Source organism: Telopea speciosissima, chromosome 10, assembly GCF_018873765.1.
Source record: "Telopea speciosissima isolate NSW1024214 ecotype Mountain lineage chromosome 10, Tspe_v1, whole genome shotgun sequence".
In the NCBI taxonomy this organism is placed as follows: domain Eukaryota; kingdom Viridiplantae; phylum Streptophyta; class Magnoliopsida; order Proteales; family Proteaceae; genus Telopea; species Telopea speciosissima.
The window spans coordinates 17,708,272-17,779,938 of NC_057925.1; the positions used below are offsets into that span (position 1 = coordinate 17,708,272).

Sequence of the window (71,667 nt, forward strand, 5' to 3'; positions counted from 1 at the left end):
GTTTGTTCTTACCTCTCTTCCAGTGTTTGATATAGTGGAAAAACTCATGAACAATAAACACATTATCGAAGATAAGTCTATCAGGAACGAAAGCTGACTGGTAAGGAGATATAATGCTTTGAAGTCCACTTTTGAGCCTCTTCGCCATGACTTTGAGATCACTTTAATTGCCACACCACATAGACTGATAGGTGTGAATTGCTCTGCCCTCTTTGGTGCCTAAGTTTTAGGAATGAGGCAAATATATGTCTTGTTCATCTCTTCAGCCAGGTGACCTGTAGAGAAAAAGTTAAGAACAAATTGAAACAAATCCTCCTTGGTGAAGTCCCAGAAATGTTGGTAAAACGAGGGAGGGAACACATCGGGTCTTGGGGCTTTTAGAGGACCCATAGCTGAGACAGCTTGATGCATTTCTTCCATTGATGGAGCTCGATAGAGAAGGTCATTTAGGTCATTTGAGACAATGGGATGGACCGAGTTAAGAGCCTGCTGAACCTTTGTTATAATAACAGCTTGGGATGTGGAGGCCTCCCTGAAATGCTTTAGAAGCTCCTCAAAAATCTCCTCTTTAAATTCATTCCATCTTCCTGATCCAATTTTAAGCTTGAGGATGTGATTATGTTGCCGTCTTTGGACTGTGGTAGCATAAAAGAAGGTCGAATTACGATCCCCACTTTGAATCCACTCTAATTTGTATTTTTGGTGCCACATTACTTCCTCTCTTGGCAGCTCCTCCTCCAACTGAGAAGTTATAGACATTTGATCAGACATAGTTTGACTTTGGATCCATGCTAGCCGAGCCTTGAGATTTTTGATGTTTTCTTGGACCTGGCCAAACTCCTCTTTGTTCCATCTCTTTAAATCTTCTTTACATTTTATCAGCTTTTGATTCAAAATGCAACTTTACTGGCCAGCATTGGGATGAGTCCAAGCTTTAGAAATTACCTCCTCACAATTCGGATGTCGAATCCGCACCTTCTCAAACCGAAATGGTCGTGTACCCTTTGAAACACCTCCCTTAGTATCAATAAGAATAGGATTATGATCCGATTGAATAACAGGCTTGACGAAGACAACGACATTTGAGTAATTTGTTCTCCACATTGGGTTTGCTATGGATCTATCCAACTTGATTATGATATTCGCTGTGCCTTTCCTTCTATTGCTCCAAGTAAATAGCGGGCCCTTTGATCCAAGATCAAGTAAGTTACACTGATTCAATATGTTCTGAAACTGTCGAGAGTCCCTTGAATTCTTCCTATTTCCACCTTCCTTTTTATACTAGTCCAAGAAAGAGTTAAAATCTCCAATGCACAGCCATTGATTTGATCGGCCTTGCCCAATTGCTATGAGTTCGTCCCACACTCTTTGCCTCTGCTCCTTAATTGGATCTCCATAGACGCAAGATAAGAAAAACTTATGCCTGGTTGGAGGAAATCTCTACGTCTATGAATTTATTATCAGCATAAAGAATATAGATCTCAAAGTCCTGCTACCACAATAATGCAATTCTACCCAATGCTCCAACGGGATCCACGACTACACATCTATGAAACTTTAATTTTCTTCAAGTCTACTCCAATTTGGTTGAGTTATATTTTGATTCAATAAGGAAAATAACATCTAGAAAGTCAGTTCTAGAGAGATTCTGTAGAGCTCAAATTGCCCAGGAGCTCCCTAAACCCAAGCAATTCCAACTTAAGATTTTCATAATGACCTGTGGGACTGATAAACCCCAGTCTGCATGTAGGGGTGTAAATGAATAGCCAAAATCCATTTTTGTATCCGTGTTCGTATTCGTTTAGCACTATCCGAATCCGTCCGTAAGCTAAACGGATGCGGATACGGATAGGCTATAGCTATCTGAAAAGCTGTATTTACATGTAAATGGATAAAATATCCAACCCGTATCCGTGTCCGTATCCGTTTAGCACTATCTGAATCCGTCCGAAAGCTAATCGAATGCGGATACGGATATAGCACTATTCGAATCGAATCCAGCCTGTTTACATCCCTATCTGCATGGGTCCTTGGGCAAAAAAATGTCCCTCAGTAACCTCACTCTTCACCTCCATTGTTTCCAGCTGCTGATGACTCATGTCTTTCCTTCCACGGCGTGGCATTTTTAAATACTTTTGCATTTTAGGAGCCTCTGCCTTTCTTGGTTTCCTATGGACTCGTTGTTGCTGTTGTTCAGGCACAGGGGTGGAATTCATTATGGGGGGTAAGGATAAAAGGCTTGGGTGGGGCGGGGCCATGAACCCATGGGATTGGGTTATAGCCAAAGAGTTGGGCTGGGTTGAAGGTTGGCTTACTGTGGTTAAATGGTTTTGGTGCTGGTTGGGAGTCAATGATTGGATTGGTGTATTCTGGGTCATTGGGTTTTGGGTAGTTTCTAGAATTTGAAAAAATGGGAGAATTTAGAGGGATGTGGGGTTTTGGGTCGATGGATGGTTAGGATGTTGGGTCAGATGTGGGAGGTGGTTTTGGGAATGGTTAGGATCCAATGATTGAGTTATTGGGTTCTAGCTTCAAAGGTTTAGGGTGAGAGACTAGGAAAGATTGGATATCTGGGCATTTGGAGAAGTTTAAGGAAAAGTGGGGTTTTGGTTCGATGGTAAGGTAAGAATGGTAGAGTGATGTGAGTGGGTCCTATGTATGGTAGTAGGTTGGGAGGTTGATAGGTTAATCTCAACCATATGATGAAGTAAAGAAAAGATGGCTTCATGGTGTTCATGTTGTTTTAAGAGGAAATCATGAATTGGGGAGGGAAGAGGTACCTGATTTGATGGTAGTTTGATGCCAGGAGAATTAGACCATAGGACTGATATGATTTCTTGGGATTGATACTTGTCGGTCAAGGTTTCACCAAATGCACTTGCGTGCTCAAAAGCTGGAAGGGGTGCTCCTGTGGGCAAAGCAAGAGGTGAAGACACACATCCTGCAGCACTGGTACGCTGTCCCCTGATTGTTGTGGCCGTATGTACCTGTGTTCTGCTATCCCTCCTGTTCTCGCACTCCGGTAGGAGCAATGCCGGAGTTAGGAGGAGGCACCTTTTCCTTCACTGGCTGTTCTCCTTCTCCCCTTTCCTCCTGAGGTTGGTAAATATAAGTTTCCTTGTTAATAAGATGCTCATTTGGCACAACACCACGTATCTCTGCTCCACATTTTACCGAAGGGAGATCAATGCATTTTTCTCTTTCTATGCATCCATGAGTCGCTCTATGCTTTGAGTACATCTCGAACATCATTGTGCATCACTTTTCTTCGTGACCCATAAAATCCACAGAAGTAGCAAAATGTAGGGAGTCTTTCATATTTCACCACTACAATAGACCGATGACCATTACTACGCTTTACTGAGATTGAAGGTCGAAGAGGGTTTCAGATATTAACACTGATTTGTGCTCGAGCATATTGAACTCTGTCCCCAAATTGGACACCTTCTATTAGCATAATTGTAGATGTTACCCCAATTTTCTCAGTCATTTTACGTATAATCTCCACCCCCTTCAGTTCTAATGGGATAGAATGCAGTTGACCCAGAAATCACAATGCGAGAACTCCCATCATTAGTCTTGATTCCATGGTTCTAGAATCAACAAGTTACCAGACACTGCCTATGGCCCTTCTTTGATCACGTTTTCCTTGTCCATAGAGTGATGGAATTGGAATATAAACTTCCGGTCTGCCATTGTAGAGATTTCCACTTTGTGATGTGGATTCCAAGCTACCTGTAAAGCTTCAAAGATAGCTTGCTCCCTGAAAGGTTTACCTTCAAGAACATACCCCACTAGGGTATTCTTCCATAGCTGGACCATTCGTGCCTCTATTTCTTCATCAATCACTAAGTCGTCATCCGACTCTATCTCCAGGTCATCCAACAATTCATCTTTAGATGGTGGCGGTTGGGTAGCTTTCGACCTACTGTTTCTCGAGGAAGAGGGTAGAGTGAGCAACATCGTAGTAGAGGTGGATGGGTGATCTCTGGTCGACATGGTCAATAAGAAGATGGTAGTCACAGGTTAGCTACGACCTGTAAAGGGGAGGTACTCACTTAGGAGGAGGAAAACACCACTCACTGAAAGAGCAGAACACTACAGCTTGGATTAATCTAAAGTCTACAGAGACTGAAAGGTTCACTTAGATTACCACAATGAAGACGAGTAAGGCAAATAGTTCTAAGCAGAGGTAAGCAAACAAAAGGACTGTAGGAAGCAAATGTTCTAATAAAAGTATGAGAAACTGTACAAACCATTCCTCAGTAAGAAACGCCATCAGAACGACAGAGGAGAAGAAGGATGGAAGATGAGGGGAGGGGGTTTAGGTCAACACGCACTAGGTGGAGAACATCACGCACACCGGCGAGAGGGAGAGAGAGCTACAAGCTAGAACTAGCATTAGCATCATCCATGAGTCAACTCTACCGTTTACTGTTCAGGTATTACAAGAGGACGTGTATTGTTGTAGTACTTTCTACACGGTGCCATACTAATTAGATAAATCTTGTATTTACATTTGTTTATATATATATATATATATTTTTTTTGTGCGAATAAATCTATTCATCAAACCTACTCAAAAAAGGATTTACAATGTTCAAGACCTCCCTAGGGAAGGGGGGCTCCCAAAAACAACCCGAAGGGCAAGAGAGGACCCACTTCAAAATGGCATGGGCTAAGCCATTTCCACTCCTATTGACATGGACAAAATCACAAAAAGTAAACGAAGCCTTGAGGATACAGATATCTGGAATAATACAAGAGAAAGAAGGAGGAGATGGGGGGGGAGATGGGGATAGGCATTCAATGAGGGAGAGATAATCCGACGAGACTAGGATGGAGCGGATCCCCATTTTCCTAGTAGAACTGAGAGCCAACCGGATTGCCAATGCCTCACCAACTATTGTTGGAGCCAATGCAAAATGCTCAGAAGCAAACAAACAGATCTCTCCTCCCGGATCAAAAGCAACGCACCCAATACCCAGAGCCTTAGGCCTCAAGCCAGTAGCCGCATCCACAAAGAAGGAGTAGCATCCCACCAGAGGGTGGGAGGGAGTCACCAACCTCGAGGCAGAAGCAGCAAGCGGGGGAGAACATAATGCTATAGATAAAACCTCCTCAACCTCCTTGTTGACCATAGAGATCCATGAGCTAAAGGCCAGAACCGAGGACTTAAAGCATCTAGCATTCCTCAATTTCCAAATCTCCCAGGCGACCATCGCATGAGAAGTGAAACACACCTTTCGCTCCATTTTAGAAGCACCCAGACTTTTGCTCCATTCCAATATCCATTCCAAAATGGAAAGATTAGGCCGTGCATTAACCCTCAAGGCAACCACTGATGCAAACCAGGCTTGCCTGGCCAGTGGGCAGTACACAAGTGCATGTTCGGCTGATTTAGCATCAAGCCTGCACCCAACACAAACATCTGAAACCATAACACCACGCTGCTTCAGGTTTGTCAACACTCCAATAGCACCAAGACAAGATTTCCAAAGGAAGGTCTTCACTTTAGGGGGAGCAAGAGAGTTCCAAATAAACTTCCACATCTCTTTAGGAGCAGAGGAGGCCTTCAGTGCAGACTTAGATGAGCACCTGAGACCTTGGGTGCCAGCCTATAAGCTGACTTGATCGAGAAGACTGCATTTGCTGCTGGACCCCAGCAAATTCGATCCTCACACCTTTCAGAGCTAATTGGAATCTACAGAATGCAGTCAATCTCAAAGGCAAAAAAAAAGTTCTCAACTTCACAACATCCCATTTAGCCTGGGGATCGATGAGATCAGCAACTTGGTCAAAGGGGCAATCTAGAGCGCGAGGCTAGTGGAGTCTAAACCCTTCTACAGCTAGAATCCAAGGGTCCTCCCAAATCTGAATAGATAGGTCATTCTCCACAATCCACATCAAACCTTTGCTCAGAAGTTGTCGGCCATGAAGGATACTCCTCCAAGCCCAAGAGGATCTCCTAGTAGCATGAGCCATCATAAAGTAGGAGGACGAAAAGTAGATACTCTTCAACAGTCTAGCCCACAAAGAACCTTCATAAGTGATCAGTTGGACACCAGCAAATTCTATCCTCACACCTTTCAGAGCTAATTGGAATCTGCAGAATGCAGTCAATCTCAAAGGCAAAAAAAAAGTTCTCAACTTCACAACATCCCATTTAGCCTGGGGATCGATGAGATTAGCAATTTGGTCAAAGGGGCAATCTAGAGCGCGAGGCTGGTGGAGTCTAAACCCTTCTACAATTGGAATCCAAGGGTCCTCCCAAATCTGAATAGATAGGTCATTCTCCACAATCCACATCAAACCTTTGCTCAGAAGTTGTCGGCCATGAAGGATACTCCTCCAAGCCCAAGAGGATCTCCCAGTAGCATGAGCCATCATAAAGTAGGAGGACGAAAAGTAGATACTCTTCAACAGTCTAGCCCACAAAGAACCTTCATAAGTGATCAGCTGCCAACCAAGCTTAGCTAGTAGAGCTTGATTCTGGATATTTAGGTCTTTGATGCCAAGACCTCCATCAAGCTTAGGAAGATTGAGGCAGTCCTTTCCCACCCAATGGATCTTCCTCTCCTCCTTTTTTTGACCCCACAGGAAATTACAGCTTGCCTTACTGATATCATCAAGAAGTCCACACAACAGCTTAAAGTGAGACATGTGGTAAGAGGGAGACACGGTCACCACTGCCTTAATAAGAGTTTCTTTACCAGCCGGTGAGAGCAGCTGTTCCTTCTAACCTGCAATCTTTGCAATGGTTCTATCCTTCAAGCTCTGGAACGCTGCTTTCTTGTTCTTTCCAATATGAGACGGGAGACCAAGGTAAGTACCAGGGCTAATCAGTCCATCCACCATAATAATTCTAGCAAAGATGCGCTATAGTCTCAGAGGAGTATTGGGGTTGAACGAGGCAGAAGACTTTTGCCCATTAATGGCCTAGCTCGAGGCCTCACAGTATAGATGTAGAGCATCTCTTAGGCTTCTCAAAGGGCTATGTTTGGCCTGGAGGAAAATAAGGCAGTCATCAGCAAAAAAGAGTGTGTGAGTAAAGGACTTACAGGCTTGATTCTCATCCCACTCAGGCTTCCATCCTCCACCGAACCTGCAATCAAAGACGTGAGACACTTCATGCAAAGAACAAATAGGCTTGGAGAGAGAGGATCCCCTTGCCTAATACCCCGTGAAGGCAAAATAGCTCCCTTCTGAACTCCATTCAGCAGAAACGAGTAAGAGACAGTGCTAATACACTGGCTAATAAGCTGAACCCACTTATCACAAAGGCCCATTCTTTGCAAGATTCTAGAGAGGAAGTTCCACTTAATCCTATCATAAGCCTTCCTCATGTCGAGCTTGACTGCTGCCAGGTAATTCTTTCCTCTCTTCATGTGCCTAATATGATGGAAGGCCTCTTAGGCAATTAGGACATTCTCAGAGATGCTCATTCCTTCCATAAAGGCAGTTTGCTCAGGCGCCACTATCACGTCCAGACACTTCTTCAGTCTCCTAGCAAGGACTTTAGAGAAAATGCGATACACCACATTGCAGAGGCTAATTGGCCTAAATTGGTCAACTTTCTCTGCTTCCTTAACTTTAGGAATGAGCAGGATATGCGTTTTGTTTAGCTCTTTCAGAAGAAAATCCGAGTCAAAAAAGGACTTCATAGCCTTGCACACCTTAGTCCCAACAACATACCAATAGGGCCTGGAAAAACACCAAAGGGAGTCCATCAGGCCCTGGAGCCTTAAGGGGCTTCATACTAAACACTGTTACTTTGACTTCCTCATCAGAAATCTGGAGACAAAGGGTTCTATTCATAGCATCAGTGAAGCTCGGCTGGATGAAGTGTAGGGTCCTTTCGAGATCCCTCGAACCATCATAAGAAAAAAGAGTGTTGAAGAAGGAGAAGATCTCATGATCAATATCCACCTCCTTCTCAAGCCAAACCCCTTGCTGAGACAACAACCTAGAGATCTTGTTTCTACTTCTCCTCTGAAGAGTAGTAGAGTGGAACAACTTTATGTTCCTATCCCCTTCCTTCAACCACAAGGCCCTAGCTTTTTGCTTCCAAAGGGACTCCTGCTGTCCAAGGAGAAATTGAAGATGCTACTGGGCATCTGACTCCTACTCCGCAAAGTTCGTTTGCCAATTCATGGCTTGGATGTTTTTGATTATGTCCATTTGCTTCGAAACTTTCAAGTCCACATCATTGGCATGAAACTTCTTCCAACTAGCAAGGTGAGACCGAACTCCTTTAATCTTCATGGCCACTTTAAACATGTCAGATCCATTCCACTCTTCATTCCAGCCACCTGTAACTTCACTCTCACACCAAGGGAGGGCTCTCCATCGATCCTCAAATCTGAACAGCCTTTTCTCGGAGGGGGGTGGAGGAGAAAGCTCAATAATAATTGGGCAGTGGTTCGATCCACAAGCAGGCTGCACTAAGACTCTCGCATCCGAAAAGAGATCCCTCCAAGAGATAGAACAAAAGGCACGGTCTAGTTTTTCTCTGATAAGGTCATTTCCCCTCCTGTGGTTAGACCAAGTAAAGTAGGGGCCACAAGAGCACATGTCCATAAGACTACTGTTATCCACAAAGGACCAAAAATTTGAAACTTGTTTGGCTGACTTCAGGCGGCCACCTTGCTTCTCTTCAGTAGACAAAATTGCATTAAAGTCACCACAGATAAGCCAAGAGCCAGCAACAGAACCACCCAAATTAGGGAGTTGTCTCCAGAAATCCGGTCTATCAGAAGTCTTTGGGGGGCCATAAACAAGGGAGAGCTTCCAAGAATCAGAAGATCCAATAATGCGTACAACACAGTCAATAATTCAAGTAGAGCAATTGAAAATTTGTAACTCAATATTAGCATTCCACATAACACACAAACCCCCACTCAAGCCAGTAGGGTCAACAGTAACAAAGTTTGAAAAATACAACGAGCTACATAGCATCTTTAGTCTAGAAGAGTCCAACTTAGTTTCCATAAGAAAGATTACATTTGGTCGAAATTTGGATTTTAGGGTCTTTAGAATTTGAACTGTCAAGGGGCTACCAACCCTTGGCAGTTCCAACTTAACATTTTCATAATCCCTCGCGGGCCTTGTCACCGCAGGGACCCGGAGAATCAGAATTTGTTGCACCATTAGGAGTAATAAGGTAGGGAGACAAGCGTGCAACTCGCTTCCATCTCCTCACAGGTCCACCTGAAATAGTTCTATTATCATGAGACTGAGAATCCACAGTAGCTGGGATCACCACTACAGCTGTGCTTTGGGGAGGGGGGTAGGGGGTAAGGCCCTGGTTTAGTGGGGAGAAAGTCACTTCAGGTACAACAGAGGGTTCTTCTCGGATTTCTTTTGGAATCGAAAGCAGAGAGGTTACAGTAGTGTCTTTAGGCTGGTGCACAGTATCCAGTGGGCTGGGGTCATTAGAAGTTAAGTGAGGAGAAGGAGAATGGAGAGTAATGTTTACTCCCAAACGGCCCAAGGCCTCAAGAAAGTCCATCTGAAAATTTTGGGCTTGGGATATATGCGGCCCATGGGTATTGCAGGAAACCGGTTTGAAAGTATTACTCCATAACTTGGCCTAGAGAGACAGGTTAGAAGTTGAACCAGACTGGATGACATCAGCCCTCGAGGGTCCCACCATCTCGTCCTCCTCATTTTTGCTCTCAAGGCCCGAAAGCCCTAATCGTAGCAACGGCGGGGCCGTCGGTAGTCCCTGAATCTGAGAAAACGTTCTGTTAGAGTGTCGGTCCGATGTTAATACTGCCCCTGTTCCATCGGCCTGCAAGTTGATCGAAGGCTCGAACTGATTCCTTGGCATTCTCTCTGGGTCTGACCTCATTCTTCCTTCTTCCTCCCCTGCTCCTCTAGCTCTGCTTCTAGGTTTTTCAGCCCTCATTTGAGGTGAGAAGTTGCTTGAGTCACGGACGCATAGAGACGGTTACTCCCACATCCATAGTGGTTCTCTACCCATTGGAAGCAATCGATGTAGTGAGAGTCCGCATGACCCAACTTGCCACAGAAGTAGCAGAAGATCTCCAACCTCTCATACCTAAACTCCACCTCCATAATTAGGTCCTATGTTCTGAGGAGCTTGGCCCTCCTACACAGGGGATTCCTTGCATCTATCCACATCAAAATGTGCACAAAGTTTTGATTCGGCCTTGGTCCAGAGCACACCTGCCCTTCAATTGGTTTCCCGGCCTTAGCTGCCAGCTTTGCTGTAATAGAGAAGGTTCTAAACGCAGGGGGGAGGCCATGAACCTAGACCCTCGTCTTCATAATGGGGAAGATATCAAGGTGGCAATCAATGTTTGGGGACCACAATTTGATGGAAACCCAGTGACCGAGCACTATCCATGGGCCATTGTTTAATGCCCTCTAAACATCGAAATGGTGAAACAGCTTAATAATAAAGTATCCTTTGCTTTGGGGCTCAACCAGTAGTCCTCCTACAGGTCTCCAAGCCTTGATCAACGGACCTCTAACTGCCTCATGGTGAGGTTGCTTATCCGCGATAACCATGGCCACCAAGGTATGCTTCCATTCTTCTCTAAGTGAGGCCATCTCAACCTCATCGATAGTCACAGGTGCATCCTTATTCGCATGAGTAAAATCGCCCAAAAGGTCTTCCTCCATCGCCTCAAAAGTCATACTTCACTCTTGCAGTTAATAATCTCCACGCAACGGTTACAAGATGCCAGATGGAGTAAATGGCTACTGAAAGGTGGGTGGTTGTGTGGTTGGGGAAGAGACGAAAGCTCTCATAGCGGCAATATGTCAAACACAAAGTGGGTATAGAAAACTAGCACATGTGGCCAGAAATAGGGGAGATAGCAAGAGTGGGCTCCACATCTCAAAAAGCGTCCAATCCGATTTGATGACATTCAAATCTTAGTTTATATATTTCTAGTCTTATATTTTCTGCCCACCTTTTATATTCTAACATTTCCTTCCCTGTAGATAGGGAAAAATCAAAGAATCTTTATTCATTATTACTCTTATCATTAGGTTAGTAGTTTCTATATAGAATGAAATGCGAACGTCCGGAAAAATGGAAAAAACGTTTAAGCTTTCACATTGCCACCTAAGATCTAAGATTTCTTATAAAAAAAACGAAAGAGATCCAAGATTTGAAAACACGTTTTCGTGGACTTCCCCAATTTAAAATTCAAAATTGAAATTAGATCCTTCGGAAGATTTTTAAAAATTTAAATTGCGTTATGTAATAAGCCCATCTGCCCATAAAATGGAAAAATAAATACTATGGACTTGAAAATTGAAATCACAGCTCAAACCGTGAGTCCCCGTGAGTCCGTGACCAGCATAGTATTTAATGGCCTTAGACAGATTGACAGCATATGATGTTGCTACTGTTACTCTCTACCCTCTCAGACAGTACTGTAGCCAGTTCTCTTTGCAGACAACCCGTCAACCCCAGTTTCCCGTCCTTTTAGTTTTCTTTCTCCCGTCACTCTTCTCTCTTTTCCTGATTCAAACTTCAAATAAAACCCATCACCGTACGCTTACGGTTTTGTTATTATATTACCAGATCTTGAAAATTCCCAGACGACCGGAGAGTTCAGACCCCACGTTTTCTCCCTCGCTTTGTATCTTACCTATAAGTGTTGGACCCTTTACGCTTTTCTCTCTCTCCCAATTTCCCAACTGCTTTAATTTGAATCTCTTCAGATTCGTCTGTTATTAAATAAGCTAGCCGTTAACTGAGGAATCCCTCTACCACTAAGGCGTTGGATTTGCTCTCATGGGTATCTTTTGATCTGAGGAGGCATTACCAGGCAAGCCCTTTCCCTTTTATTCTTTCTGGGCTTGATTTAGTGGTTTCGGATTTTTCGTCTTTTTGGGTTCGGCTGATTCTCGACTTTCTGTTGGTTCTTTAAAAAAGATTAATTTTTTTTTCTCTGATGCTGTTCTCCGAGATATGTTTGGTTTGTTTGGGTTTCCATTTGCATCTTTTTCTGGGTATACTATTGTTTTAATGTTTTCTTGGTGGGGATTGGGGATGCCAGTTTTGTAGATATTGCTGAGGATTGGGTTGGTGTATTGTTTAGACTTATTTCGAGTTTCTCCCATAGAACTGTTATTGTTTTATTGCTTGGGTGTTTTATGTTCTGATATCATGTTTGGATGGAGCTTCTCAATCCAGCAAAAGATTATACTTGATGTGTAACATATGGATGAAGAATAGGATGTAATGACATTTTTCGCTAATCTTTCTGATGAAATATGGCTAATGCAATGCTGAGAGTTCATTTGGCTCTGGCTGTAAGAGTTGTTTGAGGACGGCAATGCATGTAGTTGAATTCGTATTGTTGCCTTGTATGTCAGAGCTTGGCACCTGTCACGAGATTTGTAGTTCTGGCAATGCGAATTAACTTTGTGATGATTGTTGTGCCTTAGATGTATTGAAGAGGTTAATTTAATAGTTGATAATCTGTGTGGTGATACAGACGGGCCTGGGTTCTGGATGTTTGTTTCTTCTGAGTGCTGGTAATTGGGTTGAATTGTTAAAATTCCATCAGAAATTTTATTTTAGAGACAGGCAACCAAGATGTTGAACCATTTTGTGCTTTGATGAAATTGAGCCTAGACCTTATTCACTGGGTAATAATTCAAACTGCAGGCGGGAATCCTCTGTTTGCTTTTTTACTTTACTGATTATTTTTTTGAGTTGATAGTTGATACACTTGTCTAGGGTCAGAATTTGCTCTGTTTACAGTGCATCCAAATTTGCAATGTTTAGTTATTGTTAATGATGAAGGTAAGGCAATGGATTATGAAGTGAAAATATATGGACATGAGTGTTATTGCAATATTGAATTTTATTTGATGTATTACAAAATTCAAACGGTTATGTTGGAGCTTGATGCTTGAAATTAGGATGCTTTAGGGGTAACAATTTCTTGTTCTCACTCTGTCAGTGCTAATAGGGAGTCTTATGCCATGCAAAAGCTGATGTAGCAGATCTACACCTTTCAAATTGTGGGAACTTTCTGGATTAGTCACACGTTCAGATGACGTGACAAGTCAACTTTAGCCCTGTAGGGCACCTTTTATTGCACTTTTCTTCATCAAGAGTTCAATATTTTTTTTTGGGTAAGGGCTGTTGAATATTCTTAAAGGGAGACCTCTTCTATGGCATAATGCTGAAGAGCTTAAATTTGCCCCATGGAAAAGGAGTGTTCTGAGGAACAGGTGGAATTGCTTTAGGAAAAGTTAGCAGAGAGGTCCAGTTAACTGGATAAGGGTTTAAGATCTAAAAAATGAGACTTCTGATTGAGGAACACAATTAAGTATTTAAGGAAAATTGATATCTGAAAACCGTAAAACAAAATCAGAATGAACAGAAGAAATCAGGGACTGAAAGTCTGACAGGTTGCTCTTTCTAGAATGGGATGAGCAGGACTGGTTGATTGGCATATATCTGAAGTCTTAAGGACAATTATCAAATTATTGCAAGGGAATATTGGGATCAGTAATAGAAGGTTGTGGTTAGAATGATTCTTATTTGTCTTTTTGGGTTAGGGTCATTGACAGCAGGTGATTTCAGGGAACAAAAAGAAGCCATTACAGGTTTACCGCAGGCTGCGGTTCGGTTGTGAGGGATGTAGACTGGGTTTTGTTGAAGGGATTTGGGTGGTAATTGAAGGATTAGGAAAGATTGAAAGTGATTTAGTGCTTGAAATTAGAGAGGACATAAGGCCACAGTACATTTTTTACTGAACCTAATTACAGAATTGTAAATTTTAATCCGACCAATACAACTTGAGACAAGTGACCAACATTATATGACAATAAGATGCCTCAACTCAGTGACATAATATTACTAGTTCACAACTCCAATTCCATATCTGATATTAATAGTAATTTCCGTTTCAGTCCAGCTCTCATATCAATTCTTATGCATTAAAAATTCTAGTTGGTTTTCTTCTTTTTGATAATAAGAATTTAATGATATAAAATGCTACAACCCTATAAAGATAGAAAGTGCTACAACCCTTTCTCTTATTTACTTAAAAACACTTGCAGACTGATTCATCATGGATTTTACTAGTTGTTAGCTAAGGGAAAAGAAAAACCACCCCTTTGCTGCACTGTTGACACATGGAATTTATTTAAATCTTTATGTTTCTTTATCCTTTTTGTTTTCTAAATCTAATTCTAGTTATGTAAAGCAAGGAAGCAACCCACAGAACATGAATCTCTGTGTGCTCAACAAAGCCTCCTCAGTATATCTCACAGCTTAATGTTGTGAATAGGCGAGGCATTGGCAATACAGGCCTTGTTGTTGTTGTTGTTGTGTTTTTTTTAACAGAAGGCCTCAGTATGCAATTTCTGTTGGCTACTGTGTGGTAGGAATGTCATGGCTGTACTTCTGAATTGTATTCAACCAGTTGCAGTCGACTATGGAGACACCTTTCTTAAGATATATGTGGATCTCACTGCCTCCGATGTCTCTTGCTCCAAAATTTACCTTCATAAAGTACGTATGGAGCTTTAATATGAATACATTTTCCTTCTATTTTAGAATTTCAATAATCTATCCAATATACTGTCGTAAATGTAAATGTTTTACGGCATGGTCACCAAAATTGGATTCTTTTATTAAGTAGGACGACCTAATGAATCATTAACTTCAACGTAATTTCCTGAACATAAATATGGAGCTTGTGTGCCAATGAAAACAATAATCTGCTGGTACATTTAACTGGTTGGTTTCTTCTTTTGTTTGAATGTTTATTATTGTATTTTCTGTTTTTTGCAAAAGATGTGAAGTATACGTTACATGAATAATGTGATTGACTTGATTGCATATTTTTGCTTACAGGCAACTGACTGCTATTTAGCAATGGCATCTCCAACTACTTATACTGATGATATGAGGTCCAAGCCTGACATTGTTGATCTTCCGAACAGTAAAGACATGATGGAAATCTGTGAAAATGCAAATGATCCTTCTCAACATGCTACAAAACCTAACATGACAGTTGCTAGCAGTGTTCGTGAATTGTTAGAGTGTCCAGTATGCTTAAATGCTATGTACCCTCCCATCCATCAGGTTTGTTCAGTGTGGCTACTATTCAGACAAACTCAATGAAATTGTTTTGATTTTTTAAATTACCAGTATTGGATGGGATTGATTCAATGTATCATAGCTAGTGAATTGGTTGATCCAGTAGTATCAAGCTTTTACTGCCTGGATTTGTCTGATCCATGGGCTGGATCAGCTGATCTAGGCAGTCTAGAATTGTCTTGATCTGGATTTATACTGGCTGTCTTTCTTGCTTTCTTCCTGTCCTTTTTTAAATTCTTTTTAGCTTGAAAGAGTATGCAAAACGGTTGGAGGAGTAGCACAACCCTTATTTTGAACCAATCCTAAACCAATCTTTATTTATGCAAAACAGTTGGAGTAGTAGCACAACCCTTATTCCGAACCAATACTGAATCAATCTTTATTTATGCAAAACAGTTGGAGTAGTAGCACAACCCTTATTCCGAACCAATACTGAACCAATATTTATTTTGTGATTGAGCAAAGTCGTAAAAGAACAAATTCTATAATGAATAATAACTGAGTTGAATTGCTGAAACAAGTCCAAACAACTTATCAACAAGAAAAAAAAAAAGAGATGGCTGGACTGAGAATCCTCACTCTCTTCCAAGAAATCATCAAAGTTAAAAGCAGCATGAAAACCTCCAAAACAACATTTCAGGATAAGACCACCCCTACCCCCTCCCCCCCGGAAAAAAAAAAGTTCAAGAGAATGGGGAGGCAGAGGCTTGAAATTTGGAGCAGCCAACTGTTCTGCTGTCTATGGTTGGTATTTACTTGGAATGATAGCTCTCTTCCATGGGTTGAATTCATTCATCAATGAGGAAGCAATGAAGGAGAGACGTTGGCAGTTCTGGAAGCAACAACTGTTTAGCTGTCTATAGTTGGTATTTATGTGGAGCAGAAGCTGTTGTACCTTTTTTTTTATTATTTAATTTCTTGTTGATTGTGGGGTTTCTTTTTTTTTTTTTAATTTTTTGGGTGGGGGTTGGAGTTTTTTGAATCTACTCAACAATGTGGGAAGCAACGAGGTATGTTGTTGGATATGCAAGCCAAGGGGGGCAGAAACGGGTTTTGTATTATAGCCGTTATTTTTTATATCAGCCACGAATTTATGAATTAGGTTTAATTTGAGGTTTTTTTTATTTTTTTAGGAAGGGTGTGGGGAAGGAGAGAGGACCAATTCCTTTTGATGCTCAAAATGAAACAAGCCATAATAGCTTCTAGTAAGACCTTCATGGTTTGCTAAGGGTATATTTGGGTAGCTTCTAGCTTCTACCTTGTAGATTTCCGGCCACCAAATTCTTGAGACCAAAGGGAGGACCCAACCAGAATACTCAGTTTGGAATCTTTACTGCCAAACAAGCAAGAAGCCTAGGCTTCTGGGCCTCTGGCGCCAAGAGTCAGTAAAGATTCCAAAGCGACAGCATTGGTTGGACATGCCTTTTTGCCCCCTGGACCTGATGCTTTACCCAAGCATGCACGAAGGATGGATTATAATCCTCTTCAGTGTGGGCATCTGGCGGTGCACTGCAGTGCGGCCCTGAGAGCTCGACACGTGGAAGAAGCTTCATCCAACGGTGCGAGCTCGGTGCAAGATAGTTTTTTTTTCTTCTTCTCGAGTTTGACACCCGTTGGATTTCACATCTTCCACGTGTCGAGTTCTCAGGCCCGCACTGCAGTGCACTGCAAGATTAGGGCACTGCAGAGGATGTTTTTTCCACTAAGGACTCAACATGATCCAGGTCAGCCACTGAGAGAAAGTTACATTCTGCCACAAATTCCATATTTCCTACTACTAATAAAAGACCAATAATAAATTTTTTGATTTACATTATCGCTGTTCTCAATCATGCAACTCTATTTAGCCTCCTCAAGAATCAATACATATTGATAATGCTGAAGTGGGCTTCCCTTGTGGGGTCCAAGTCCTCATGCCAAATAAGCACTTACACCAACGAAATTTAGCCCTAGGCCTTTGTTTTATGTCTCTAGGAAGTTTAATAGATCCCATCGATTCATTAAAGTGCTAGAAAGATGGGGTAGGATTTGTTTGAAATCACATGGCTTTATGATTTTGGAAAATGTTGATGTAGGTAGTCAGGCTGTAAATGTATTATCTTGTGATGAAGGATAAGGATTTCCTGCATATTGACTTGACGATTCTCCCTGGACCAAATTTTCATTCTTCCCTCTTTTGAAATTTTAAAGTTTTGAGTAAGCAAAGATAAAACAATATGATTTCTGTAGCCTTGTGGCACAGAGCTGCTCGAACTTGCCATCTGAAATGATGTTAGTTCGGAGAAACATATAGGTGCATTTCCAGCTGCTACTTGATCTTACATTTGATCACTGAAAACTTTCAGTAGAGAACATGCCCTCTTTTTCATATGGAAATTCTTGCTTTTGATTGCTAACACTTCTCTCTTGATTTTGTGCTTAAGTTTTAACGTAGGGAATGTTTTCTTGGTACTTCTTCTTTTCTGTTTTCATCCGCCTCTATACCTTTGAAATAGTCCAAGTTATTTTTTTTGAAAAAAAAAAAAAACTTCCTACATCATCTTCATAATTTTGCTACCTGCTCAGAGTTAGCGAATGTTAATGCTCATTCTTGTAGGGGTTTCCTTCAGAGCCTTGCTATTGTAGTTGGTTGTAGTGTCATTTTGGATTTGAATATTTTAGAGTAATTGTGATGGAGGTTTACTGCTATTATTGTCCAGTATATATTCAGTAAGCATCAACATTGTTAATTGTCAGTTTGGCTTTTGTGTTGGGAGCCTTTATTTACTTAAATGATAGATTGAATTGAATTAAATTAGTTTTCTTTTCTAATCTCCTTGTGGTCGCAGTGTTCAAATGGCCACACATTATGTTCTGGTTGCAAGCCTAGGGTGCACAATCGCTGCCCAACTTGCCGGCATGAACTTGGCAATATAAGATGTCTTGCGCTAGAGAAGATTGCGGCCTCTCTTGAACTTCCTTGCAAGTATCAAAGTTTTGGGTGCACTGGCATATTCCCATACTATAGCAAGCTAAAGCATGAATCACAATGTGCATGTAGACCCTACAACTGTCCATATGCCGGTTCAGAGTGCACTGTCATCGGTGATATCCCTTATCTGGTTTCCCACCTGAAAGATGACCACAAAGTGGACATGCACAGTGGCAATACTTTCAACCATCGATATGTGAAATCTAATCCACATGAAGTAGAGAATGCCACATGGATGTTAACGGTACTACTGTTTGAGTACTTTTTTCCCTTTTTAAATTTTGCCTTTATACTGCTTTTGTTTAATGCAGAAGGTTTTCTTTGGTCAAGCTTCAGCCTTCTCTCTGCACATATGGCTGTTTCTAGCCATGTGGAGAGAGGACAAGGCCAGTCCGGATTTCCCATCTGATTGTTGAACCTTGTATTTGCAACTTGTACAGTTCCCTTGTCCACATCATATTATGCCTACCTTTTCTTGGATAGTCCCCCCAAGAATGGAATTTCAGCAGTTTCAGAATGGGGTTTCTCTTGCCTGTGGAATGGCTACTGGGAAACTAAATAAAGTGGCTGATGTGACTGGAGGGGTAGAAACCTCTAGTTCCTGCCTGATCAGCAGGTAACCATCCAGAAAACAGGTCTGGATGGCTGTCATGTGACCCTGCTAAATTTGTTTTTATTAAGATGCGACTGATTTTCATTTTCTTCTTTGTTTTTTTTTTGTAGGTTTTCAGTTGCTTCGGACAGTATTTCTGTCTGCATTTTGAGGCATTCCAACTTGGGATGGCACCAGTGTATATAGCATTCTTGCGGTTTATGGGTGATGACAATGACGCCAAGAACTACAGTTACAGTCTTGAAGTGGGTGGCAATGGAAGGAAGATAATATGGCAAGGGGTTCCTAGAAGCATAAGGGACAGCCACAGGAAGGTGCGTGACAGTTTAGATGGTCTCATTATCCAACGTAACATGGCTCTCTTCTTCTCAGGTGGAGACAGGAAGGAGTTGAAGCTGAGGGTCACTGGTAGGATTTGGAAAGAACAATGAGGGTCTCACTAAAATTTATTTAGTAGTTCTCATGAATAGTTAGTTGTCTGTCTTCTGTTCATGTATTTTGTGTTGAAGGCAAAATCTCTTTTGCTTATGGGATGCATTGAATACATGAATGGAAAGACAATCATATTAAAATAGGAAAATTGTTACAAAGAAATTGTTCATGCATGAGTATTTCATGGATTTGCATCTGCTGTGTAACTGTGTGAACCTAATATTAGCAATGCAATGGATGAATATTTCATTAAAAATGGATTGATATTTCGGAAGGTGTGAACAGATGACCACTGATTCGAATTGGTCAGAACCAGGATTGGCCTTGGCTGATTCTGATCTGAATTGGCCGATCCGGCTGATCTGATCCCGATTCTTATAGAACTGCTCAGGAATAACAATGCTGAGTTTCATGCATAACTTATGGAGTAACTTGTCCAATGACATGTGGCAGATATGATGTTTAGAAGGTCTATTTTAATTTCTAAGAGGTCTGTCAAAATGACTTAGGACCCAAGTCCTCATATGATGCTTTCCTTGGCTGTTACCTGTGGTGATAAAGGTTTGTTTTAATTTGTTATATTCTTATGTACTGGAATGAGGCAAAAATTATCTGAGTACAGATGAGTTGATCATTCTAACCATTGGATATAGCCCTTGTTTCTTTCAATGGTCCCTGTGTTTCAAAATTTTAATATTTTCAGGCATTTTGGGAACATACTAATACCCCATAGGGGTTTGTGAACCTTAGGATGGTGGGTGAACTGTCCTCTATGGGTGGAAGGAAACTTAGTCCAATATTATATTGCCACCCAAGGGTGGACAACACATTTAGAGTTTGGGCTGCATAGGAGTGCATGAAATCACCGCTCCAGCCCTATGAATTTAAGAATACCATCCATGTGGGTAACCTTGTGCAGGGTATCATTGGCCCCGTACTGGTGCAGGGGCAACACAACCAGACAACGATCTCTAACCCAATATAATTCTATTTCAATAGTAAACTTATGGGGGATGAGTCTCTGCATGTTGGGCTGTTGATTGACATTTAGCCAACACATGCTTATTTGGTCATGTATCTGAATTGGATTACAAGGATGTAGAGGGGCTGATAGGTTCTCGTACGAGAGAACCATTCTTGTACGCCCTTAGGTGCACAATGGAATCCAACAGACGCCACACAACCAGACAACGATCTCTTACCCAATATGCAACAAACTTAGCAAAGAAATTAGTCTGGATACCAAGATAAGTATAGATAAACACTAGTGTGAAGATCCAATATAGTCTCTGAAAATCTTCTTGCAGCAGCCTTGCCTCGGTTTCTTAGTGAGCAATCATCAATGTTAATTTTAAACCAGTTTTTTTGACTTTTACACCAACGGATCTCATGAATGTGTTGTGTTGAGGTTTTTAAGGACTATATGGGTATTTTGATAAATTTTCTGTATAGGGTTTCACTATAAATTTGTAGCAAGAGTTCTTTCTCTATATTGCAAATCTGAGAGAGGTGTGAGGAACGAGCGACTGTAATCCTATTCTCCATTGATAGTGAAATAGATCTCATCTCATCGTGAATGTAGGCAACCTTGCCAAACCACGTAAATCTTTGTGCGCATTGTGTGATTGTGTTTGCGATTTCCAATCTTCTCTGCATCGTGTTAGGTTTTACATGTTGCACATCTGTAAGACTGTGGAATACTAAATAATCTGAAAATTCCAAGTTCCAAAACTAATTCACAATGAATATTTTTCATCAAACAAGACGCATCACAAATCTCCTTGCCAATCATCTTCCGCAATATTATCAGAGTTTGATTTTCTCTCCATCTAGAACAGTTATCTCGCAAGAGGAAGAACATAAGCAACAAATAGAAGCCAAATGGACACCCAAAACAAAAACTGCTTAATAGTGGGAAAACGATTGTGTAAAGCATTGTAAACTAGAAACTGAAAATCGGGGTTTAACTATTTGAGGATCTTGAGCAAACTTACTTGTACCAGTTGGGCTTGTTGGAATTTCTCAAAGTAGCCTTAGTGGCATTTGTTGATAGATGAGATTTCGAAATATCACATAGATGGATGATCCATAGTTTTAACCCGATATGGGGAAAAAGAACGTTGTCTGGTCGTGTGGCCCCTGTGTTCTTACACAGGAGTGCATGAAATCACCGCTCCAGCCCTATGAATTTAAGAATACCATCCATATTGATACCCTTGTGCACAGTATCATTGGCCCCGTATTGGTGCAGAGGCAACACAAAAAGACAACGATCTCTAACCCAATATAATTCTCTTCCGATAATAAACTTATGGGGGATGAGTCTCTGGCATGTTGGGCTGTTGATTGACATATAACCAACACATGCTTATTTGGTCATGTATCTAAATTGGATTACAAGGATGTAGAGGAGCTGATAGGTTCTCGTACGAGAGAACCATTCTTGTACGCCCTTAGGTGCACAATGGAATCCAACAGATGCCACACAACCAGACAACGATCTCTTACCAATATACTTTTTCCAATAAGGGAAGCAGTTTTTTGTACGGGAGTGTGGCCTACGCTAGCACTCCCATGTGTCTATCTCTCTCCTCCTTAAAGCAAGGGGGCAAATGTATCTTTTCACTTGGGGAGGAGAGAGATAGACTCATGGGAGTGCTGGCGTAGGCCACACTCCCGGACAGAGAACTTTTTTCCTTCCAATAATTAACTTTAGGGGATGAGTCTCTGGTATGTTGGGCTGTTGACTGACATATAGCCAACACATGCTTACTGGGTCATGTATTTGAATTGGATTACAAAGATGTATAAGAGGGGCGGATTAGGTTCTCATACGAGAACCATTCTTGTACGCCCTTAGGTGCACAGATGGAATCCAAGAGAGTGAGTGGATTCCAAATATCCACCTAAGGGCGTACAAGAATGGTTTTTTCGTACAATAACCTGATCCAGTCTCGATTGCATCTAAAAGACATGGCTGAAGTGAGCCCTACATTTGGCTTGAAAGGATGGCCCATCTAGATTAATTTGTCTTGACCGTTGGTAAGATAATCAAAATCCATGTGAAAATAAATAACTATTACAACTAATTAAAAATTAAAAATAAAAGAAGGGAGAGGGTTTCTTGAAAGGTGGCGGGACTTATGGTCCAACACGGGAACTAATGGGAGTATGCACAGAAGCATCAACAGGAGTAGGATATTTGCCTTTTATGAGATAAGGTGATCATTTGACACCCCTCTACACCCACACTGTCTTTTATAGTTCATTTTTTCCATAAAAGAATTAAGGATGGTATCCTGTTTATTTTTAAAGAAAATTCAAAATTCTTTCAATAAATTCATTTCAACAGTCGAGTGATTTGACCGATTGATTTGAACCACCTCATTCGAATTTGTCTGGGCACCCTTTTATTTGTAAAGAATTTTCACAAAAGCTGGTTATTGCTTTTCGGGCTCAGCTAATGAAGTAAGGGGTCAGACCTGGGTTGAGTATGAATGCTTCCTTTGTCCAAACAAGTTTTCAAAAAAGAAAGGGATCCGATATGAAGACCCTTGCCTTTGACAAAGAGCTATTGCTTAATATACGCACGCTATTTACTGCAGAAACACCCTAAGCCTCAACTCTTAACTCGGGAAAGTTTGAATCACTTACTAGTAAATATAGTGAGTTCCCTCTTTCACAGTAAGAAAAGAAAAAGTAGATAGACATTGATTGATCAAACGAGAGGGTTTATAGGCAATAGTGACAGGGAAGACAAACAAAACAACTTTGTAGCGGGAGCAATGGCTTCCTTGCGTGTTTGATTGCTGACTCCACTTTTTATGGCTCATTCTTTCTTTACATTCAAGAGCTTGATCATAGAGCGCAATGCCTCTTTTAGTATTTTAGCATAAAAAAGGTATAAAATTTCCGTTCTACTTGATTGTTGGAAATTTGATCTTTAATCTAAAGAAAGGTAAAATCCGAAATAAGAAATTGCCCCAAGAATGAAATAGGTACCTTTGAATTTTAATTTTCATAAAAAAATAAGTTGCTAATGGTAGGAACTAATAATAGTTTTTATGATCATTCTACCATTGAGAGGGTAGAATTGCAAATTTATCCTTATACTTACCCCTAGGCCCTAACCCATCTCCAGCGTACCTTTGCAAACCAGCCTCACCTAGATATGTATTCTGATCGGATAGATATCCCTAAACGTAGGGCTGCAAGTTTGGCCTAGTCAGCCCGAACCCGCCCTGGTCTGCCTTGAGCCTGAATCGGGCCTGAGCTAAAGATTTCTGGCCCTGAGGACGTGTTAGGGCCAGAAATTCATGGTCCTGAGTCAGGGTCAGGTCGGGTCAGGGTTGAGACCTCGGGCTCAATCCGACCCTAATTTTGATTTGAAGAAAATTCTTTATTTATTAAAAGGGAAGCAGTTTTCTGTATGGGAGTGTGGCCTACACCAGCACTCTTATGTGTCTATCTCTCTCCTCCTTAAAACAAGGGGGCAGAGGTGTCTTTTCACATGGGGAGGAGAGAGACAGACTCATGGGAGTGCTGGCGTAGGCCACACTCCAGGACAGAGAACTTTTTCCCTTATTAAAAAATAGAATTTATTGTGCATATAAACAAGTGCCTAGCGCACTTGTGTAACCCAGACCTTCCTCCCCCTTGCAATCTGAAAGTACCACAATTAGAGGTGCAAGTTTGGCCCCGCCCTGAGCCCAAAATGGGCCTAGGTTGAGATATTTGGCCCTGAGTCAGGGTCAGGTCGGGCCAGGGTTGAGGCCTCTGGCTAAGCCTAATCCAGCCCAGCCCGACCATGTTGGAAATTTCTGGCCCTGAGTTAGGGTCATGTCGGGCCAAGGTTGAGTCCTCTGGCTAAGCCTGACCTAGCCCAGCCCGACTCTGCTGGAAATTTCTAGCCTTGAGTTAGGGTCATGTCGGGCTAGGGTTGAGGCCTCTGGCTAAGCCTGACCCAGCTTGGCCCGACCCTGTTTTAAGTTATATTATAAAATATGTATTGATATAATATATGTTATAAACTTTAAACGTAACCCACATTTTGTTATATAATATATTATATATGAAGACAATAAGTGATATAATATTACAATATTATTTTACGTAAAATTGAAAATTTTCTCCGCGGCCCATTTTAGCCCATGCATTTCCTTCTCCCTCCCCATGATGAGGGCCAGGGTCAGTCTGGTCCGACCCTAAGGGCGGGTCAGGGTTGGATTTTTTTGGCCCTGAGTCAAGGTCGGGTCGGGCCTGGGCCCAACTAAGGGGACTTAGGGTTGAGTTAGGGTTCTATAAAGCTCGGCCCAACCCGACCCTGTTGCAGCCCTAACCACAATGATAACTAACGGAGAACCAGTTTCTCAATGTAAGGAAAAGAAAAAACCAAAAATCAACAATAGCAGGGCAACTTCCTCGACAAGTTTGCAGATCCTAGTGAGAAACCCTAATGGCGGAAATGCTAATTCCAATGGCAGTTTAAGCCAAGGGCAAGGGGAAGACTTAGAGCCGAGTCTGTTATTGAGGCTGCAACCCTTTAAAGTCGTTGGTAGACCTAGATACAAATTCAGATCCATTCTCAAAATTTCTTTTTTGAGGGGAAGTAAATAAAACCCTAAAAATTTCTTTAAGCAATTAATCTTCAAACATGGTGGCGATCAGATTTGCAGAGAAATGGTTCAATCAATTTTGCTGTTACCAAACCTTGAAAATTTTTCACTCTCCAAGATGAAACCTCTCGATTTGCAGGTAGAATAGAGCTGGGAGGAGTAGTAGCTCTTAATTTGCAGATCTCCGGAACACTTAAACCCAGGTTGGTGGTTAGTTGCAGGTCATCGGAGAAACTGGTGGTCGTCAGAAATGGGATTGAAATCATTTAGAAGAAGGCAAATTAATCATATAGACATTTATCTAACATTTTGGACTTTTGGGTCCAGAGGGTACCAGGGGCCACGTCTGTAATTTTTAGAAACACAGGGCAGAAAGTATAATTTAGGCATTCATCAAAGGAGGTCTGTGTAATTTATCCAAAAAACACACAAAATCATGGGTTTAAGCCAACCGGTTGCGCTCTAGACGTGGCTCTAACACCTAGACACAATAACCACCTAACCGCATTGAAAATGACCATCTTTCTGTATGAAAACGTGGAAATCACATGGGGGCAAGGCGGTCATTTCCAAGGCAGTTAGGTGGTTATGTGTTAAAGGCGTTGGAGCCATGCCTAGAGTGCTACCGAGTAGCTTTCCTTTTCCGTAAAATCATGGATCTTTATCCTCTCAGGTTCCCTGCCTAGTACAGTTTGTCTGGTTCCTCTCACATGGGGGGTGGGGGTGGAAATGACCACCTTACCCCCTACCCGAACACGTTGCCCGAATGGGGTCCACCCCCTCTTATTAGAGGCACTGGGGAACTGTACTGAGTAGAGAACTTGAGATAATAATTTTCCCTAAAATCATACACAACCACGAAAAATTTAGTGTAATTTGTCACAAATGCCCATATCCACTCCAACAAACTAGAAAATCTTAGGGGAAGAGAGATGCACAACTAGTGGGGGAAAATGTGGGATAGAGGCTTAGGCTTGGTTATTTGACATCTCCCACCTGATTTCATCCTTTCGGTCTGTAAAAATTATGAAACAACCTAGGTCTTACATTACTCCAGTAGATAAACTTTCCAGGTATGCTAGACTTAACAAATTCTCTTCTGAGGACGTACTTTACTGTTAATGTAGGTATTATGTTTAATGAATGAATTTTCATTTTCTTCACCAAAAAAAAAAAAAAAAAAAAAAAAAAACATGTGATATAACAAACTACAAACTTTGTGAGTGAAGGAACTGCTCTTCCCCCACCCCCACCCCCACCCCCACCTTCACCTTGAATTTTTATCGCCTGCAGTTTCCTGCCTGGTACGGTTCCCTAGTGCCTCTAATAAAAGGGGGTGGACCCCACCCGACCCCACTGGTGGATGCATGTAACAACCTCCTAGTAATAAATAGATTCCATGCATTTAGATAAAGTGTCATGCATTGGTGGATATTTAGTATCATAAAGTAATTATTAACTATATTTGGTAAATGGATATAAATGTTTAAACAGTTTTTGAATTTAAATACGGTCACTCTTGGAATTTTCTATCAAAGAAAGTTGTTGACTCGGCACAACTGGTGGGGAAGTTACTTGGTAGCATGGGAGGTTAGGGAAATATACTGAAGATATGACAAGAGTCATTCAATTTCTTATGACTTTACCAAGTTCACAAGTAAGGTCATAGCATTAATTATAGTCTTTTTCAACAGATTTCCTTCTCTATATAAAAGATAGGAGATAGACAGTGAATTGAAGGAGAGTACTTGGAGTGTACCCTTTCAATGGCTAACATGAGAACTTATTCATTATTCCTAATCAATTTTCTGTTTATCTTCTCAAGTACTCTCAATGGTTTCTTTGCTGCTGCAGCTACAGAGAAGAAGGTAAAACATTTATCATAATCTTGTTTTAGCTGTAATTTCACATTGGTTCATTATATAAAAAATCACTTTGGTGGGTTGGGCCACCATGATTCAATTGGCCATATGTGCATTGGAGGTGCCCCTGGTTTATTTTCTTCTTTTTCATTTTTTTTTGTTTTTTTGTTTCAGCCCTTGAGATACACTGATTGAGAGTGAAAAGAATAAATCCCTATGAAACCCAAACTAGATGTTGACTAATTGAGGATGAAAATAATCAATATGTAGGAGTAGTTTGCATAAACAGGAAAACTTCTTTCCTATTTTGGTTATCTGAAAAATTTTCTTCTACATGGTTTTTACTAAGAATGTAAATGGTTCAAATTTACGAATTGAGTATACCACTATCCGTATTCGTATCTAATTAGCTTTTGAATGGATCATAAAATAGGGAGAATGTTCTTTGTGCCGCAGCGCAGGCTGCACCCAGGCACATGCAGCCTGTGCAGGGGGGCAGGGTGGTCATTGCGCCTACCCCCATGTGCCTGAGCGCAACCTGCGCTGTGGCACAGAGAACATCACCCTTTTATAATATTATTAAAACTTTTAACTTAATCAAATCTTTGTAGTCGAATCTAAACCGATCGGATAATATCTAGTCTAAAATTGAATTTGAACTGATTTGAATAGTTTGATCATTATGTCTGCAGCTAGCCAGCCACAATGAAGCAACCTTCCTGTTGCACCCAAGGCCCGCCCTCAGCATCAATCATTCTTACATTTAATTAATTTTCAAATTTTCTATACTTTAGTTTTTATTGTTAAGGCATAGGGTTAGTTTAGAGGCTATATATGGTTAGAACTTTTCCTTAGCAATCTCGTTTATGGTTTTGATTTGGAATATAATTTATTTTTATTTATTTCATTCTTATGTTTGGATTTATATTTTTGTTTCTTCCATGGTTTGTGATTTGAAATAGTTTATGTTGTGGAAATATTTTACCATGAGGTTTACGTTTTTTTATTTATTATTAATAGGTGAAAAAACGCTAACTGGTGTTGTGCTTGGGCGTGTACTTGCATCTAGACACATCCCAAACATGAAAAGACCGGCACTACCCCCTTGAAAGGCAGAAAGGACCAGAGGTAGCACCGGTCTTTTCATGTTAGGCTGTGTCTGGGCATAGGTACACGACCAAACACAACACCGGTTAGCATTCCTTTTCCCATATTAATCTTCTTGACCTTCAGATTGTTGCATGGTCCAAAGAAATAGATTGGAATTGGTAGAATTTTCGGACCCGATTCTTATGTCAAATTTCTATAATCGGCTTTTGAAATCGATCATAAATGAACTTGGTTCTTCATTTTTGGTCATTTTTTTTTCCCTTCTGTTAGTCGATGGAATAGCAGAAAACCAATGAAACTTAACTATCGTACTAAGATCTACAAGTCTTTTGAACAAAAAATAAAAAATATTAGGTCTGAAAATATTTGCTTCCTTCCAATTTTATTTTCTAGAGTTTCAGTAGATTCTAGACCAATTTCGATAGCCCATTTTACGTCCGATTTTGCATTTTTAAACCTTCTTTTGTTGTGTAGAAAATTTTTGTTGTATCTAGTTTTTCATATTTCCACTTTACAATATTAGACTTTTAATTGGCATTTGGTTCTTGTGTTTCTATCAAATCAAAAATTTTTTATTTTGATATTTTTAAGGTTTTAAATTTAAAGGGGTTGGTTAGCGAGAAAAGCTTCAAAGTACATAGCTTTCTTCCATGTGGTTGTATCTATTGGCATCCAACATTTGCAAATGTGTTGTCCATGTCATGATCTACTTATAGGTTGATTTTTAGTCAAATCCAAAATTGTTGCGATAGATCCACAATAAATTTTTTTTTTTAAATTGTTTGAAATTGGTAATTGTATTAAAAAACAAAAAATAGAGACTATTAAAATTGAAAACTCGAAAAACCCCTGGTGAAGCAACATGATATACAAATTTGACATGTGGCTTATCTAGTAACTCTTACTCCGTTGATGAAAATTCAAACTAGCCTTCCTTAGTCCACCAAAAAAAAATCTCATTTCACCGTGAGTGAGTGAAAAGAAAACTCAGTCCAATTTAAGAGAAAGTTTTTCTTCATCACGCGATGAAGGTTCACCACACCATCCTAAGGTTCGAACTCCCAATGTCCTGATAAAAACTGTACAAGAGTTATGTAATTTATGATTTGATGTAGGTTTATATTGCATATATGGGTGAAGTATCGAAGGGTGAGGATGCGTTCAACATAGAGTCTGTTCATTTGGGCTTGTTAGAACAAGTCCTTGACACAAGGTGCACATGGTTTCAGGCTTTCTACTTTTCTCAAAGATGGTTTGATTTCTAAAGGAGTTTTTTTTCCCCCTCATATCAAAACTTTGTGTGTTTAATGATGCAGCTCAGCAAGAGAATCCTTGGTTTACAGCTACAGAAAGAGTTTTAATGGGTTTGCAGCTGAGCTCACAGAGCAAGAACAAAAGAAGCTCAAGGGTAATAGTTGTTGAACAATAATCGTTTTCTGGTTTCTGATTTTCAGTTTCTGCTTATATTTTCATCTTATAGATAATGTGGAAAGTAGTAACCATGTTCCCTCCCACACCAAAAAATTGCAGGCATGGAAGGTGTAGTCTCTGTATTTCCAAGTAAAATTCTGCAACTTGACACAACAAGATCATGGGATTTCTTGGGTTTCCCAACCACTGTAAAGAGAATGCCTCCTGTTGAGAGTGATGTCATTATCGGAGTGATTGATACTGGTATCTGGCCTGAATCTGAGAGCTTCAATGATAATGGAATTGGACCTCCCCCAAGCAAATGGAAGGGTATTTGCCAAAACTTCACATGTAACAAGTAAGAATTTTACTCATCAATACTATTTCTTTCTTTTGACAAGTTATGGTCTTCTATTTAGCCCTGTACCATATGGAACACAAGAACAAACCCTGCTCTATCTTTTCCATTTTACTTTTTTCCTTTGAGTGATTTCCTGTCAAAAATGGATATATTGATGTTTATCTCTATCTGATCACTGAGAAAAACCCTGCCAAGAACTTTAGTGAGACATTAAAACCCAGAATCCAGATTGGTTTGCCTCTTTCCAACCTTTTATCATAACCAAGTCTTAGAAAAAGCATCAGTATATGAAATATAGAATTCAAAGTCAGGTGATAGAATCCCCAGAAGGACTCAGAATCACTAGTTTACTACTAATTCCTGCTGTCTTTCTATACCCTGCTTGCTCATTTGGTTTTGAATCTGTTGAACATATCACTTTGTTGTATAGACTTTTGGTAATATTTCTTCCACCTATATATTTTGCTACAAATGAACTCAAGAAAAGATGTTTCTGCTTTGTATGAGCTCTCCATTGATCAAGAAATAAGTAGATCATTGACTTCGACCTTTTGTTTAATGTAACTTACAGCAAGATTGTTGGAGCACGGTTTTACAATGCCAAAGCATCATACAGCCCAGAAGAACAGTCTCCTCGGGATTTTAATGGGCATGGAAGTCACACTGCTTCTACAGTAGCAGGCGATGAAGTTAAAAATACAAGCCTCTATGGTCTTGCTGAAGGGACAGCAAGAGGAGCTGTTCCCTCTGCAAGGATTGCTGTATACAAAGTGTGTTGGAGTTTTGGGTGCACTGACCATGATATCTTGGCTGCATTCGATGATGCAATTGCAGACGGTGTTGATATCTTATCAGTTTCTCTTGGGGCTCCATACGCTAGAGCTTTCTTCGAAGATGTTCTTGCAATTGGATCATTTCATGCAATGAAGAAAGGCATCCTTACCTCTGCTTCAGCAGGAAACAGAGGACCATCAAAAGCAACTACTACAAATAATGCCCCATGGGTGTTGGCTGTAGCAGCAAGCAGCACAGATCGTCGGATCATAAGCAATGTCACTACAGGCAATAATATTACCATGATGGTGAGAGTGCTTATTCCAGTTTCCTTTTCTTATATATAGATATATATATATATATTTTACTTTTACCCCCTTAGATATTGCTCAAGGCATGGAAACATCCATACTTCAAATATCTTTCTATTCTTGTATATTAGCAAGAACCTTGACTTATGGGTTAAGATGGCCTTTGGGTGTATGTAGATAGTCCAATTAACCATAGTTTGCAGTGGGTTTAATCAATCTAAAGTTGTTGAAGGAGGAATAGTCATTCATCTGATAGGTTCTGAGAGATAGTTCAGTTTCTTTCCAGTTTCTTTGTGTAGTACATGTATACTTACTTACATGTTCTGATGTAATTTTCCTCTTGATTAATTAGGGACATGCTGTAAATACTTTCCCCACACAGAAAAATTACTATCCCATCATATATGCAGTTAACGCAATGCGTAGCTCTTCAAATATTGAATATGCAAGGTAAATGACATATTAGTGAGATGTCCATTTTCTTTCTTGTTTCTCTGTTAAAAAATAGACATGATTCTCCTATTACTTGCCTCCCCCTCTCCTTAATTCAGGAGGTGTCTTGCTGGTGCTTTGGACAAAGATTTAGTGAAAGGGAAGATTGTCTACTGCAATAAGTTCTCCAGTGGTGGTGGACCCTTCCTTGCTAATGCTCCTGGAATGGTGGTTCTAGATGATGCTGGATGGGATGATACACCCTTTAGTTATCCTCTACCAGCAACGGCTCTTACCGTTGATCAAGGCAGAAAATTTGAAGAGTATTTGAATAGTACCAGGTTAAATGAATGGAAGGAACATGCTCTGTCTTTTAAGTTTTATGAGTCAGTTTGGAACATAGCAAAGAAAACCTTTTACTCTGGAGTTTTTCTCTTTTCACTTGCTGTCTTTGTGTTTGATCTTATGTTAATAGTGGTGTCATCTTTTCGTCCATATAGGAATCCTGTGGCCATGATTTACAAAAGTCAAGCTATTCATGACCCTAAAGCTCCATATGTAGTTTCATTTTCATCAAGAGGGGGATCCAGCCCTCTTTCAGCAAATATTCTCAAGGTACTTCACCTTTACAAAATTTTAATTGCTTCCATATTTTCTTCAACACCAATATGTTATTTTTTATATCACAGCCGGACTTAAGTGCTCCAGGAGTAGACATCTTAGCAGCATGGTCTCCGAAAGGCATAGTCTCAAATTTTGAAGGGGATAAGCGATCCGTAATGTACAACATTATATCTGGAACATCAATGTCTTGCCCACATGCAACCGGTGCTGCTGCCTATGTCAAAACATTTCATCCATCATGGTCTCCTGCGGCAATTAAATCTGCTCTAATGACAACAGGTGATTTTCCCTCTTCCATTAGTATCAAAGTAACATAATAAACAACATAAAATTTTTAAACTTTAACACTTTCATATTCTTGCTTTTCTTTTTTAGCTTCTCCCATGAATGATAGCTATAATCAAGAGGCTGAATTGGCTTATGGTGCTGGTCAAATTGATCCATTAAAGGCTATAAATCCTGGTCTTGTGTATGATCTTCAGAAGAGTGACTACATACAAGAGCTGTGCAACATGGGATTTAAACCATCAATTATTAAAATCATTGCCGGAGAAGATGTCATTTGTGAGAAGGTTATTAAAGAATTAAATTCTCTTCTAAACTACCCTTCCATTGGTGCTGGAGTCCATGCCAATGCATCCTTCACACTACATTTCCCAAGGACAGTTACAAACGTTGACATATCTAATTCCACATACAAGGTGACAATTGGCTTGCAACCACTTCTACATATCACTGTTAATCCTAATGTTCTATCTTTTAAGTCTTTGAATGAGAAGCAACAGTTCACTGTCAATGTTAGTGGAGCAGCAATTCCCCATGATTCAGTTGTCTCTACTTGGCTATTATGGTCTGATGGCATACATAATGTAAGAAGTCCCATTGTTTTTTGGGCATAATGGGACTTGTGTATCAGTCTACTTTGTACTAGAACCATATTTTCAATAAATTTCTAATTCAAAGCTAGGCTTGTTGCTGTTCCATTTAGATTGTTTACTAATACTGCTAAGACATCAGAATTTGAATTTTCAAAAGTTCTTTTGCCATTGAAACAAAAGGGCCCAAAATGAAAGAACATTTTAAAAGCATGTAACTGCCCACAGCCCATCCAACAAGTTTCACTTTTGGGCTCAATGGTGTATAGGAGCATGGCATTGGTTGTAGACCTGTTTACTGATTTTACCTTACCCTAGTTTGCTTTGGGAATATTTCCCAAAATATTCAAGATTGTAGGTTCTTCTATTTGATATCTACTCTAAGCTTAAGCTAACCTGCATAATCCGAGTTTAGGTCAGGACTACTAGGAACTCTTTTTAATCAAGAAGAGAGTATCTACAAGAAAAATTCTAGAATTAAGTGGTTAACTCTAGGAGATTCTAATACGAATTTTCCCACAAGTCTATGAGTGCTAGGCAGAGTCTTAATTCCATTTATAGACTAAGAGATCCTGAGGATTCCCTCACCTCTAATCCGAACGAGATTAAAACTGTTTTTGTTTCCCATTCCTCCAAGCAATTCATTCCTTCAGTTCTTAATCCCTTGGATCCTATTTTGCAGGAAATTCCTTTTATGAAGGTCCCTCCTGATTTTCATAGGATTTTTTAACCTATTTCATCTGAGGAGTTTCTTAGTGCAATCAAAGCTCATAAGGCTAAAAAAGCTCCAGGCTTGATGGTTTTAGCTATGGGTTTTTTCTGGTTACTTGGGACATTGTTAAGTTAAGGAAGTTTGTAGGTTTTTCCTGAGCCATCAAAGATTCAAATCATCAATCATACTTTTATTTGTCTTGTTCTTAGGCATGAAAGGATAGATTTTGACTCATTTTTTTGGTCCATCTCTCTTGTGAACATTCTTTATAAGTTTATTACAAACATCATTGATAATAGACTTAAGCAAGTCATAATCAAGCAATTTTATCTATAGTAGAAATATTACAGATAATATTCTTTTATTTCATGAAATAGTAGGGATTTTTAGAGGAAAAATCATCCAACTACTTTTCTCCTCAAACTAATTATTTATAAGGCTTTTGATTCAATTAGGTAGGATTACATCAATCATCTTTTACCTAGGATGGACTCCCTATCTTTCCTCTATTGTTATCTATTGCCATAGATGGACTTTTCAAAATCCCTGAGATTAGAATTGGTGTGAACTTCATTCAACCTCTTCCTAGGTCCAAGGTGTAGACATTGAATTTATCACTCCTAGTGACCTTTCGGACAACGAGAGCCAATTTATTCTCAGACTATTTGTTCAATAGCTCATCAGATTTGTAAGTTTAAGCATATAGGCAGTGGAATTTTTCACGATTTTAGTCCAATAGAATTTCAACGTATTTGCCTAAAAATCTCTTTTTGAAACTCAGATTATTCCACCATTTATAGACTAGATTCCAACAATAAAAACAATAGTCGTTATGATTTTAAATGGATTTTTTTTTTTTTTTTTTGTAAATTGCTCTTGATCTATGTAGTAGCGAAAATATTTTACCATTGTGGAAAGGCTTATATAACAGCGGTAAAAAAATAAAACTACCATTGATATAAACCTCTACCTTGCTGTCGCTGAATCACCTTTCTTGTAGTGAAAAATAAATAAAACCAGTGATATGCATCAATGGCTCAACATTTATTGTATCAATAACCACTGTATTTTCTATGTGTGTGTTTTTTTGTTGGTGACTTGTATCAACCTAGCTAAGTGTGTCATCCGCCAAATTAGTGAATGTTTGATTATTAGGGATCATGGAAATATACACAATAATTATGATGACAATAGCTTAATTTTATTCAGTGATTGGTTGGTTTATTGGTAGTTAATTGGAACAAGTTTAAAACAAATGGTTCACATTTGTATTCCTTTTGTTGTACCATGGGCAGCATATTTAGAGATTAAATGAGACCCACCAGATAGGACTAATTTTAAGATTATATGTTACACATGTTATACCTTGTACCCAAAAAGGACTAATTTAAGATCATATATTGTTAATAGGTACTTTACGGTTCTTCGGATGGGATCCCATCCGACCTATATTGGTCCAATTGAGAGGCATTGACTTCTAAAGGTAAGAATGTCCTATGAGTGTATCGAAATGGAAATATGTATACTTAATGTGGTTTCTAAGGACTTAACATGAATTGAAGTAACTATAGGAGTAACATGGACACTAGTGATAGTCCACATAACAGTAATAGGACTATCAGTTAAATAATTTTGTGTCAAAACAACAACTTTATCTAATTTTTAAAATATACTCTAGTCAGAATATGAAGCTCTAAACATGAGAAATGAATATAACAAGTTATCTTTCGAATGGAAAAAGAATTGGGTTAATAGAATTCTGAACAAGGGAGATGTGGAGGTTTGAGCAAGCGAAGGTCTGAAAAGTGGTCAGGCAGGATCTTGAGACAAGAACCTATCAACTGGTTCATGGTGGCAGTCGACCAGATGCCACAGTTAGAACTTTCCAAGAACAGAGTGGCAACTGCCGGTTTCTCAACCGGTCGACTGGATCCATCCAGACAAAGTGGCAGTCGCCTGGTATCGACCAGATGACCTTGCATTGCACCTGTTGCGTCAAGAAATCGTCGAGCGGTCCTGCGAGTGCCGTCACCTGCAAGTGGACTAAAGGGGTCAATCAGAGAGAACCGGTGTGGTCCCGGCCTAGGGCTCTCCGATGCCAAAGTTAGATCTCCTGGCGCAAACAGATGAATAGTGATTATTCAGTATGAGTTTTGATGTCCCCTATGGGGTTGTGTACCTTTGCCTTTTATAGTAGCATATGGCGGTGTGGAGAGTCCCCGTTTGATTGACGATTGTGCCGTTGAGTGGATAGAGGCCCTGGGTAGCGGGGCTCTATCACGATTGCCATCTCCGCGGGAGGAGTGTGTCTGGTGGCATCGGGATCCTTGGTGGATAGATATCCGCGTGTGGTGATAACGTCCTTGGTGCTTGAATCCGTCTGGATGACGTGACCTCTAAGGGTCTAGAGTCCTGGTAGTGACATGAGTCTTAGCGATACGATCGGGGTCGTAGATGGGTGGCCCCCACCTCAGGTGCCCATGATGCTGCGCCTGGGTGAGGCCGCGCCTAGGTGAGGCCGTGAGGAGGCCGCGCCTGGGTGAGGCCGCGCCTGGGTGAGGCTGTGAGGAGGCCGCGCCTGGGTGAGGCCGCGCCCCGGATGTGTGGCCGCGCCCGAGTAGTGGCCGCCCCCGAATGGTGCTGGGACTCCGGTTCGTTCCCCTTGGCTATGGGGCGGGTCGTCTATGACACGTGGCGGTCGTTGATTGGCCCTGTGAATATTGGATGTATCATTTGCCCCCCACTCTCTTGGGATAGGATGTCCAAGAGAGTAGGTGTCTTTGCATAGTGAGGGGTCCGCTGCGAATAAACTTTCCTGTGGGGTTTGCCCGTAAATCCACTAATGAGGTAGGAGAGGTTGGGGGTTCAAACCTTACCTCCTACACTTTTTCTTTTTGTTTTTTGTGGGTATATGTTCCTTCCTCTCCCTTCTTCTTTCACTTCTCATTTCTCTTTCTTACTTTTTGTCTCCCCTTTTGTTCTCCTTTAATTCCCCCTTTTTGTCTTTTATCCTCTTTTTGGTGCCCACCATGTGCTTGTTTTTGGGTCACCTCCACTAGTATCCACTTTGCTTGATTTTGGGTCCTTGTGTTTGGGTTGTGTTCTCTTGGTGCCCTTGGCCCTGCTTCAGTCGGGGTTGGATCTTCAGAGGAGCGTTCCCCCGGATCGCCTTCTTCTGTGGGTACTCCGCCCTCTATACCCTCCCCTAGTGATCTTGGTGGACGAGTGGGACCTTCTAGTGTCTCCGGTCCCCGTAGGGATCGTCGACCCTGCGGGCGGCATCCTCAGCTGCCGGTCCTGGCTGATAGGTTAGGCCCTGTTGCTAGCGTCTTGTCACCCTCTGACTTGGTTTCCTTCTGTGAGGAGTTTCATATTCCCGCCGAGGTCATGTTGCGCGCTCCTGGGCCTAGCGAGTATGCCTTCTCTCATCGTGCGGGGGAGATCTGCCTCTACCGTTCATTTTTCCTCCAGGGCCTTCGCCTTCCTATCCCTCGCTTTGTCGAGTTGGTGTTAGAGCATTGGCACCTCACCCCTGGGCAGGTGTTGCCCAACTCTTGGAGGGTGATCTTGGGTTTCTATGTCTTCTTCGCCGCTTTGGGCGGCGCCTTGTTCCCCTATTCTCCCACTTTTATCTGTTGAAGAAGGGGAACCATGGATGTTATCACTTTGCTCGCCGCGTGCTCAAGGGGCCCTATGCCTCTGTGGAGCTTCTCACGGGGATCACTAGCAACGTGAAGTATTGGAGGGATCGCTTCTTTTTTGCCACGGTCCCCCGATGCCCACTACGGACCGTTAGGGAAGTTATTGACCTTAAGAGGGTCAATCGGGGCTTGAGCTGAGTGATTTTGAGGGTGACTCCCTCAAGCTGTGCCTGGGTCGCGATCCGTTCCACGTCCAGGAGTTGGACTCGGAGGCCTTCCTGTCTCTCTGGAAGCTGAGTCCTGGTAAGAGCGCTGTCTTTTGTACTTGATTGGCATGTTGGTATTTGAATGTATGTGTCATCTGATTGGTCGGTCGATCTATGCAGTGGATACGCGTTCGGACTTGAGGGCGCTGTGGGTGTGGCGCTTAGGGTGTAGTTGTGGTGGAGAGCGCTCCGGTGTTAGAGGTGGAGGCTGCCCTGCTGAGGGGGGTGCTGCTGCGCGTCCTCCTGAGGCGGACATGATGTCTTTAGCTGGGTCGGAGGTGACCCACCACTCTGTGATCCCTTGACCTTACGGTCGTCCCGATCCTGTAGACGTCTCAACCTTTTTCCTTTTTTTTTTTTTTTGAACTTGAGTTGTAACTACTATGACTTTTCTATGTGATCGCTTTTGCTTTTCTTTGATTACCTTGTCTCTTGGTGATTGTTTGCGCGTTGATGCTCTCTGACCCTTGATAGTCCTCGGATTTTGGTAGTGACGTCGTGCCTTGGTGATCCTCTGACCTTGGGGGTTAACGCCTTAGGCGTAGAGCCTCAGCGGTGGCATGGCGCCTTAGGCATGAAGCCTCAGTGTTGGCATGTTGCCTTAGGCTTGACGCCTCGGTGTTGGCATGTCACCTTAGGCATGAAGCCTCAATGTTGGCATGTCGCCTTAGGCATAAAGCCTCAGTGTTGGCATGTTGCCTTAGGCATAAAGCCTCAATGTTGGCATATCGCCTTAGGCATGAAGCCTCAGTGTTGGCATATCGCCTTAGGCATAAAGCCTCAATGTTGGCATGTTGCCTTAGGCATAAAGCCTCAATATTGGCATGTCGCCTTAGGCACGAAGCCTCAGTGTTGGCATATCGCCTTAGGCATAAAGCCTCAATATTGGCATGTCGCCTTAGGCACGAAGCCTCAGTGTTGGCATATCGCCTTAGGCACGAAGCCTCAGTGTTGGCATATCGCCTTAGGCATGAAGCCTCAGTGTTGGCATATCGCCTTAGGCATAAAGCCTCAGTGTTGGCATGTTGCCTTAGGCATAAAGCCTCAGTGTTGGCATCTCGCCTTAGGCATAAAGCCTCAGTGTTGGCATATCGCCTTAGGCATAAAGCCTCAATATTGGCATGTCGCCTTAGGCACGAAGCCTCAATGTTGGCATATCGCCTTAGGCATGAAGCCTCAGTGTTGGAATATCGCCTTAGGCATGAAGCCTCAGTGTTGGCATATCGCCATAGGCACGAAGCCTCAGTGTTGGCATATCGCCTTAGGCATGAAGCCTCAGTGTTGGCATATCGCCATAGGCACGAAGCCTCCGTATTGGCATATCGCCTTAGGCATGAAGCCTCAGTTGAGTAGTAGAAGAAGCCGAGTATTCCCAAATTTTTTTCAATTCATCTTTGAAACTGTAATGCCATCTACTGCTACCGTTGGTGGTGCCAAACTCTGCTGTTGTTACTTCTGCTGATAGTACTTCTTCAAGTATAGTGAGTTCCAGGTACGGTCTACCTTCTTGCCCCCTGGAGTCTTCAAGCGGTAAGTCCCTGGGCGTATCTGGGAGACTATGTAGGGTCCTTCCCGATTGGGTAATGACTTCCCATATACGTGGCTGCGATACACTTGCCCTCCGTAGTACTAAATCTCCCTGGTGGAATAGCCTTTCCTTGACCCTGGCGTTATAGTACCAGGGCAAGACGTTCTGGTAGGCGAAGTTCCTTAGTAGTGCTCTTTCGCGGACTTCATCTATAAAGTCTAGGTTCGCCCGCATGATCCGTCGACATAAGTGCGTTCATTGAAGTGCGAGAACCCTATGGGACATAGCGCAGGACCTCTCAGGCGCCAATGCTTGATGCCATATGCTAGGCGGAATGGGCTCTCTCTGTGGGCGTCCGCATCTGTAGTTCGGTATGCCCACAGGACGCTTGGTAGCTCTTCTACCCACTTGCCTTTGGCTCCTTCTAGCCTTTTCTTGACTCCTTCCGAGTGGCGTTCATTGGTGACCTCCACGACCATTGGCTGTGGGTATGCTACCGACCACAGCCGATAGTCGATGTTGTAGCGGTGATGAATGCTTGGAATTTAGGGTTGTTGAATTGTTTTCCATTGTGCGAGACGAGGATCCGTGGTACCCGAACCGTAGATGACGTCATCGCGGACGAACTTCTCCATCTCTGTCTCTGTTATCTTGGCCAAGGGTTTAGCTTCAACCCACTTGGTGAAGTAGTCGATCGCGACGACCGGTACTACGTTTCCTGGTGCTGCGATGAAGTTGCCTAAGATGTCTAGTCCCCACATGGCAAAAGGTATGGGGTTGAGGATTGATGTCGGCTTGGTGGCGGGTAGATGGGGTCGGGCGAACAAGCGACATTGCTCGCACTTCTTGGCATATTGGATGGCCTCCTCTTGCATTCGTGGCCAGATAGTCCCGGCGGAGGATTTTGTAGGCTAGGGCTCGTCCCCCATGTGGCTTCCACATATCCCCTCATGGACTTCGGCTAGGGCGTACTCGCCCCCTTGGGTCCTAGGCACCGGAGTAGTGGTCTTTGTTGCCCCGTTTGTACGATGCCCGTCTAGGACGGTGTACTTTGCAGCTCTCATCTTGATCTTCATTGCTTCGGCCTTGTCTTCTGGTAAGACATCGTTCTGGAGGTAGTTGAGTAGAGGGTCCATCCAGCTAGGTCCCTCCGTGATCTCGTTAACCTGCTTTTCCTTATACGTTGGCTCATGCAGGATCTCCACATAGACTGCGCTAGCCAAATTTCGGAGTTCCTCATTGGCTAGCCTGGATAGGGCATCAGCGGCGGCGTTCTCCTCCCTGGGAACTCGAACCATCTCAAACTTCTCGAAACCCTCGATTAATGCTTGAGCGCGTGCTAGGTATGATGCCATCCTCTCATCTTTTGCCTCATACTCTCCATTCACCTGATTCACCACGAGCTGGGAGTCGCTCCGGGTGGATAGGTGTGTGACTTGGATGGCTTTGGCCACCCGGAGTCCGACTAGTAATGCCTCGTACTCTGCTTCATTATTGGATGCTTGGAAGGTGAACCGAAGAGCATATTGGATACGAAACCCCTCGGGGCTGGTTAATATGAGCCCGGCGCCGCTTCTGCCGCATTGCTCGACCCGTCCACGAACATGTCCCATGATCCGTGATCCTTCTCTTCGGGCTCCCCTGTTTGTGACTCGATCTCAGACTGGGTACATTCTGCAATGAAATCTGCAAGAGCCTGGCCTTTGATGGCTGTCCTTGGTTGGAACTTGATGTCATGCTCACTTAACTCCACCGCCCATGCTATCAATCGTCCGGAGACGTCCGGCTTGTGCAATATCTTCTTCAAGGGTAGGTCTGTGAGGACTGTGATGGTATGGGCTTGGAAGTATGGTCGTAGCTTCCTGGCTGCCATTACCAATGCATAGGCTACCTTCTTGATCCTAGTGTACCTGGTCTCTGCATCGATCAGGACATGGCTGACGTAGTAGATGGGCCTCTGGACTTTGTCTTCTTCTTTCAGCAGTACTGCGCTGATCGTGATAGGGGTGGCGGCCAGGTAGAGCTGCAACTCTTCGTTAGGTTCCGGTCGCCCAAGCAGGGGTGGGCTCTCTAGGTACTCCTTCAATTCTCCGAACGCCTTTTGGCACTCTTCCGTCCATGTGAAGTCCTTAGGGCTTCGGAGGTTCTTCAATGTTTTGAAGAATGGTAAGCACTTATCACCTGATCGTGACACGAACCTGGAAAGGGCGGCGACCCTTCCATTCAACCTCTGCACTTCCCTGACCGTTCGAGGAGGTGCCATCTCTTGGATGGCCTTGATCTTGGATGGGTTAGCTTCTATTCCACGGACTGAGACCATGAACCCCAGGAATTTTCCTGATGTTACCCCGAAGGCGCACTTTGCAGGGTTTAGCTTCATCTGGTTCCTCCTCAGTACTGTGAATGCTTCCTCTAGGTCGGTCAGGTGTTGGTTGGTGTGGACGCTTTTTACGAGCATGTCATCCACATATACCTCCATGTTGCGCCCGATCTGCTCCTCGAACATCTTGTTGACCATTCTCTGGTAGGTGGCCCCTGCATTCTTTAACCCGAACGGCATGACGTTGTAGCAGTAGTTCTCTTTGTCAGTCCGGAATGCGGTGTAAGACTCGTCCTCCTCATACATGAGGATCTGGTTGTATCCGGAGTAGGCGTCCATGAAACTCAGCATCTCATGGCCGGCGGTGGCGTCGATCAGTAGGTCGATCCGGGGCAGTGGATACTCATCTTTTGGGCATGCCTTGTTCAAGTCGGTGTAGTCGACACACATCCTCCACTTCCCACTTGGCTTTGGTACCATGACCACGTTGGCGAGCCAGGTTGGGAACTTCTCCTTTCTGATGAACCCTGATCGGCTTAACTTCTCGACCTCCTCCTTGATTGCTGCTTGTCGGTCGAGGGCGAGTTACGCCGCTTCTGCTGAACGGGCTTCCTGGTTGGGTCGACATGTAGTCGGTGTTCCACTATGGAACGTGGTATTCCTGGCATGTCGGAGGTCGACCATGCGAAGACATCCATGTTCGCTTGGAGGAGGTGTCCAAGCCCTTCTTCTCGTTCCTTGCTTAGCTGAGCCGACTGAACGACCTTGGAGGGGTCATCCTGGCTGAGGGGCCATGGGATGAGGTCTTCCACTGGCCTTCCCCTTCTCTCTGGGTTCATCTCTCTGGTCACGATCATGCTCTCTAGGCGAGTGCCATTCCACGTGTGTTGCCATTATTCTTTTTCATGAAGGTGGCGTAGCACTCCCTTGCTTTCTTCTCGATCTCCTCGGACTTCGCCTACCCCATTCTCGGTGGGGAACTTCATCTTCGGTGAAGTGGTGATATGACTCCTCTAAGGGCTGTCGTGTGATGGTCGCCCTAAGAGGCCGTTGAAGGACACCACGGACTTGACTACCATGAAATTTACCATGATGGTTACTTGTTGAGGGTGTACCCGAAGGTGACGGGTAGCTCTATGGTACCTCCGATGGAGGCGGTGGCACCGAGAATCCATGCGGATAAGTGGGCTCGGTTTGAGCTGGTCGTCCCCGAACTCGAACTGTCGATAGGCGTCCAAGGAGAGTACGCCAACAGACGCCCTGTGTCTATCAGTACCTGTGTGCAGGTCGATTGGCTACCTCCACTGTACTACCAAGGCATCTTCATGCGGGAAGTTTAGTCCTTCCAGGTCTTCATCCGAGAAGGAGATCACCGCCTCGATCTTGGCTATCTTGCTAGGCTTCTCTCGCCACTCCCACGAACCTGGCATGAGCTTTAGCTTTTCTCGGTGGACTCTTGCCCTGGTCCTCCAAGTATGGTGAGGATAGGAGGTCCCTTGGTGCCACTAGGTTCTCGTGGCATCTCTCCGCTCTTCCGGGCGGTCTCTCTCTCGATCTGTTCTTCTTTCTTCTCGTCTCGGCTCCACTCTGTCTCCGTCGCGACCTCTATCTCCTTGGCCGAGCGGTTGTCACGTCTCCCCTTCACATACTTGTTCAAGCTTCCTGCTTTTACCAGTTGTTCTATCTCTCTCTTCAATTGATAGCACTCCTCTGTGTCGTGCCCATTCTCTTTGTGGAAGAGACAATATTTGTTAGGGTTTCGCTTCTCGGCGCCGCTAGCATGGGTCGTGGCCAATGGAGTAGGTCACGGTCCTGGATCCGCATGAGTATCCGGGACTGGTGGTGTTGATGGTGTGAACTCGGGGGTGCTTGCCCTCTCGCTTCTCTCGGGCGGTCGGTCCTCCTAGATGGGCGGTCGCTCTTCTCTTGTCGGCGCTCTGTCCTCGACCTCTTACCCTCTTTGCGGTCATCAGGTGCTGGCCTCTTGTTGTCCTGTGGCTTGGCCTCGATTATTTTTGTTCTAGCTTGTAGTACCTCGGCCATATTTGCAAACTCGTTGCACCGCTCCAGGAGCTCTTTCATAGTCCTGGTCTCATGACGTGCCGGTCCTTGATCAAGTCCAGGTCCCTAATACCTCCTGCTAGGGCTGCATCGTGTCTCGGTCATCCAAGTCTCGAACCTCCGGGGACTCCTTGGTGAACCGGTAACGTATTCCCCGAGAGATTCCCCAGGGTTACGTACCACGTTTAGTAGATTGACGGTGGTCTTCTTCGCTTTGCTTTGGAAACGGGTGACGAATCGTTCACATAGCTCGCAAACGAGCATATAGATCTCGGTCGTAGCACGGAGAACCATGATGTGGCTGCTCCCTTAAGGGACGCAGGAATGCCCGACGGATACCACGTCCGACCCCCATACAGGCGTCATCATGCCATTAAAGTAGTTGATGTGGTCATTAGGGTCGGTGGTACCACTGTAGAGTTCAAAGGTGGGTAGTCGAAACACGGAAGGTAGTGTGGTGACATGATCTCTGCCGAGAAGGGGTGTTGTCTAGGTATGGAATGTGTCTCGCCTTTGGTTTGCTTCTTCAACCCTTCCGACTTCTCATCCGGTCGCGGAGTCTTTGATCGAGCTCCTCGTCCCCGTGTCTGCCCCCACGCTGGCCGGACGTTCACGCGACCTCGTTCACGCTCTCTCTGGATGTCCCCTCCCACCTTGAGTGTTGGTAGGATGGGGAATGGTCACGCCGTGATGAATCCTGTCGTGAAGGTGAGGGGCTTTCTTCTCTGTAGGTCCGGCCGTCGTGGTATGTGACTTTCTTCCGGTCGTCCGTCGAACACGAGACCTCCGGCCGATCTCTGCGGGCTAGACACCTCGCCCTGGGTGTTGGCGTCCTCCACGTTACGACCGTGGTGAGAGGTCTCTTGTTCTCTGGGATCTTGGGAAGGCTCCCCATGCGGAGTGGGGGTTGCTGTCGCGCAAGTCTCTCGATCTCGCGCCCGGGAGATGATCTCCTAGGGTTTGGCTCTTGTTGAGGTATGGACTCCACCCTTGCTGCTGGTGAAGTCCTCCGACGGTGAGATGTCGCACGCTGCGTCAGGTATTCTCGAAAGAGTCGTTGTTCACCGAGGATCTGTCGTTGCAGGTCGTTGATCTGACCCACAGTGGCTGGAGCGTTGGGGTTAGGTGTCACCTCCACCACCACATCGTTGGCCTCGTCATTGTTCGGCTCGGCGATCACGAACTGGTCATTAAGGGGGATCTCCTCCTCCAGAGGGACATGGTCCTGGTCTTTGGCTCTGCGGCGAGAGCCCTCTGGGGGTGGTGATCCATTCCCTTGCTCCGTTGTTGGTGGTGGCAGTCTTCCTTCGTGCCATTGAATGAGTATGGAAGCGAGCTAGTAGCTGTAATGGCTAGCGTCGTTCCCACAGACGGCGCCAATCTGTTGCGTCAAGAAATCGTCGAGCGGTCCTGCGAGTGCCGTCACCTGCAAGTGGACTAAAGGGGTCAATCAGAGAGAACCGGTGTGGTCCCAGCCTAGGGCTCTCCGATGCCAAAGTTAGATCTCCTGGCGCAAACAGATGAATAGTGATTATTCAGTATGAGTTTTGATGTCCCCTATGGGGTTGTGTACCTTGCCTTTTATAGTAGCATATGGCGGTGTGGAGAGTCCCCGTTTGATTGACGATTGTGCCGTTGAGTGGATAGAGGCCCTGGGTAAGGGGCTCTATCTCGATTGGCCATCTCCCGCGGGAGGAGTGTCTGGTGGCATCGGGATCCTTGGTGGATAGATATCCGCGTGTGGTGATAACGTCCTTGGTGCTTGAATCCGTCTGGATGACGTGACCTCTAAGGGTCTAGAGTCCTGGTAGTGACATGAGTCTTAGCGATACGATCGGGGTCGTAGATGGGTGGCCCCCACCTCAGGTGCCCATGATGCTGCGCCTGGGTGAGGCCGCGCCTAGGTGAGGCTGTGAGGAGGCCACGCCTGGGTGAGGCCGCGCCTGGGTGAGGCTGTGAGGAGGCCGCGCCCTGGTGAGGAGGCCGCGCCTGGGTGAGGCCGCGCCCCGGATGTGTGGCCGCGCCCGAGTAGTGGCCGCCCCCGAATGGTGCTGGGACTCCGGTTCGTTCCCCTTGGCTATGGGGCGGGTCGTCTATGACACGTGGCGGTCGTTGATTGGCCCTATGAATATTGGATGTATCATTAGGCTCTACGCCTAAGGCGTTAACCCCCAAGGTCAGAGGATCACCAAGGCACGACGTCACTACCAAAATCCGAGGACTATCAAGGGTCAGAGAGCATCAACGCGCAAACAATCACCAAGAGACAAGGTAATCAAAGAAAAGCAAAAGCGATCACATAGAAAAGTCATAGTAGTTACAACTCAAGTTCAAAAAAAAAAAAAAAAGGAAAAAGGTTGAGGCGTCTACAGGATCGGGACGACAGTAAGGTCAAGGGATCACGAGTGGTGGGTCACCTCCGGCCCGGCTAAAGACATCATGTCCGCCTCGGGAGGACGCGCAGCGATGCCCCCTCGAGCGAGGCAGCCTCCACCTCTAACACTGGAGCGCTCTCCACCACGGCTACACCGGAGCGCCACACCCACAGGCGCCTCTGAAGTCCGAACGCGTATCCTTTGCATAGATCGACCGACCAATCGGATGACACATACATTCAAATACCAACATGCCAATCAAGTACAAAAGACGGCGCTCTTACCGGGACTCGACTTCCAGAGAGACGGGAAGGCCTCCGAGTCCAACTCCTGGACGTGGAACGGATCGCGACCCAGGCACGGCAGAGGGAGTCACCCTCAAAATCACTCGGCTCAAGCCCCGATTGACCCTCTTAAGGTCAATAACTTCCCTAACGGTCCGTAGTGGGCATCGGGGACCGTGGCAAAAAAGAAGCGATCCCTCCAATCCTTCACGTTGCTAGTGATCCCCGTGAGAAGCTCCACAGAGGCATAGGGCCCCTTGAGCACGCGGCGAGCAAAGTGATAACATCCATGGTTCCCCTTCTTCAACGAGATAAAAGTGGGAGAACAGGGGAACAGGGTGCACGCCCAGCGGGCGAAGAAGACATAGAAACCCAAGATCACCCTCCAAGAGTTGGGCAACACTGCCAGGGGTGAGTGCCAATGCTCTAACACCAACTCGACAAAGCGAGGGATAGGAAGGCGAAGGCCCTGGAGGAAAAATGAACAGTAGAGGCAGATCTCCCCGCACGATGAGAGAAGGCATACTCGCTAGGCCCAGGAGCGCGCAACATGACCTCGGCGGGAATATGAAACTCCTCACGAAGGAAACCAAGTCGAGGGTGACAAGACGCTAGCAACGAGGCCTAACCTATCGGCGGGACCGGTGAGGATGCCGCCCTGAGAGGGTCGACGATCCCACGGGACCGGAGACACTAGAAGGTCCCACTCGTCCACCAGTATCACTAGGGGGGTATAGAGGGCGGAGTACCCACTGAAGAAGGCGATCCGGGAACGCTCCTTTGAAGATCCAACCCGATCAAGCGGGGCCAAGGGCACCAAGAGAACACAACCCAAACACAAGGACCCAAAATCAAGCAAAGTGGATACTAGTGGAGGTGACCCAAAAACAAGCACATGGTGGGCACCAAAAGAGGATAAAAGACAAAAAGGGGGAATTAAAGGAGAACAAAAGGGGAGACAAAAAGTAAGAAAGAGAAATGAGAAGTGAAAGAAGAAGGGAGAGGAAGGAACATATACCCACAAAAAACAAAAAGAAAAAGTGTAGGAGGTAAGGTTTGAACCCCCAACCTCTCCTACCTCATTAGTGGATTTACGGGCAAACCCCACAGAAAGTTTATTCGCACGGACCCCTCACTATGCAAAGACACCTACTCTCTTGGACATCCTATCCCAAGAGAGTGGGGGCAAATGATACATCCAATATTCACAGGCCAATCAACGCACCGCCACGTGTCATAGACGACCCGCCCCATAGCCAAGGGGGAACGAACGGAGTCCCAAGACCATTCGGGGCGGCCACTACTCGGCGCGGCCACACATCCGGGCGCGGCCTCACCAGCGCGGCCTCCTCACCGGGCGCGGCCTCCTCACACCTCACCCGCGCGGCCTCACCCAAGCGCTGCCTCCTCAAGGCCTCACCTAGCGCGGCCTCACCCGAGCGCGCATCATGGGCACTGAGGTGGGGGCCACCCATCTACGACCCCGATCGTATCGCTAAGACTCATGTCACTACCGGACTCTAGACCCTTAGAGGTCACGTCATCCAGGCACGGATTCAAGCACCAAGGACGTTATCACCACACGCGGATATCTATCCACCGAGGATCCTGATGCCACCAGGACACTCCCTCCCGCGGGGAGATGGCCAATCAGGATAGAGCCCCGTTACCCAGGGCCTCTATCCACTCAATGGTACAATCGTCAATCAAACGGGGACTCTCCACACAGCCATATGCTACTATAAAAGGCAAAGATACACAACCCCATAGGGGACATCAAAACTCATACTGAATAATCACTATTCATCTGTTTGCGCCAGGAGATCTAACTTTGGCATCGGAGAGCCCTAGGCCGGGACCACACCGGTTCTCTCTGATTGACCCCTTTAGTCCACTTGCAGGTGACGGCACTCGCAGGACCGCTCGACGATTTCTTGACGCAACAGCACCAGTGCCTCACCCGATCAGTCAGATTATCGAGGCAGTCGACCAGTTGGATGTTAATTAGACATGGACTTAGGGTTTTAAGTGAAATGAGGGCCCATTTCCCCATTTCTAAAAATAGAAAAGAGAGAGGAGAGAGGAGAAGAATAAGGGAAAGAGAAGAAGAGACGAAGGAAGTGATTCATACATAAAGGGGATAGGAGAATCGGGACTTGGAGCTTCAAATCCAAGGGGAAGGTGGACCATAGGGATTGAAGGACAAGCTCCAAACAAGGGTTTTAGCACCTAAGAGTTAGGTTTTTCTCCTTAAGTTGGTTTCATTTAGTTCCTTTACTAATTTTAGGGAAATGTTAGAGTAGAAATGAAAGAAAATAGGAAAGGAAAAAAAAAGAAAAACAAGCGAAGAGAGAAGAAAAGGGAAAAATGGAACATTAGATTGAAGGGAAACCTAATTTATGGTTGTGGACGTGTTTAGGTTGTTTTGATGGCGAGACTGCTCAACCAACAGGTCATTGAGGATAGTATGGAGACTCAAGGGAGTGGAACTCTGTCATATTGCCGATGTTTTATGAAATTTCATATTTTAGCATGTTTTCAAGAATGAAATGTATGATTATGTTTTAGTATATGATTATGGTTTAATGGAATGAAATGCATGGTTTATAACATGTTTTGTGATTTGAATGAGATGACATGAAATGCATGAATTTATGGGCAGTGTATGAATAATGACAGATATGCAGAATAAGTCTAAGATGCAATGAAAGAAAGTGAAAGGAGCTGAAACTGAAGATCCATCAATGTCCACCCCATCAGTATGTGAGGGATTGTATGGGTTCTATCAATGCCCACCCAATAAAAGGGTCTAGGAGGGATAGTATGGGCTAAAAGTGGAAGCAACGAAAGAAAGGGAAGGAAGGGTATAGAATCAAGGAATGGAATGAAAACAATGAAGACAAAACCTTGTGATTGTCATTCTTTTTCAATAGGGGGTTAGGTATTGGATGAGGTACACAGAGGCTAGGACATGATCCTCCCTAGTGTTCTTGATATAGGCCACACCCACACCCATGTGGCTGACCCTAACCAACTATTTACTCAAATGGACCATAGTCATACTCTTTGAAGATACAAAAGACTTTAATAAAGAATGACCCAAGTCCATCTTAAGTCTTATACAAGTGGAGCCCATGCAACTAGGACTCATGCCATTAATCAACAACACTAGCTTGCAGCAAACAGTTTTGGGTCAACTTCTCAATGACACCTATTCCAATTGTGAAGGAATTAGACTATAAGCCTTATATGTATGGAAAGGTCTAGAAGTCTACTTTCTAACAAAAACAAAAACAAAAATAAAAAATGGTGCTTGATTTACTATTTTCCACAAAGAGTTATGACCATTTTGGTAAAGTGTGTAAAAAATTATGTCTATTTTACCGAGATTGTGCAAATCTGCCTTCTACTCGGGTTCATTCACTTAGTTGAGTGTGACACCCATCTCTCTCCTGATCCATTTGTTCATGCTAAAGATTATGAATATAAGATTTCATTGTGGTTCAAGCTAAAAAACCCCCCGATATAAACAGGTGTTAACCTGAGACTAAAAAACCAAAATAAACCAAAACTGTACTAGACCAAAACTCCTTATTGGTTTAGTTTTGGTCTCACTTATTCCCAGACCAAAACCGATTCAACACGATCGAAACAGGGCCAACCGACCGTTTGACCGTCCTACCTATCTATATCTATACATGATGTTGTCCCTTATTTTGGTTTTTTCAATTAAAAAAACAATAGATAATATACAGTGCTTTTTTTATTCTGTTAATTGAATTAATTTTTAGTCTAGCTCTCTCTCTCTCTCTCTCTGTCACACCCCCATCCCTAGATTAGGGTATTGTGACAGAAATACCCCTGTATTCCACACTAAACTAAAGGATCGACACTTTGTTGTGTCATGTACGCCACCCGATTTCTCATTCAAAAAATAAGAAAGAAAACAAAGTTATAGCGGAATTTAGTAAAGATAATAAATCCAACTATTAAGATTTCTAAATGATTATATATATATATATATATAAGTAACAATTTATTCCAATATTTCAAGTTGTCATCACGTTTATCAAGTACTAAATAAATACCAAGTATTAGGAAAGATATTACTGTAACAAAAGTTATTGATTATATTCATCCTCAAAACATAAAGCAAAGTAAAGTTCAAGCCACTGGGACTCTAGCCTGAACTACTGTGCATCATGAGCACACTCATCACAAAGGTAATCAGGTCCCTACTTCACCTCTGGCTGGGCACCCCAAGCCTCATAGTCCTCACCATAATGATACTCCGGGTCAACCTCAGTTGGATCCGCTACTCCTGTGTCCATATCTAAAAACAAAGATTCTGGAGAGATGAGCTTCCACAAGCCCAGTGAGTGATTAAACCATACACAATCATACAATAAAGAATACATTATCAATGCATGGTAAAGTATGATCATCACATATGATGCATGGATGCTTTTGTTCATTTTTCCTCTAACAACGAGATTCTAAGTTGGGTCAAGTACTACAATAACACAGGTAGCATCGTAGGCAACAACGCCATAAATCGGATGACATTCCGACCATGTCAAACCCATGTTATAATGGAAACCTGCGAGACCGGACCCCCTCACCGGGTTGTCCTCAAGCCCTTGATACAAAACCCGTCCTAGTATCCAGCCCGATACACGGTCGGTGCCTGAACTTCATGGTGGGCTACCTCAAAATACGATCGAGACCTATGGGTTTGCCCGACACCTAAACCCTTGTCGTTAAGGGTCGTAGTACTGGGTGAATTATATTCTATCCAGCAAACAACTATTGAAATGAATATTTATATATACACACAGATGCGGGTATAGCCTAGAGGTCGAGTCCATAGTGCCTTACTCGGAGGGCCAACTATCCTCTCATCCCTCTAGCTTACATCCACACAAAGTAAGAACACGGTGGGTGTGATACCGATATACCGATCGATCGGTCACCATTCGAATCCGATCCATCGATTACACATCACACAGATTTCCATATTTATAGCACTCTCCTCACCATACTCTCATCGTAATCCCAAGCTTGGCACGTACTCACGGCACTTGGGTTACATCACATGTTCATACACGATCCACATTCCATTTTCATACATAGTATCATTCAATCATGATTTTATTTCATTATTCTTCACATTAGTCAATAAAGATAGGAATGTAAAGTAACATGCAAAGCATAGTATCATACACATCCACATGCATAACTAGTTTGATGCCTAATGAGAAACACGCCATAAAATAGTTCAAGTGTTCAATCCACCCACAAAAGTTGACGCGTAGGTAAACTTAGCTCCTGTGTAATGCACGCCCCTTTCGTACGCGTACATTAGCTGAACATGCCAATATACAGCTACACAATAGGTGAGAAGGTGTTTGGTTGAAGTCCCAGAGTTGGAACTCCAAAACAGCACCAAAATACTCTAGGCGGATGATGCTCTGTATCCTAGGCGGCTTATGACATCAGCCGCCTATTGTATCGTTCGCCTAGTATTGCAGAATCTTGGCCTAAGCTCGAGCCTACCTTTGGTCTGAGGCCAAGGGGTCTTTAGGGTCAATGTGGGGGTGTCAAATGCTTCCAGTATGGCTATCAAATCAATAGGTTTGATCGCATTAGGATCAACAAGGTAAGGATTGATTCCTTACATCCAATTCCCCAAAAATTGAAGGTCTACAAAGGATTTCATGGTGGTTTGGCCATGGAATGGATAGACAGCAGGTAACGGTCATAAACTAACATAAATAACACCCAAAAGAAAGCTTAGATACATTAGAGCAAGAAGCCCTATCATTTGGTTTAAGATTAGATAGGTTTCTAAAACAAGAGTCCTCAAATTGGAGGTTCATCAAGGAGGTTCATGGCAATTATGCCAATTGGCTGTGGACAAGTGATCCTAGGTCCATAGTTGGTGTCTTTAACATCAAATAGAAGGTCTTATTACAGTAGGGTAAGAAGCCCGAAGGTTTGGATAAGGATTAGATAGGATTCCAACCAAACCCAAATGAAAATAATCTAGAATTGGCATAGTTTAGCTTACTTACAATGGGGTTAGCTTAGGACAGCAAGGGGGCAAGCTTCAAGGTTGGGATTGAGCTGTAAATCCTCCTTCCCCCAAGCTTCAAGGTCCAAGGGTAGCTTCTAGGTGGCTGAAGTGAAGATTGAAGCTCAAGGATGGCTCCAATGGAGGTTGGGGGTACCCCCTACCTCTCCTTCTTCTCTCCTTTCTTGCTCCCCATGTTCTCTCTAATCAATAGGGTTAGGGAAATGAGAGAAATGAGGAGATGTTGGGTTCTTACCTTGTTTAGCTAAGGATCTTAGGTATTGTTTGATTGGGGGCTTGTTTAAAGTCCAAAAAGGATTTGGATCATAGTAGAACCCAAATAGGTCTTAGGTTAGAGGTTTTAGGGTTTAGTTAGGCCATATGGATAAAAAATGGTCTAAAATAACCAAGGGTTAAGCCGTGGGCCAAGACAAGATGAAACCAAACCAATATTACATTCACAGAGAAGGATTTTACATTGGGCGGATGATGCGGGTGGATCATGCATTGTTCGCCACTGTACCATTCGTCGGAGCAAAATACAACAAACCCCCGCCCACTGTATTGGCCATAAACCGGTTGATACATAATGAAATGATGTGATTCAAAATGAGTTGTAAACTAGACTTAAAGGGATACATTTTTCATTAAGAATCAACCAAATAAGAAAGAAAGGTGCTCAAAATCGGGTTAGAAGCTGGCTGTTATGCAATGACAGCAAACTAGAATCGAATTAACTTTGATGATCTCGCCTACTTCAAGGATGTATAGGTACGGGTTGAGAGGGGTTCGAATTGGGGTTATTGTACATGAAAGGAGGACAAGAAAGAGTATCATGAATACACATAGAAGCTGAGACAATGGTCGAGAACTAGTCATGCAAGATGGGTACGTATACAACAAGGTATAGAGTCTAAGTCCATAGCTTACATAGTCAAGGTCTTCCTCCAGAACTCCGAAGGCTGCCCAAAGTACACTACAACACGCACACAAGTATCATAAATACGAGTTGGGTCACAGGTATAACACTCTCTCTCTCTCTCTCTCCCTCTCCCCCTAAAGCCACATCTGCTCTCTTTGGTGTCATTTTAATTTTTGTTTTTTTTTGACAAAAAAAAATGTTTTTGCAGGTGTTTGGTATCATTTATGGATCCTATTTTTATTTAAAATAAATAAAATAATAGAAAACCCATAAAAGGATCAAGACCCACTTAACTATAATGGCAAAAAAAAATAAAATTTAAAAGTGTATTGGCAAAGTCTCAAATCTCAACCTGCCATTTATTGGCCAATACATGGCCAAATACACTGAATAAGACACTTCGTTTGCTATTGCGTTCATAATTATTGAGTTGCAACAATACCCTCTTTTTGGAACTCTACAACAACAATAAAAACAACTCAGCTTTATCCCAATTAAATGGGTCAACTACATGGAACCTCGCAACGACAAGTGAGTAATAAATGTAGAAAGAAGGAACATAACAACAATATCGGCACAACTCAACATTAGTCTATCTAAATGGGATCAGCTACATGGATCGTTGCCCTCCAATTAGCACTATTCGAGGTCATACATGAAACAAGACCTAAGCTATGCAAGTTTTTCTTCACCACTTCTCCCATTGGTAATTTTAGGGTTCACCTAGCTTTTTTAGTACCTTCAATCTGAATCAAGTAACTCCTCCGAAGTATAGCATCCGAAGGCCTCCAGTGAACATGATAATTCCTGCTTAGACGAGACTCTTTCCAAACTTATCTTTTCATATCTCTAATTCTTCAATATAAATTCTCCAAAAAAGAAGAAGAAAAAACTCTTCAATAAAAAGTTTCTATAAGCTTTTCCTTTAACACCTAAAAACATATTTACAATCGTGAGATAAATAGGAAACTCATTAAATTAAGGGAGAAAGAATGCTTCCTGGTCATGCGCCTAGCGTGGCGACCACACCTACACACACAAACTGCCTTGTCCGCATGGAAATGACTGCCTTGCCCCCATGTAAAGGAGGAAATTTCAGGCGCCTAAGGTGGTTTCTGTCTCTAGGCGTGATCGCCACACAAGGCGCATGACCAAGTAGCATTCTATTCCCCATTAAATTAATTATTAATTCTCTATACGACATTAAAGCGATGTTCCCTTTTTTCTCATATTGTTTCTATATAACAGTTCATTCTTTTACCTGAAAACAAATGGAGCCTCTGGAAAGTGGAAGGATGGCTCACTGCCAACATAGGTAGATGCTTTTCAAACTATCCATCTATTCTTGTCATGCATGATGACCTTTGGTCGTTCTGAGACATTGCGTAGATGGAGTCTCTTGATTAGGCTATGTATCACTATATATGAGACTATTACCCTTGTTTTTTTCTACTAATTATTTTCTAATAAAGAAAATTATTTCAACCAGTTTTCAGAACAATATTTTAGAACCAGATGTTGACCAAAATCACTAAAAGAAAATTGAAGCACATAATACTCAATGGAAAACAAGGTTACTGAAAAAAATATCTTATTTTTTTCCGTTTTAATATGAAACAATTTTTTTCAATGAGAATAAATGTTATCATTTCACATACCTACACAAAAAAGGTGCTGCTTTAAATAATGTCATCACTTTCAAATTATTTTGAAATCCCTTTTTACCTATACATTAAATAACTAATGAGACACAAAGGGCAATCAAAAGAATGTTACAACTTTTCACTTTACCATTTTGGTGACAAGAGAATGTTCACTTGTTCAAGGAAGGTTGTTGCTATGGTAGCTTCTTTCAACATGACAAAATGGCACAAGAGGCAAAAATACAAATATGCATGAGAATGGACTACCAATATGTAGTCCATTCTCATGGCTTAAACTACCAATATGGGAGAGAAATGATCACTTGTTCAGGGAAATTGAAGGAAAAGATCCCTAATGGTTTAAACTACCAATATGGGAAGGTATTATGGCCCCAAAACATAAATTAATCCTAGTCATTGCACAATGACCAAAATGCCTCTGTAGGGCAATGATGCATGGGATATGCTCAAAACTTGGTGAAAATGCAATTATATGATTCAAACATGTTTATGAAGGCTAAAACATGAAAAAATAATGACAAGACCTCTCCTGGACCCTTAAACAGAATTTTATCACAAAATGATTAAAATACCCTGGAGGTTAAAATTGTAAAAATGCTAGTACATGCATTTTAAAATCTTTATCATTGTACATTGCAAATGATTTTAAACACAATAATGTTGTAAAATATATAAAAAAAAATTATGGTGAAAAATCATCTCAGGCTTGCACTAGGTGAAATGACAAAATACACTGATCATGCATGTATATGAAAACTTCCTAGAATCATTTGAAACAGAATGTGATGCATCAGAAACAATTTTCGTGATTTTTTTTGTGATTTTCATTTATAAAGTTACCAATATGTCTCTAAAGTGGAAAAACGAAGAAATAGTCTCAGAAAATATTTAACTGATTCTCAATTACTTTTTGAAGAATTATTGCTAATTTCAATAAAGGCAATGGGAGTTCTTACATTATGTATCCCTTCGGACCACAACAACCATGTAGAGATGATTGTATCTTGGGTTATTCCTGCCCCGGTAACATGTACAGTGAAGTGCTGCTTCTCATTCAAAGACTTAAAAGATAGAACATTGGGATTAACAGTAACATTTATTAGTTTTTGTTGTCCAATGGTCGTCTTGTATGTAGAATTTGGTAAGCCGATATTCGTTACTGTCATTGGGAAATATCTATCAATGGAAAATCTGACAGTATCCCAAGTACCTATTGAAGGGTAGTTTAAAAGAACGTCGGTTCCATTTTCCTTGGCACAAGTAACATTCTCTTCAGCAATGATCTTAATATAATCCGGATTAAAACCCTAGTTACACAAACCTTGTATATAGTCAGGTTTGAAGGTATCATACACAAGACTTGGATTGACATTCTTTATTGGATCAATTTAAGCAGCACCATAAGCCAATTCAGCCTCTTTATGATAAGATGGATTTATGGAAGAAGCTGCAAGACAAACAGAAAAAAGAATTGTTTGGGTTAAACCTAATTTTGAGAGTACCTCAGTAGTTTCTTGATTGTGTGTCTTTTTGTCGAGGTTTTTGATTTGGTCATTGAGTTCTTGCAGCCGCTTTTCCGTAGTATCTTCTGGGGGGGTTGAGTTTTAATTCACCAAACTCAGGTTCAACGTCCTTCTTCCTCTTCACAGCAGGTGGACTTTCTGACTTTCGACATGATTGCCTCGAATTGGCTCGTATCGGCCTGACCATTCCTGGGGCAATTGCCTGTGGTGCTCCTCCCTGTCGCGGAATATGCTGTCCCACATTTGAGTTTTCTGGACTTATTGATTGCTTTCCTCCGTCGGAGGGGAAGAAATCACTGGATCAGGTTGAGGTTTTTGTTTATTTGCCACTTCAAATTGTTTCAAGCAAGCCCTAAACAAATTGTTGCTTTCTAGAATCTGGACTTGGAGCTGAAGCACCTGAGCATTTGTTGTTAGTGCGTTCGGGTCAAGAACAAAAATGTCAATTATGGGAGCTGCGGGCGCAACGCTACCGAGTTTATCTCCCTGAGCTGGTAGGGTTGGAGGGACAGGTTCACCTGGTGCTGCATTAATTTGTCGTGCCCCAGTTGATTGTGGTAGTAGGGCTCTAGACACCTGGCGAGTGTTTGGTCTGTCAGTCTGACCTACTCCTTGGCTGGATCTTCATTGGGTTGTTTCCAACCTTTCAATCACCATTCTAGTTTTTTGATGTTGTTTTGCCATAGGCGGCATCAATCTGTTGCATCAAGATCGATCAGGGAAAAAAAAAAAATTTTATTGACTGGCCAAAACGTCTGCCGAGTCCAATTTGGTCCGAATAAGCTACAATTGACTCGATTTAGCTTATACCCTTGAAATTATTTGCCTAAAACTTAATCCCTAAATCCTACAAACCAAATTTGTACCGGTAACCCGAAACTAAATGTGTACACCTCAACCAATTATTTTTATGCAAATAAATATGCCATTTTATTTTTGCTAAATGCTTTAACACAATATATGAATATGGTCAATACTTCAGTTTTTGGATAACTTTACTCAATTTATTGGGAATCAAATAGATTTGGCAAGAATAATTAAGCTTAAACCCTAGAAATTCAGTGAATAAAATTAATTAATAGTAATAATAGTATTACAATACTAGTAGCAATAGTAGTTCAATAGAGGGACATATTATTTTTAATAAAAATAATACCAAAAAAAAAATGTATATATCAGCATGCAATAGTGTTACACCCGTGCCCATGGGCTAATTTTAACTTTGGTTGCAAGTCCTGAACCGGAGGTCATAGTTGCTAGTGCCTTGTGGTACATTGACCCAGTGGTTGAGAGAAATGACGTAAGCCCATGGTGAGAACCTACACACCGGTGAGAAGGCAAACATCAACTCTTTGCAACTATCCTATACACTACTAGATGTACAGCCTGGGGTAGGTACCATCCCTTATTTTCTAGGATCCTACCCAAACACATGACACATTAGACTTACAAAACAGATTAGGGAGGTTAATACGTGAAGACATTAACTAACGAGCTGATTTGACACTGAAACAGCAAGGTAGCATACTCTGGTCGATCCACTTTGGTTGATGTCCTATCAACCACTCCCATCGACTAGAGCTATTGTATTGGGTGTATCTCTGCCCCGTGAGTGCGAGACCCGGTGTCGCGTGTCAAGGATCTCGTTTTCGTGTCTTGGGGACCTAGTGGATGTATTTTCCTTGACAATTGGGTTGAGCAGGACCCACGTAGCAGCCCGTATGCGTAAGAATCAGGAAATAATGCATTTTGAGCATTTAGACCCTAGCCAAACGGACCCTAAGTCTCATTCTGTTTAAACCAAATCCATTCTGGAATTCATTTCTTCCAGCCAAAATCGTTAGAAGAAGGAAAAGAAAAAAAAAAACGAAAAAAAAAAAAAAAAAAAGAAGAAGAAGAAAAGGGGAGAGGAAGGAAGAGAAGAAAAGAAGAGAGGGGATCGAAGACTTGGTTGCTCAATTTTGCAACCAGGTAAGAGGTACTCCACCCTCTGCTCTCTCTCTTCCATGGTAATTGATTTCCTCTCATGAACCTCTACTGAAATCAAAACCCCTTTCCATTGTTCAGTTGAATTGAGTGAGCACAAGTTAGAATTTCATCAATTGCCTTAAATTGCAAGGTAAACCCTAAACCTAATCAATGTCCTTTCATCTAAATCTTCTCCTAGACTTAGGATCATGAATAATTCCGATATAAGCTAGGATTTTGGTAAATCTATGTCATCCATGTTAAATTCATCCAATCACATGTAGTTAAGAACCTATTCCTTCATGCATGCTTAATCCTAACCCATTAACCTAAACCAAATTATGTTTCTAACTTAACTCTAGCCATTCCTCATCCAGCAATGCTAAATGGGAGGATTTGGAAACCATTTCCAGCCATGCATGGCTGAATTGATAAATTAGGAACCCAATCCCTTCATGCATGTTTAAATTCAAACTTTTTCCTTGCATGCATGTGCAGTGCTAACCGAAGAACCTTGCCCTAGTTCTGATTCAAACTAATTGCTAACCATTCCTCATCTGGTATGGTTATTAGAAGCAATTAAAAACCAAGCTCCAGCTTTGCATGTTTGATTTGGCGAAATCGAAACCCAAAACCCAATGCATGATCAATCCCATCTTCAATTAATCAAATCCCCATCCCATGGACCAAATTAGGTTACCAATTGTGTAGTTTGGGTTGATTAATCATTATCCCTGAAGTTATCTGGAAGAATCCAAGCAAAATTCTCAATATTTCTTTGAAAAACACAGCCACTACTAAGTCTGGTTAATTCACTCTAGTTGATGTCTTATCAACCACTCCCATCAATCAGAGATGCAATCTCAGGAAAAATAACACAATAGCTACTAACTCTCTCTGGTCGATAGCCTCTGGTCGATGTAGATCAACCATTCCTATCAACCAGCTAGAGCTGTTGTCAGTCCTATTTTTGGTTTGATCTCTGTTTGAACCTAAACCTAAGTGTACCATAGTACCCCACCTACACTCAAACCCTATTTAACACACATAATTGATGTAATCATCATAGAGCGTAACTCTTGTGCGACGAGGCTTATCAAAGTATGATTTGAAACCCGACAACCAATTGAATAACCAAGTTTTAAACAAGGTGAGTGGAATATACATTAGTGTTTACTTCATTGTTTGTATGCCACTCATGCATGACTTGCTTAATTCATCTTCATGTTACACTTGCTTAGCGAAGTTCTTTATGAATAACTGTATTTTGTTTTGGATATGGATTTACTTTACATTGTTGATTGAGTTATCAGTAAGATTGGGAACGTATGATTATGTTTGATAGATTAAATGCCGCAGTCCTCATACTATTCCGTGTAGATGCACATGGCTAGGGGATAATACCACCCATACTACAAACCCTTACCAACATGGGTTAAGGTGTTGGATACCAAAATTGCGTGAGATCAATGCCTTAAAAGGGCATTGGTCAGTCCGTAGACCCATCATGGTCGTTAGGACGTGGTGGTAGCATAGAAATATGTGAGGTCAGTGTCTTGGAACTGCCACTGGTCAGTCGGTAGACCCATCATTTAATAGGGTTGGTGGTAGCACAGTGGTAACCTAGAGGGCTGGACGGGTTGACCATGGGAAGGGATGCCGAAGCCGACTGATTTTCTCCAACAACTCAATATAGTAGTACATTCTTACCTATGGACTTAGGCATTGTTGTTAGGTGGTTTAAATAACTTAGGTTGCGCGAAAATGGAGCTAATTGAGAAAGGGTTGAATGGCTTTGAACGAATTTTGGGAGTATTTTGTTGTTTATTTATGTGACAAGTCTGTAATCACGTTCTTGTGGTTATAGAGGTCATTCACAAATTTGTTTGGGTCGATTTGGGAATAAAATAAGTGTTCTATGAGAAAGATTCCATTTCCTGAGTTCTGATAGGCCAGATGGATGGTGTTTAATGTGTTATGGTGTGCACCATATCACTAACCAATGGCTGAGATTAAAAGATTCCAAGTAAACAAATTCTATGAAGCCACACAGAGGCATCCGTGTTAGATTCTTACGCGAGATTTTTAATAGTTGTAGTGCACCGTGCATCACATGGATGCGCTACGTGGAAGTTAATTTCTGTTTTGGTGTATGGCACATATACGGTGCCATAGAGTAAGATTTTGTTTTGTTTGTTGCTAACAAACCCTTTTTGCTTGAGGAGGAATCAACAAGATCTAACGGCTGTTAATCAGCCCGAAAATAGAAGCCTAATCGGACAGTCTAGAACAGTCCCGCTCTATGTTGTAATGCGCGGAATGCCACGCCGCCACCCTGTGAGTGACGAACTGTCACAATCATTTCTAAAATGATCAAAATGCCCCTAGATCGCAGGGTTTTAGTAAAACAGGGATATCTCCCTCGTTTTAGATCAGAATTGAGATCCACGAAGTGCTGCGCGTTCATAGAGACGAGACCCATCTTTTTGAAGAATAAAAAAACGTGAAAAATCTTCTGTAGAACACGGTTTTGCACAGAAGACTCTTTTTGGTGGGTTTCTCGATTCTCATGCACATGAGGATGCGTGCAACATACTGACCGCACGTTAGAGATACAGAGGAATGTGGAAATACCTAGGGAGAGGTATTTCGGAATTGAAAAACCCTTGTCTCATGGTGTTGAAGGTTTTTCATTCTTGAGGAGATTGGATACATTGTTTGAGCACGTTCAAGGTTGTAAGTGCATGTCAAGTAATTGGTCAACAACGGGAATACACGGGCAGAGGTATTCCGCAACTAAAAAAATCCTTTTATTAATTTTTTTGGGTTTGATGAATGTTGTGAAACCCTAGGTTGTTGATGTAATGGAAGGGATTTAATTTTTGAAATTATATTGTATTTCCTGCCAAGTTGGGGTTTGCCTAGGGTTTGGAGTTGTTGCCCTTGTCTGAGATGCACCTCAGATTGAAGCAGGGATTGAAGTTCTTGGGCTGTCGCTGCAGTCAAAAATTTGAGTGGCGTGTTGAGCAATATACAAAACCCTGGATAGGATATTGCTCCGTAGACGTAGGTAGTTTGGTCGAACCATATAAATTTGGTGTCTTATCTACTTTACTTTCCATTGCATATATTGGAGTGTGTTTGATCTGCAGAGTGGGTGCACTGTCTGGTAGACCTGGCCACGCAGTAGTTGCGAGGTGGACGTGCATGTGTGTTGTGGAATTAATAATTATGGGATTGCCCCTGGCAATCAGGTTTGCTTGAAGTTTTCTCCATCGATGTCAACACAGCGTTAAAATTTAGGAATTATTTTTTAAAAACACTGATTCACCCCCCTCTCATTCTCAACTTGGGATCAACAGATTGTTTTGGTTTCAATTTCGGTCCAGGTTTTGAATTGCTCTTTCGATTTTAGGTGTGGTTCGGTTCGATTTGGTGTCATAATACCTCAATCTGAAACCTGTCCAATAAACCATCGATGTGGTTCGATCCAAGCCATTTTGGTTCAGTTCAGGCCGATTTACCCTGGTTTGGTCTCAATTTTGATATCCTACCTAGAAGGCCTCTTTTTTTTTTTTTCTTCCTTTCATGTGTAATTATTTACCCAAGTTCTTATAGAAAAAAAAAAAAAATGTAATTATTTACCCAAGTCAAAGGCAGCTCAGTATGTCTCGGCAAATGGGGAACCTGAGTCTCCTGACTTGGGTCTCTTCTCTACCTCTTAAGAATATCAGTATGAGGTAGGTTCCATGGTTGTCATCATTAGCTTCAGACTCTCTGCTAGAGTCTTATCTAAGCCTAGGATTTACCCTGGTCTGGCCAGGGATTCTTTGTTACCAAAGAAGAAACAAAATAGAAACAAGTGGCCTTCCCTTCTCTTGTGAATAAACCACGATCAGATCATTTTGTTATTTAATTGGATGCAGCCCATAGTTTTACTAAAAATCTATGTGTGGACATCCTACATGGTAGGGGTGCCAAAAAAATTGGACCGCTCGGACCAGATCAGACCTTCTATTGTCAGGATTGATATTTAGAAACCGAAAAAAAAACTAAAACCAAGCAGACTGAACCAGTTGAATTGATTGAAACTGACCGGATCAGATCGTAACTTCTATGATCGGTATTGATTTATAGAAAAACAAAAAAAAAACACCGAGACCGATTGGACCGATCAAAATCAATCATTTTGGACCAAATTGGCAAAAAATTCCAATAAAAATGTCAAAAGTCAATATTTTTTATGTGAAAAGTTGAGACCGGGCCCACAATAGACCGATAAGGGATCAATAAAAAATACTGATAGCTGTCATTATCTGACTGGGATTTTGTAAATCAAACTCTTATCATCCGGTGATCGAACCACGGATCCACATCCTCTACTTCCTCAGCTCTACTTCCATTCTATTTCCATGTGTTCCTAGCGTGCCATGTGTCCTGACAACCATCCAACGGTGGTTATTTGAAAAATTCAAATTTTTTTGAAATCCTAATTACATCTATTTGAACCACTTTAAACCTCAAACCAACCCCATATGATCGGTTCAAAACAAACCAAACCAAACCAAACTTATCTCCCATCAAACTAAACACATTTCACTCAGGTTTCAGACCGAACGAACATTTCCCAGAACCTCTCTTGAATCCCTATCTCTCTCACTCATCCCTCTCACAACTCCTCAGTGGCGACGGCGACATCCTCTCTCTCACCCTGCTACTGTTGCTCTTGCTGCTTTCCGGCTGCTACTGCGACGGCGACGACGGCGGCGATACCCTCTCTCTCACCCTACTACTGCTGCTCTTGCTGCTTTCCAGCTGCTACTGCGACGGCGACATTCTCTCTCTCATCCTTTCTGATTTTGGTGAGCCATTGCTCTGAGTTTTTTTTGCTGCATTCGTCTTCTACATCCTTTGATCTTGGTGACCTATTGGCTCCGGTACTAGGGTTTGCAGACGAACACAACGGAGAAAGAGAGAGTACAGGAGCTAACGCTTACCTGAGTCGAAGGAGGAACAGTCGAGGCTCGCAGGTATTTTGAGTTTTTTCTCTGTTACTCTTGATTTCACCAAATATTTGCTCGTTTTGCTCATTTTGGCCAGAAATTAGCTCATTTTGGTTTAAGAAAATGCCCTTTCTGTATCATTTTTAAAATTAAGGCAATTAGTATAATCAAAACTGAATATTGTGGTGTTCTAATGACATTGGCTATCAGTGTAGCCATGGTTTTTCTTCTGCGTTACTCTGTTGTTTTCTTCACATGTATGCAACTGCTGAGTATTCCATTGCTGAGGACGAACCGCATGATTGCTTTAGTACACAAAATCCTTCCCCTTCTTGTTATTATGATTATCATTTCTTCTTTGTTATAGTTGTGGTAAATAGAGAGGAAGGCCTTGCCTGGTTGTTGGCCTATCCTTTTGTTAAAAAAATTGCAGATATTTATTCCCTCCCTTTCCCCTTCCCCCACCTCCGAAGGAAACAAGATCAGCAAGTGACCATGACAATAGTGTTACAAATATGTGAATATTGGATGGCATCTAGTCTCTCTGAATATTCTGTTATCCTCCTCTCAAATACTCCATTTACAAACTGAAATGCTTAGAGGGCGGATCTCGGCACAATGGTAAAATGATGCAAATCTGAAGACATATTCACGAAGGAAAAAGTCCAAGAGAGGGGGCCAATCCATGGCCTAATAGCATGCTGTTTTATGTGCTTTCATACTTGGTTTATTTATTATGTTTTTGTCTTGGTTTAGTTTAATTGAACCAGGTTCAATTTAAGTTGGTCTAATTCTAAGTTTTAAGTTGGCAATTATTCTAATTCTAAGTTTTAAGTTAGCAATAGTTAATTGCTTGGGTCTACACTTCTTACATGCATGTGAGGAGGTTGTGTCTTGTAAGTGAAGTCAGCTAGGGGGTTTTGTACCTCTAATCAGACTTTGATTTGTTGGCCTATTGGCCTATTTAATAAAGCTATGTATGGGGGTCTCTTTCTTACCTCACGATTCTGAAAATTAAAGCTGTTGTTGTTGTTTGTCTTCTGCAACTAGAAGAGTGCCTTGTGTTTGATCAAGGTTGAAGGGGTTGGTGTGTGATCCAATTAACAGTTTAATGGTTTTAGTTCAGAATTCTTGGTTTAAGGCTTAAGATTTCATGGTCTCAAGGCTTCCTAGTGAAAATTTCAGCCATTTTATGAGAAAAAAAAAGAGAACATGATTTTCAAAGCTTAGCAAAAAAACAGTCCAAATAAAACAACTTGAATTGATGAGTAACTTTACTGAAGTTTAGGACTGTTAAAAGATTCAGTTTATGAATTCTATATATATAGATGTAGTGGCCTATGACCTCAGACATGAATTTATGAGTAATATTATTGAAGTTTTCTTCAAGTACTGTGTATTTAGTTCTGGTTCTGTGCTTGCAGGCCACACTTGTGGATTCTAAGCCTACAAATTGATTGGATTCCTAATCTAGTTTGCTGTTCTGTCTTTAACCCATCTCTCTTTTTATAATATCTCAACTTCTTCTCTTGTGGTTTTATTCTTCTATCTTGTTTCAAATTGATAATTGGTTAATGTCTTAAAGTCTGATTATTGGTTAAAATTCTACAATATTCTGATTTCGATTTGCCTTTCTAGTTTTCTAGTTTCTGTTTCTGTTCTGAACTCCAAGTTATAGAAAACGATATGATTTTCCTAGTTCAACTCAACCTTCTAACTTAACTTTCAAAATCTATTTCATTTGATGTTTTGAATACCCTTTTACTGCTAAATGTTCAACTCAAATCCCTAATCGATTTCCTATTTGAATTCTCACAACTTGCTATCAGTTCTGCACTTTTTGGGTGTCCTAGTTGAACTGTCAAGTGATTCATTGGTATGATATCTAATCAAACATTTTTAATTTTGCAAGGACAATGAACTCTACAAAACCAATGCATTAATTCTTTTAATAGAAGAGAGATTTTTTATTAATGATTGAATTGGACCATTCAATCTAACAGTGCAATAGGTTGAAATCTCCATTCAGGTTCTCAAATATTGTTGCTATCCAATTTTTTAAAAGTATAGCTAATGCCAGAATGATGTCTTGCAGTGAGGAGTGGCTTGAGAATGGACCAGAACATGACTTCTATCATTCTGATTTCTGAAGCCTGGATCTATCCCCATAGACCTGCCCATCAAATTTTGCAGCTTTCAAATTTTCCTACTCCCAGTAGGATTACTCCATATCTGTGAATCTGTCCATCAGATTTAGATAATCCATTGCAAATCTGTTATGTTGACTGATTAGAACAATCTTCCAGAATTTTAAGCATATCAATTTTTTTTTGGTTGAGTTATTCAATTCTTTGTTTCCCATTTATTTGGGATAAGGTTGTTCAATTTTCTATTAATCTGGTCCTTATTCCTATACCTGCAATCAAGGTTTAAAGTATCGTATCGGAAGGGTATTTTAAGAGATGTATCGTATAGTACCGTATCGAGGATACATATAGTATGCTACAGATACGCATGGAAATGGTCATACATGGAAATACACTTTTGGAGGCAAAAGCAATATATAACATGTAAACTGCATAAACACTAAAATGGAGAACAACGTATAATGAGTCAAGAGACTTTCATCGACTTGAGTACAAATCCTTGCAATGATCAAGTTTGATGTATTTAAAGCAAAAAATAGGATTAGAAACCATGATTTAAACACAAAGATCAAGTTTTTCTAAAACCTATCTTTTTTTGTGAAATCTCTTTTTTCTATAAAATCTCCAGCAATCTCTGATCTCAAAAACAAAATCATGTTTTGATAGTCACATGGGCCTTTAATGGTCGTATCAACGTGTATCAATTGGTATCGACTGTATCGGTATGTATCAAGCTGTATTGAGCCATATCGGTCGATACATATTGATACGTATCGATACTCTCACAGAACATTTATCGTACGTATCGTAAGTATCAATACATATCAGTCTGTATCGTATCGTATCGGTCCGTATCGGCCAATACAATACGATACCAATCAAGACATACTATTTTGCTAAAAAATAGATAAGTATCGATATGTATCGTATCGGTCGATACTTTAAACCATCCCTGCAATCCTATCGCAAGCTAATCTTTCACTGGAATTCCCTGGTTCGAGAATAGCAAGGCCAGTAAGCTACTTATAATTAAGTAAGGCACAGAAGCTGTTCCCTGAAAGTTGAGAGAAAATTGGATTAAGCATTATTTCTACACTAAAAAAAAAAAAAAAAAAACTTAATAATGTGTACTACTAAAACTAACTAGGGTCTAGGGCCATTGCTTGGAGCTATGGTAAAAGGTTCAGGATATGCAGGTTAAACTCACCTTTCCAAGACCCTGCATAGGCTGGACCAGCACTGAGTATTGGCCCTTTTTGTACTATTAAAACTGACACCAACCTCAATGGTCCAACATGTGGGTCCCATAGAGAAACACTGAACATGGCTGTTTGGATTTTGCTGGAAAAAAACAACAATAGTGATTCAGCTCTATCATGAATTTTTTTTGTTTGGGGAGCAATGGAAGTTGTGATGGAATCTTGATCTATTTGCGAATCACAATGTGAAGAGCATAGATATAATGCCGCATACACTAAAAGTAGGGAATTTTCATGCCTTCTTGGTTCATGCCTTGTATATCTTGAGATTATTGAGGTTAACACCCCCTCCCATAATTAGAAGTTTTTTGATTAATCATAAAAAGAAGTTACAATGAGTAGAAGCTAAGGGTTTAATGCAACAAAACAATTTGATCATGTAAGCGAACTTCTTCATAAAGTACAGACAAGAGAATAAAAAAAAATTATACAGACAAATATAGAAGTTCATACAAATCACAAATGGCAGCACGGAATCTTCAGTCATCACAATTCATAAAACTTGCTTAAGAAATATAAAGAAAGGGAGTACCAGTGCACGAGGCTCCCGCCACTGCGGGGTCTAGGGAGGGTCATAATGTACGCAGCCTTACCCCTGCTTTCGCAGAGCGGCTGTTTCCATACTCAAACCCGGACCACTTGGTCACAATGGAGCAACATTACCGTTGCACCAAGGCCCGCCCTCTTTGTTTAAGATGTAATAGAAAAATAATCATTTGTCTCATATTCATTTATTTCTTTTTCCCCAACTTCTAAAATAGAACAGTCATCAGGAAATGTAAAAAAACCCCATGTTTTTTAAGTCTTACTCTGCTCCTAGATAGAAAAATGTGGTACATTGGTACCAGACTTACCCCCACATGAAATAGAAAGAACAGGCTAAAACAAGATGAGACTTGAACCCAAAAACAAATTACCAAAACAGCATAATGAATGCTGCAAAGAAAACTTAAGTACAGCTCAAACCATCCGGTTGAAGGCTGAAAGTTGGATACATGATCTGAAATATGCACTTCAATCTTAATTTACAAGTTGGACAAAAGGCAGTCCCTGTTAGCAGAACCGTGGGTTAGAAAGAGAGAATTAGAGAATAGAATGTGTTAGATTCATTGATAGGTAAGCCCCTCTATTATAGAAAGTTACAAAAGGACTGAAATAAACATAATTACCCCTAACTAGCTGACTCTATAAGAGCAGCAACTTAATACTAATATCATAAGAATAAATCTACCCCAAAAGGACCAGAATACCCCCACGGTATTCTGGATTACATATTCCAACACTCCCCCTCAAGCTGGATTATACATATAAGTAAAGAAGGAGGATCCAGCTTGAACTAATAAGAAAAAAACTCCATAATAATGCTAACACTCCCCCTTAAGTTGGCACATACAAGGCAATAATGCCCAACTTGAACAAAACGGGAAGAAATAAAGTTGCAGCAGAGTCCAGCTTGACAGATGAATGCAGTTCCCAAATAAACCTTCAAGAACTTGAAAAAAAGATCTTCAAAACCTGGGAAGACTTGATCAGCAAACCGGGACTGGAATGTCTTCCAAAAAAGGCAACTTTCATCAATCTTTTATAGCTGTCCAATGATGAATCTCGGACTGATAATCTTGAAGATAAGCAACTAGGGGCAGCAAGCAGCGGAAACAAATGAATCAGGTAGCGGAAATGATCAACCCAACTATAGATCCTCATATAGGCACTGTAAATCCTCAAATAGGCAGGCAATAACCAAACATCTTCACTACTCTTCATCTCCCCCTTACGGCAAACTCAACCCAATAATGAAGGATACCCAATAGCAATGGTGGAGAAGATTGATCTTCTATATTTTGCACCAATGTTCCTGCAACTTCTGCTTTCTGCAATGGCTGCAGGTATATTGTACATAATCCTCCCCCCTCAAGTGTAGTAGTACACGTGGACAGATAACGGAGATGATGTAAGAAATAGTGCAAAAGTATAATATTCCAGAATTTTCCAAAAGGTGCTAAGGGGAATGGAAAAGGAAGAAATGGCAATTTAGAGAATACTATAAACTTCCAAAGTGGTTATGGGTATATGCCAAAGGTGTGGTATAGGAGGTGGTGAAGTGAAAAATAAAAAAGCAGTCAGATAATGAATCACGGAGAAAAACAATGCAACATATAAATTGTCAAACATCTTCAAACGATCAAACAAACTCCTTAGATGGAAACTCCTGCAAGGGAGAGACACCAAACTCCAATATTCAAATCTGATAAGTAAACAGATCTGATTTGAAGTAAGGAAAGACTTTAATCTTCAAGGCTTGATCAATCTTCAAACATGGAAGAACCAGTGTGCAAAACTCCAATTTGTAAACTCCCACATGCTATATAGAACTGACGAAGATATCTGGGCAGAATTGATGAAATAAACTTTAAAAAAACTTGGATCAGATCTGAATTAGTGAACAATGCTAAAATCAAGCTCTCAAAGTAAGCTGGATTTGAATCAGTAGAGAAAACTTCACACAACTGAATAGGTTCGTAGTTGCAACCAATAACTATGGAACACACTGTTGTAATCTCAAATAAATTGATCTCCAGGGTAGTAGATTCGAGTCTTCAACAATGAAAGAAATTCGATCTCCAATTGTAGGATACTCAGTCTCAAGAACAAGGCAACAGTAGTCCTCATAAAGGCAGCAGTAACATGTCAATCAGTCATGCTTACAGAAGTCAATCAATAGAACCAGCAAGGTATGTAGTAAAGCTCAATAGAACCAGCAAGTATAAGATAAATAACCCAACAGATCCATAGGTAGTTGAAGCAACCAACCACATAGGAACCAGTAAAAGAATAGGTTGATAGTTGGAGAAATTAAGCCATAAGAGTGAAACCTGAATTTTTTCAAAAAAACTCCAAGAGTGATGTTGATATTTAAGTCGTATGCTTCTCAGATATGTATACTCCCCTAAAAAAATCAGCAAAAAAGAACAACCCTAACCCTAAGATCGATTAAAGTCAGGGTTGTGGAAAACCCTGAAAGTGAGATCGATATAGGGAAAAGGGGGCTTCAATTGTTGATGGAGATTTGCAATAGATGTTGATCTGTACTGCTAGAATGGGACCTCCAATGCGAACATCCAATCTTCAGTAATAATGAGACTTGATCTTCAAGAGGGAGAAACACCAAAAAATTGCAAAAAAATAAGGCAGCAACTATCACAGAAAAAAGGAACTTCTTCAAGCCATTAATTGATGAGGTAGAGTACCTCTCTTGATGGTAGAAACACCCCCATAAGATTACAGCAGCAGCAAAAATCCCTAACCCAAAAATCGATGAGTCAGGGTTTTGGAAAACCCTGAAAAGTAGAGGTCGATTGGGTTAGGGGTCTTCAAAAACTTGGAATGGAGCAATTATTGAGGTCGAGTGCTCTTTGAAGTGGAAGTAATCACCCTCCAAAAATCCTTGTAACCCAAAATTCGATTGGATTCAGGGTTTTGTCAGGATTTTTAGCAGGTAACCAAATTAGAAGGTTAAGGAAGCTTTGCTGTAGAAACTAATCCAGCCATCAGAAAGGTCCAAACTCAGGTCGAGTAGGGCTTGTATAGGGAGTAACCTGTGCAAGAAATCTCAGCCTGATCTAATGGTTGGATTGTGAGAACCAAGGGTTGATCCAAAATTAGAAGGTTAAGGGTTTGGCCACATCGATTGGGGTAAATCAAGGCTAGAGAAGAAAAGAAAGGGGAGTAGATGGAAGAAGGTAGAAAGGTGCTGGAAAAGGTCACATAGGAGGCTCTAACAGTGAAGGATCAGCCTTCTTGAGTGAGAGGAATCTGATCTTCAAGAAAATTCTGGAAACCTTCAAGTTGCAAGTATGGTTCCAGCAGGATTTTAATGGAAAAAAAGTAGATAGGATGGAGGAGGGCAGCAACTAAATCATTGGTTTAGGTTTTACCACAGCAGTGCTGCCCCCTTACAAGGATGAGAAGAAGAAAACCAAAAGAAGGTGAAACCGAGAAAGAGCGAAAGGAGGGAGAAGTCGATTGAAGAAGAAAAGGAGGGTTTTTTCTTTCTTTCTAACCTAGATCAGACTTGGCTCTGATACCATGTTAACAAAACTGTGGGTTAGAAAGAGAGAATTAGAGCATAAAATGTATTAGATTCATTGATAGGTAAGCCCCTCTATTTATGCTAGAGGGGAAAGTTACAAAGGGACTGAAATAGACATAATTACCCCTAACTAGTTGACTCTATAAGAGCAGCAACTTAATCCTAATATCATAAGAATAAATCTACCCCAAAAGGACCAGAATACCCCCACGGTATTCTGGATTACATATTCCAACAGTCCCATACTCCCATTCAACCACCACTTAAAAGATAATTATGTAAAAGGAACCCATAGGCTTCATAGTAAAGGCTCTGCATACAAGAAGCTTTATCTTGAGGCACTTGTGTCATGTATCCAAAGGCTTTGAATCCTTGCCTCATGCACAGCTAAGAAGCATTGCTAAAGAATGTAAAATTAGCTATACCCTATGATACCTGGACCCTTCATTTTGCCCGAAGTACCAATGTCAGACGCAATACAACATTCATACAGGTAAGGAACATGTGTCAGATCCCCAATGTTCATACTCATTTTGTTTATTGAACTTTTGGGATTTGGTTTTACAGATTGTGTTTTAGCACTCAATAATCTTTCAACATTGCACATTGTAGTTTCTTGGTATGCTATCATTAGTGTTGTCGGGCACATTCAGGATGTCTTGGAGATCCTTCCTACAGTCACTAGTCATCGATCCACCAAAGATCTCAGCCAGACATGAAATTAAATCACAAAAAGAGGGAAAGAATCAGCATACCAACCTGACCACCAAAGACCTCAGCCAGACAAAAGCTTAAATCATTCATTGGCCATTAGGAAAGACAAACTTCAACTCCTGACAGAAAAATGGAAATATCGTAACAAACAATATCCAAACCCAAAATAATAAGCACGTCAACAGTGGCAACGGAATCACCAAATAGGGGCTAAACAAACCTTCACAAACTGAGCACAAGGAGCACTTGGATGCTGGATTACAAGATGTAATCAATAAAATTTTAGGATCCTTTTCTGTCGCATTTGCATATTCATCATCGATGTGTGTTCTTGGCACTAAGCCTGTGCAATACAAAGCAACAAGAACAAATCAGACAGACGGATACTATCCCATAAAGACTCACAATCATAAAAGATTGATAATTGGGGGAGGGGGGGGGATAATGGCCTTCTAAGGTCAACTTGAGTCAGTGTAAATCTTACCATGGGCTAGAGATAATGTAATGCTATGGGATTCTCCTTGCAAAGAGTACAGAAACTACTGATAGCAAAAATCAGAAGTGAATCTTTTTCTTTGTGTGCAAATTGACAGGATTCCTCTTTTCACATGGTATATTTCA

At 41.9% G+C, this 71,667-nt stretch overlaps 4 protein-coding genes across 5 annotated transcripts; 2 read left to right on the top strand and 2 right to left on the bottom strand.

Moving 5' to 3' along the window:
- Nucleotides 1–219: 219 nt before the first annotated feature.
- Nucleotides 220–3,963, bottom strand: LOC122643361. The gene is made up of 3 exons (XM_043836987.1): nt 3,736–3,963; nt 946–1,281; nt 220–741 (listed from the first exon to the last, which is right to left on the bottom strand). The coding sequence occupies exons 1-3, from the start codon at nt 3,961–3,963 to the stop codon at nt 220–222; spliced, it is 1,086 nt and encodes a 361-aa protein (XP_043692922.1).
- Nucleotides 3,964–4,562: 599 nt separating this feature from the next.
- LOC122643362 lies at nt 4,563–5,552 on the bottom strand. The gene has a single exon (XM_043836988.1). The coding sequence runs from the start codon at nt 5,550–5,552 to the stop codon at nt 4,563–4,565; it is 990 nt and encodes a 329-aa protein (XP_043692923.1).
- Nucleotides 5,553–11,638: 6,086 nt separating this feature from the next.
- LOC122642746 (E3 ubiquitin-protein ligase DIS1-like) lies at nt 11,639–31,046 on the top strand. 2 transcript variants are annotated; one of them, XM_043836324.1, is made up of 5 exons: nt 11,639–11,810; nt 14,861–15,091; nt 17,935–18,321; nt 18,801–19,123; nt 31,036–31,046. In XM_043836324.1, the coding sequence occupies exons 2-4, from the start codon at nt 14,882–14,884 to the stop codon at nt 19,119–19,121; spliced, it is 918 nt and encodes a 305-aa protein (XP_043692259.1). In that variant the 5' UTR covers nt 11,639–11,810; nt 14,861–14,881; the 3' UTR covers nt 19,122–19,123; nt 31,036–31,046. The 2 variants fall into 2 exon arrangements, with proteins under 2 accessions (XP_043692259.1, XP_043692257.1); XM_043836322.1 differs by lacking the exon at nt 31,036–31,046 and having other exon boundaries at nt 11,640–11,810; nt 18,801–19,292.
- Nucleotides 26,487–32,538, top strand: LOC122643364 (subtilisin-like protease SBT4.10). The gene is made up of 10 exons (XM_043836989.1): nt 26,487–26,605; nt 28,825–28,922; nt 29,026–29,117; nt 29,240–29,477; nt 30,052–30,562; nt 30,918–31,016; nt 31,112–31,338; nt 31,498–31,612; nt 31,687–31,900; nt 31,997–32,538. Exons 1-10 carry the CDS (start codon nt 26,504–26,506, stop codon nt 32,518–32,520), a joined length of 2,220 nt encoding a protein of 739 aa, XP_043692924.1. The 5' UTR covers nt 26,487–26,503; the 3' UTR covers nt 32,521–32,538.
- The last annotated feature ends 39,129 nt before the right edge of the window (nt 32,539–71,667 follow it).

Bases quoted from the DNA above. Each gene is read 5' to 3' on its own strand.
- LOC122643361 (XM_043836987.1), bottom strand. From the start codon at position 3,963: ATGTTGCTCACTCTACCCTCTTCCTCGAGAAACAGTAGGTCGAAAGCT. The intron at 1,282-3,735 runs GTAGCTTGGAAT...TTCTTGGACTAG, and splicing joins CTATCTTTGAAGCTTTACAG to TATAAAAAGGAAGGTGGAAA. The intron at 742-945 runs GTAATTTCTAAA...ATAACTTCTCAG, and splicing joins GACATCCGAATTGTGAGGAG to TTGGAGGAGGAGCTGCCAAG.
- LOC122642746 (XM_043836324.1), top strand. From the start codon at position 14,882: ATGGCATCTCCAACTACTTATACTGATGATATGAGGTCCAAGCCTGAC. The intron at 15,092-17,934 runs GTTTGTTCAGTG...TTGTGGTCGCAG, and splicing joins TGTACCCTCCCATCCATCAG to TGTTCAAATGGCCACACATT. The intron at 18,322-18,800 runs GTACTACTGTTT...TTTTTTTTGTAG, and splicing joins ATGCCACATGGATGTTAACG to GTTTTCAGTTGCTTCGGACA.
- LOC122643362 (XM_043836988.1), bottom strand. From the start codon at position 5,552: ATGTGGAAGTTTATTTGGAACTCTCTTGCTCCCCCTAAAGTGAAGACC.
- LOC122643364 (XM_043836989.1), top strand. From the start codon at position 26,504: ATGGCTAACATGAGAACTTATTCATTATTCCTAATCAATTTTCTGTTT. The intron at 26,606-28,824 runs GTAAAACATTTA...GATTTGATGTAG, and splicing joins CTGCAGCTACAGAGAAGAAG to GTTTATATTGCATATATGGG. The intron at 31,901-31,996 runs GTGATTTTCCCT...TTTCTTTTTTAG, and splicing joins ATCTGCTCTAATGACAACAG to CTTCTCCCATGAATGATAGC.